The sequence below is a fragment of the Letharia lupina genome, assembly GCF_014066315.1.
Source record: "Letharia lupina isolate WasteWater1 chromosome Unknown contig_1, whole genome shotgun sequence".
Classification (NCBI taxonomy): domain Eukaryota; kingdom Fungi; phylum Ascomycota; class Lecanoromycetes; order Lecanorales; family Parmeliaceae; genus Letharia; species Letharia lupina.
The window spans coordinates 2,539,149-2,611,237 of NW_023502970.1; the positions used below are offsets into that span (position 1 = coordinate 2,539,149).

Here is a 72,089-nt window from a genome sequence, read left to right on the forward strand (position 1 = left end):
TAATACTTACTTATTAATATATAGCTATATAAGTTAACTCTCTAGAAATAAATAAGAAAAATTACTAAATTAAAAGTTTAAGAGAGAAATAAAAAAATTTAAGATATAAATATAATAGAAAAAGTAAATATATTATAAAGATGGCGAAAGAAAGAAAAATAAGACTTTTGAATTCTAATCTAAAGAGAATAGATAAGATTTCTCTTATAAATATATATTATCTATATAGTAATTTATAATTACTCTTTATAGTTTAAGTAAAAGTATATATAAATAAAAAATTAATTAAAGTTCTCTAATATTTAAACTTTTATAACTATCTATCTTTCTTATTAATAAGTTAATTCTATTATTATAAATAGTTCTATTTTATTATTATTATTAATAGTTAAATTATTAAATTAAATAATATTCTTATTTAAAGTATAAATAATTAGTTTATATATATAGTATTTAGTTATTTAATATAGATTAAGATTATTATAAATAATATTTTGTAATTAAATAATAAAGTCGTTTATTAACTAGCTAATAAATTAATCGATAGCTTTTTATTCTTTAAATCTTATTAATATATTATTATTTATATTTAAAAGTCTTTAGATAAATCTTTCTATATAATTAAATGAAGTTAATCTTAATTAATTAAATTAGAGTTTTAAAATCTTATATTTTCTATAAATTTAAAATTTTTATTTTTATTTTAAAGATAATTTTTTTTAAATATAATTTAAGCGATATAATCTAATTTAATAAAAATTAATATAGAAATATATAATTATATTATTAAAATAAGTTTTTTTTTTGAATATTTTAAAATATATAATTAATAATTCTAAATATTAATATTAGAGTAATTTTATATAAAAATCTTATTTTAAAAATAAAAATAGTTATAAAAATAAAAATATTTAGAATTTATTCATAAATCTTATTTATATTATTTATTCTATGATAAACTATATAATTAAAATAAATATCTAATATATTTAATAAAACTTTTAAATATTTATAAATTTTCTTATTTTTAATTTTTTAATTTATTAATTTATTTAATAACTAATTAATTTATTTTTATAATTATATATCTAGATTTTATAATTACATAATTATTATATTAATTTTAATAAAAAAAATCTTATTTTTTTTATAATTCTAATAATTTTATTTATATAAAATTATTTTATTTAATTATAATAATTAATTTATAAATTAATTTTTTTAATTTATAAAATAAAAATATTTTATTATACTTTATTAATAATATTTTTAATTTAAAATATTTTTTTATTAAAATATATGTATTATATAATGAAATAATTCTAATATTAATTCTAATATTAATAAATATTTAATAATATTATTAATAAAAATAATAATTATTAAAGTATTATATTTAATAGCTTTTTATTTATAAATAAATATCTTTATTTTATAAATTTAATTTATATTTAATATTATTAACTTTTAAAATATAATATTAAAAAATAATTTTATTATTATAAATTTAAATTAATTAAAATATAAGATATATATAAATATCGTTATAAATATAATAATTATTATTATTAAAATATAAATTAAATAAAAATAAATATTATTAAAATATTTAATATTTAATATTTTAAAAAATATAATTTAATAATTATATTTTTTAAAAATTATAATAATTTTTTTATTTTAATATTCTATATTAATTTTTATATAAATTAATTTTTTTCTATTAAATTTTAATTTTTTTAATTAATATTAAAAAGTAAATTAATAAAAATATTAAAAATATAATATTATATAAAATTAAGAAATTTATTTAATATTTAAATTATATCTATAATATAATTATTAAGTTTTATAATATAAATTATTAATTAATTAAAATAATTATAAGAGATATATAATTAATAATTAACTTTAGTAATTATTTTATTATATTTTAATTATAAAAAAATTATTATATAATTAATTTAAAATATATAAAAACTTAATAAAATAAAATAATAGAGATTTTTTTTTAAAAAGTAATAAAGAAGATTATTTAATTTATTATTTATATTATATTATTATAATAATAATAAAATATAAAATAAAAATTATAAAAAAAAAAAGCTTTTTATTTTAAATAAAATTTATTTTAATAATAAAAAAAAAATAAAAAAAAATTAATATTATATAAAGTTTAAAAATTAATATTTTAAAAATTAATAAAATTAAAAAACTTTTTTTTTTATATTATAAAGTTAAAAGTCTAAATAAATTAAATTTAAAAATAAGAATTTTAATATTAAATTTAATATATTTTTTATTAAAATATTATATTATAAATATAAATAATTAAAATATTAAAAGAGTTTTTTTAAATATTTAAATTATATTATAAATAATAAAATATATAATTTTAATTTTAATAAGAGAAAAGATAAAATTTATTATTTATTATTATAATATTAAATATATTATTAAATAGATATTAATTTCGCTCTTTATTATTAAGTAATAAATTTATTATATTAAATAAAAAATATAAAATAATTACTCTAATAAATATTAATAATAAAAAATTCTTTTTATTATAATTCTTTATTAAAAAAATATAAATTTCTAAATTTAAATATATATTAATAATAATATATTTTATATATAATAATAATTTATTCTTATATAAGAAATATATTATTATTTTTAATTTTATAAATAATTAAAAAAGAAAATAAAAGTAAATCTTAAAAATATATATTATAAATATATAAGAATATAATCTTATTCTTAAATTTTATAGATTTTATAATATTAATTTAAATATTTATTATCGTAAATAATTTTAAACTTATTATAATTTTTTTATAAATAATAAAATATAAATAGATATTATAATAATAGATATAAAGTAATTTATATTATTAATTAATATAATAATTATATAAAATTTAAAAAAAAAATTAATATATTTTTATATTAGATTTTATTTAAAAGTAATAAAAGTAATTATAATAAAACTATATAATATAATTAGTATATATAAAAGAATAAGATAGAGTTAAGCTTAAAAATCTTAAATTTATATATATAATTAATTATAAATTTAGAATTATTACACTCTTTAATTAGATCGACTTAGTTATTACGAATAAATAAATTAATATTCGTAATTATTAAATATTCGTAACTATTAAAAAAATAGATATACGTTATTAATATATAGAATAACCTTTTTATTTTCTATTAAAATTTTAAGATTTTTTTTTAAATTATAGAACGAAATGTGGGCTTTCAGCTAAAGAAAGAATTAATAAATTAAGTCTTATAATTATTAGAGCGCAAGGAATTCAAATATCGCTTATCAAAGTTCGCTTACTAAAGATCGCTTACCTACTTACTCGATAGCTCTAATTAAAAAAATAACTATAAATTTAATTTATAAACATTTACTCGTTATTTATAAAATAATAAATATCTTATTTATATAATCTTAAATTATAATATATTATTTTATAATAATAAAAGAGTTTAATATAAAGTAGATTCGTTAAATTAAGAGATTAACTATATTTAATTTTATAATTTTAAATATTATAAAAAAAAATTAAATCTATTAATATATTATTTAGAAGATTTAATATTATTAAATTAAATAATAGCGAGATTAAAATAAGCTTTATAATTAAAAATATTAATTTAATTTATAAAAATATAATAGTATTAATAAGTAATTAGATATTATTATTATTATAAATATTTAAACTATTAATTTAAATAAAAGAGTATTTAATAAATAAATATTTTAAATATTATAATATTATCGTAACTTCTAATTTACTAGATTTTAAAAATAAAGAAATTCTATTTAACGCTATAAAAATTAATAATAATATAACTACTTAAATTATAATATAAAAATATTTTTATTATAAAGAAGAAGTAATATTTAAAATACGCTATTAAGTAAAAGAAGCTTTCGAAATAAATAAATAATAAAAATAAACTATTACGTTATAGTCTTATAGTTTATATTTCTAATAATTCTATTATAAAGAAAGAGATTAATTATATAAATTATAATAACTTTAATATTAAATATTTCGCTTATAAATATATTAAGTAAAGTATTAGATTTAGATTTTATTAAATAAATATAATAAGCGATATAATAGAGTATATTTTTATTTATCTCGATTATTAAAAAATATAAATTTATTATTATAAGTTATATAGCGAGCTAATATTAATCTTTTACTAGATAATTAAAATTTATTTTATATTATAATATTAGATTTTATTATAAATTTATTATTTATAAAGAATTTATATATTAATAAAATTTATAAAAAAAAATTAATCTTAACGAGTAAAGATATAGAAATTTAATTTATAATGATTTTTTTAATTAAATCTATCGAGTAAATTTAATAAGCGATCTTTAAGAAGCGATCTTTAGTAAGTGATCTTTGATGAGCGATCTTTGATAAACGATGTTTAATGAGTAATATTTGAGTGCCTTACCTTTTAATAATTATAAGATTAAATTTTAAGATTTTTAAAGTATTTAAAAGCGTAATCTACGTCTTATAATTTAAAAAAAAAATCTTAAAAATTTAATAGAAAATAAAAAAGTTATTTTATATATTAATAACGTATATCTATTTTTTTAATAATTACGAATATTTAATAATTATAGATATTAATTTAATTTTTTATAATAACTTAGTCGATCTAATTAAAGAGCGTAGTAATTTTAAATTTATAATTAACTATATATATAAATTTAAGATTTTTAAATTTAACTCTATTTTATTCTATTATATATACTAATAATTAAGTTAATTAAATATATAATATATATAATTATTATTAAAAATCTAAAGATTAATAAACTTATTAATATCTTATATTAAATATTTATATTATTATATAATAGAACGAGTAAAGATCTATAAATTAAATTTATAATTATTTTTTTAAATTCAGACTATTAAGTAAGTACATAAGCGATCTTTAATAAGCGAACTTTAATAAGCGATATTTGAATTTCTTACGCTTTAATAATTATAAGACTAAATTTTAGAATTCTTAAAAATTCGAAAAGTATAAATAGCGCTTTAAAATTCAAAAATAAAATCTTGATATTTTAATAGAAAATAATAAAGTAATACTATATAATAATAATATATATCTATTTCTTTAATAAGAAAGACGTAAGAGAGCGAGATTTTAATAGTCACGAACGATAATTTATTTATCTACGATAAATTAGTCGATCTAATTAAAAAGTATAGAGAACTTAAATTAATAATTAACTATATATATTAATTTAAGATTTTTAAACTTAGCTCTATCTTATTCTTTTATATATATTAATAAATAATTTAATTTTAAATTAAGACTTTCTATTAATAAATAAGTTTTAAATAATATTATAATAACATCTAGATATAAAGCGTAAATTAAGTATTTTATTTTATTTTAAAAATAATAATTAAAACTAAGAAGTAAAATTAAGTTTTTAAATATTATTTATAATTTTATTATAATTATAAATAAAATAATTAATTTAAAATCTTATTAATAAGAATATTTATATATAATAATAATATATTTAGAAGTATTAGTAGAATTCTATAAGAATTATTAATAGAATATATAGTAAATTTAGAAAATATTTCTAAAAGTAAGATTTTAAAAGAAGAAGTATTACTTATTATAAAGCGAGTGAAATAATTATAAAAAGTAAAATTATATTTAAAATAATTATAAAAATAAGTATTAAAGTTATAAGTAAAGTATTATAATAATAACTATAAAATTATTATATTTAAAAAAAATTATTATAAAGGTTAAATATATATATCTTATAATTTAAGAAGAAACTTAATTATAAATATTTTAAATCTTTTAAAAGATTAAAAAAAATAAGTATATAAATTTATAAACTAGATCTTTCTATTAGAGATAGAAGAGTTTAATTTATATTTTATATATTATTATTAAAGTCGTAATACTTATATAATAATAATTTAAAATTATAAATAATCTTAATTAATAAAGAAGAAAAGTAAAAAGTTAATAAGATACTAGATAAAAGAGTTTATAAAGATAAAATTAAGTATCTTATTAATTAAAAAGACTCTCTGTTTTATAAGACTTTATAAAAATTAATAAAATATCTTAAAGATATTAAAGATATAATTAAGAATTTAAGTAAATAAAGATATTATATAAATTAGTATTTGAGATAAAGTTAAAGATATAATTAGAAGAATAAAGAAGTAAGATAGATCGCGAAAATAGTAATAATAGAGAGTCTAAATAGAATTATAATTAAAAGATTTAATAAAAATAACTAAAAGTCTATAGACTTAGATATATATATATATATTAATATATATAAAAGAATAAGATAGAGCTAAACTAGAAAATCTTAAATTTATATATATAGTTAATTATTAATTTATTAGATCTACGCTCTTTAATTAGATTAACTAAGTCATCGCGGGTAAATAATTTAGCGTTCGCAATCATTAAAAATCTCTTCTTCTACTTTTAATCCTTTAATAACTTTTCTATTTTCTATTAAAATTTTAAGATTTTTTTTTTCAATTATAGCTCGAAACTTACGCTTTTTATATAATCTAACGCGTTAAAGCGTTATATATTATAAAGAAAATAATAGTTATAAAGATTATAATTATTATTAATACTATTTAATATTAATCTATTTATTCTCTTATATTAAAAAGTAATTTTTTATTAATAAAAACTATTAAAAGATAAGAGAGTTTAATAATAATAGTAATAATAATAGTAATAACGAAAGTAATAATAACTATCTAATAGTAAAGAATAATAATATAATAAATAATTACTTATATTAATTATATACTCTAATATATATTAATTAAAATATCTTATATTCTTTTAAGCGCTTAAAACGCTATAAATATTCTTATTAAAGATAATTATAAGAAAAATAATTAGTATATATAAAAGAATAAGATAGAGCTAAGCTATAAAACCTTGAATTTATATATATAGCCAATTATAAATTTATTAGATCTACGCTTTTTAATTAGATATTATAGATAAATAAATTAGTATCCGTAATTATTAAAATCTCTTACTCTACTTTTAATCCTTTAATAACTTTACTATTTTCTATTAAAAATTTAGAAATTTTCTTTCAAGTTATAGCCCGTAGCTTACGCTTTATATTAATAAAAATCTTTTAAAATTTACACTTATAATTTTTTAAAGATATAGAATTTAAGTCGTATATTAAAGATCGCTTATTAAAGATCGCTGAACAAAGATCGCTATCGCTTATTAAAGATCGCTTATTAAATTTACTTAAGAGCCCTAACTAAAAAAGAAATTGTAAATTTAATCTATAAATCTTTACTCGTTATCTAATAATAAAAGAAAAATAAGTTAGCTATATAGAAATAACTTATATAAAAATATTATTTATATTTATATTAGCGCGAGCTATAGATAAAGTAATATAAACTATATAAGAATTATATATAAGCGTATATATATAATATAAGTAAGAAGAGTCTTAATATATATTAATATAATCTCTTAGTTATTAAGTATCTCTTTTATTTATAAAGAATAATAAAAGTAGTAATAAAAGTAGTAATAGAAGAGATAATAACTATAATAATAACTATAACTATATTTATAAATTAAAAATCTTATATTATTAGAAATTAATCTATTAATTTAATAACTCGAAGAATTACGCGGGCGAAGATTATATAAAGAAGATATTATTAATATATTAATATACTCTTTATATTATCTAAAAAGTATTATAAGATATCTTTCGAGATATTTATTATATATAAAATTAATCTAAGCGACTTTAATCTTACTTAATTATTATTTTAATTAATATATATATTATATTATTATAATAATATATAACTCGCTATTATAATATTATAATAGAAAAAAATAAAGATAAAATAATAGATATAAAGAAAGATTTAATATTTATTAATAATTTTATTAATATTTTTATTTTTATTATTATTATTAAAAAGATAAAAAGTTAAAATAAAAATAAGTTTTTATATTTATTAGCGCGAATTTCTATAATTATAATAATAGTATATCGTAATAAGATAATTATAGCTATATTATCGCGATTTAGTATATAAATATATTAATATATTTAAAAAGATCTTAAAGTAAATAATTTAAATATATTATTATTATTATATATATTAATTTAAATTATATTTAAATAAATAATAAATAATATATAAAAAACTAGTAAGTTAATAAATATCTAATTATAAGAATTAATAATAATAAGATTTAAGAATTAAATTTTCTAAGAGAGAAAGTAATTATAAGAATAAAAGTATTTAGAATTTATTAATAAATCTCGTTTATATTACTTATTAAATTATAAACTATATAACTAAAATAAATGTTTAATATATTCAATAGAAGTCTTAAATACTCGCGAGTTTTCTTTCTCTTTTTCTTTCTTTAATTATTAGTTTATTTAATAACTAATCTATCTATTCTCGTAATTACGTATTTAGATCTTATAATTACATAGCTACTACGTAGTTTTATTAAAAGAAATCTTATTATCTTATAATAATCGCGATTAATAACTAAATTAAATTAATTTTTTTTAATATAATATAAGCGAATTAAGTATTAATAATAAGAAAGATCTTAAAGTAAAAATAAGCGATAAGATTATCTTAAAGAAAAATAAAGAAAATATTGAATAAAGTTATAATAATAACTAACTTAAAGTTATACTATACTCTTTATAATATAATAATTTAAAATATAATTTTATTAATATCTTTATAACTATTTAGAAAGAAGAGTTAACTATTAATATAAGAGATCGCGTTTTAAATAATATTACTTATAGTAATCTAATTATTATTAAAACTTATTTCTATTTAGTTTTAAATATTAATTTAATAATTATTTTCTTTATATAAAAATCGATTTTCATTATTAATATAATATTATTTATAATCTTATTAAATCGCTAATAGACTAAAACTTTTAATAAAGTTAATAATTTTTATAAAAAGATTATTATTTTTCTTTAAATTAAATTAAATAAAGATCAAAGTTTTTAATAATAATCTATTTACTATATATAATATTTAATTTAAAGAATATAAATATAATTATTAAATAGTTTAAATATTAAAGAATATATATTAATTAAGAAATATATTTTAAATAGAAAAGAAGAATTAAATTATTTATATATATAAAAAATAAAAATAAAATCTAGTAAAAAGAATATTAATAGTTAAAAAACTAATATAATATTAGAAAAAATTATAATATATTAAAATTTTCGTTAACGCGATAATCTTACTATTTTATAATTAAAAATATTTTTATTTATTAAAGAAAATCTAACGCGAAACATTTTAATATATATGAAAAAGTTATAATAACTCTATAAGACTAAATTTAACAATTATTTTTTTATCTAAAAGTTTAAGTTATATTCTATAATTTAAAAAAATATTTTAAAACTTTAATAGAGAATAGAAAAGTTATTATTTAAGTAAATAACGTATATTTATTTTTTAATAAGAGATTTTAAGAGAGCTAGCGAGCTAACTTAGTCGATTTAATTATAGAGCGTAACGAATTCGAATTTATAATTAATTAATATATATAAAAGAATAAGATAGAATTAAACTATAAAATCTTAAATTTATATATCTAATTAATTATAAATTTAAAGTTACTACGCTCTTTAATTAAATTTATTAAATTATCGTAAGTAAATAAATTAGCGTTCGCAATTATTAATTTCTCTTATTCTACTTTTAATTCTTTTATAACTTTATTATTTACTATTAAAATCTTTGATTTCTTTTTTTAATATATAGCTCGCATTTTATACTTTTTACTAGTAAAAGAATATAAAGTTTAATCTTATAATTTTTTAAAGATATAGAACTTAAATATCGTCTACTAAAAGTTCGCTTATTAAATTTACTCGATAGCCGATAGCCGTAATTAAAAAAATTAATATATATTATTTAATTTTAGAATTATTTTTTTATTTTTAATTAAAATCTTTCGATTTGTTTTAAATTATAGAGCGTAATTTACGTATTGAAATAATTTAAAAATTCTAAAATTTAATCTTATAATTATTTAGCGATAAAGAATTTAAATATCGTCTATTAAAGTTCGCTTATTAAAATTACTCGATAGCTCTAAAAAAATAAAAAATAAATTGAATTTATAGATCTAAACTCGATATATATATAAATTTAAGATTTTTAAATTAGTATTATCTTATTTTTATATATATATTAATTACGCTATATTAATTTAAAAGATAAATAAATAATTATTTATTAGAAGAATTATAATTATATAATTTAAAGTTGAAAGTTCTTTAATAGACTTATATAAACTTTATTTATTATATATCTTAATACTTTTCAATCTCGTTTATCTAAATTAAGTCTCTATTATATACTTTTATATTTATAAAATCGATATATATAAGAGTATAAGTACTTAGAGTCGTATAATAAATCTCACTTATATCGCTTATTAGACTATAAGCTATATAGCTAGAGCGAGTTTTTAATATATTTAATAAAAGTCTTAAATACTCGCAAGTCTTCTTTTTCTTTTTCTTTTTTTAATTATTAATTTATCTAATAATTTATTTATTATTTCTTATAATTATTATTTTTAAATCTTATAATTATTTAATTACTATATAATTTTTTTAAAAAAAGATTTTATTATATTATAACTTTAATAACTTTATATATATAAAGTTATTTAATTAATTATAGTAAGTAACTCGCGAGTTAATTTTATTAATTTACGAAGTAGAAATATTCTATTATAATCTACTAACGACTTTTTTAATTTAATAAACGAATTTTATTGAATTTTATCTATTACGTAATTAAGTAATTATAATATTAATATTAATATTAATAGAAAATTTAATAATATTATCGATAAAAATAGTAATAATCGTTAAAGTATTATATTTAATAATCTTTTATTTATAAGCGAAAACTCTTATTTTATAAACTAATTAAATTTAATAATATTAATTTTTAAAGCTTAATAGTAAAAAGTAATTAATTATTAAAAATTTTAAATTAATTAAAATATAGAATATATAAGAATATCTCTATAAGTATAGCGATAATTATTATCTCGATTTAAGTTATAAGAAGATAAGTATTATTAAAATATTTTAATATATAATATATTAATAACTATAGCTCGATAATTATATTTTTTTAAAGTTATAATAATTTTATCGTCTTAATATATTATCTTAACTTTTATATAAATAAAGAAAAAACTTACTAATTTTTATTCTCTTAATTAATATTAAGAAATAGATTTAAAGAAATATTAGAAATAAAATATTACGCGAAATTTAAGAGTTTATCTAAATAAAATATTAAGAGTAATATTTAAATTAAATTTATAATTTAAGTATTAAATCTTATAATATAAATCGCTAATTAATTAAAGTAATTCTAAGTAATATATAGTTTATAATTAACTTTAATAACTATCTTATTATATTCTAATTATAAGAAAATCGCTATATAATTAATATAAAATATATGAAAATTCTATAAAATAGAGTAATAAAGAAAGTTTCTCTAAAAGTGATAAAGAAGACTATTTAATCTATTATTAGTAGATTAGTATATATAAAAGAATAAGATGAAGTTAAGCTAGAAAAGCTTAAATTTATATATATAGCTAATTATAAATTCGTTAGATCTACGCTTTTTAATTAGATACCGCGAGTAAATAAATTAGCGTTTATAATTATTAAAAATCTATAAAAATCTATATATAGAAGTCTTATTCTTTAAAATAACTAGCTCTCTAAGAATATTATTACTTTATAATTTTATAAATTATAAAGCTTAATTTACGCTTTTTAAAGATATAAAAATTATAAAGTTTAGTCTACTATTAATAGATAAAACTAATATTTAAATATCGTAATTATGTTAAATACGTTTAGAATTAGATAATAATCTTTTTATCTATTTATATAAGTATTATTTCTTTATTATTCTATTAATTCTATTAATTTCACTAATATAAATATATTTATTCTCTCTACTCCTTATTCTTATATTACTAAATTTATAAAATATATATATATCTTTTATTCGCCTCTTATAGCCTCTATTAATACTTTTAGATTACTTTTTAGCGAATTTATTATTATAGATAATCGAGGCTATAAGTAAGTCTAATAGCTATCTATTACTATTTATAAATATATTAAAAAACTTTCGAAAAGAGTTTAAACAAATATATTCTTTATTATATACTTCTTTTAAGTTAGCGATAGTATTTTTTAATTTAGCGATATTATCTTTTAAAACGCGTCTTTCTCTTTTATCTATTCTTTATTACTCTATTTTAAAGTCTTTTAACGTATATTAGATTCTAAATATTATTAAGAAAAAGCTTTTAAATAAGAGAAAGACGCTATTAAAGATTCTCTATTATAAGATTTATTAATAGACTTCTTTAATAATAATTTTAATAGCTTATATTCTTTTAGTCTATCTTTTAACTTTTATTTAGATTTTATTTAATCTTTAATAAAGCTTATTTATTATATTACGCGCTATTTATATATTATAAAATCTATAAAATATAATTTAAATTCTATAAATTAGATTTATAATAGCTATAATATAATATTATAAAAAGATAAGATAGCTAAATAATACTATAATAGTAAAAAGATTAAAGTTAATATATTTAAAATAAATATTAATTAAAAAATAAATAATATAAAATAGAGTTATAAAGATATTAAAATGAGTATAAATAATTTAATTAATCTTAGCGAGTATATTATTAATTAAATTCTTTATTTTTTAATATTAGAGATTTTAAATTTTATTAATAATTATAAAGAATTTCGTCGCTATAGCGTTTAATATAATAATATAATCTCTATAATCTTATAATAGATTATTATTAATTATTTAATCGTCTTATATATATATAAAATTTAAAAAGTAATTATTATTTATATATCTACTCTAGCGTCTTTAGAGAGCGAAAAATCGATTTTTAATTAAATCTATATTATAAATAGTATTTAAGATTAATTTATAATATAATATAACTTTCTTTTAATTATATTTTTTATATTAATTTTACTAGATATAGCTATTATAATTATATTAATTAGACGCTTTATTATAAAATAGCTATAATTCTTAAAAGTATTAATCTTTATATTAATATTCTTAAATCGATATTTAAAAGATTAGAGATTAATTTAAATATATAAAATTATAAGCTACTCTATAAAAATCTATAATATTATAATTTATATATTTATAATTATTTTATTTTAGATAAGATTATTATTATCTAAGAGAATAATATTAATAATCTATTAGATATATTTAAGATTAAAAATATCTTAATAGAGACTTAAAGTAATAAGAGATTTAATATTTTATATTAATATTTAGTTTATATACTTCTATATTATTCTTTTATATTCTTATTCGATAAATAATTATAATATAATAATATATTTTATATAGATAATATATTAAATAAAAGTCTTTTTATTTAATAAAGTAGAAATAATAAAATTATTTTATAAGTTAGAGAAATTATTAATTAAGATAACTTTATATAAATAACGCTTATTTTATATTATAAATCTATATTATTTATTTCTTCTATTCTATTAATTATTAACTTTCTATAAATATATAATATAAAATTATTTTAATAAATTTAAATCGTTTTTTTTATTATAATAGATTATTATAATATTTTATCTACGATATCTATATAGCTATTAAAAGTAATAAACTTTATTAATTAAAGATAAATTAGAAGATTATTTAAATCGATATCTATTAAGTAATTATTAATATTTATATTAATAAAGTTATTATAGATAATTAGATTAATAAATAATATATTATTCTCTCTTTCTTCTATTAAGAAAATCTATAATTTATAAAATAACTCTATTAAAATATTATTACTCTATTTATTAAATTTAATTAATTAAATCTCTTTATAACTTTTATTTATAATTTAAAATAAATTAAGATTATTAAAAATCTTTTATTTAATAAATACGCTATTAATTAACTTAATCTAATTATTAGAATATTTAAATTAAAATTAAAAACTCTTATAAATAATATTCTAAAGAGAAAGATACTAGATATATTTCCATTTTTTTTATCCTCTATTATAATATAATAGTTCTTCCTCTTCTTATTTAATAAGATAATCTTTTAAATAATATATTAATTAGATAATTAATATAGATTATAATTTCTAAGAGTATTTCTAATATAATTTAGTTTATTATATATCGTAATTTCTATTAATTAACTCTATAATACTTTTTTTATTTTTTTTATTTTTATAAAAGCGAAGTATAATTAATTAAAATATCGATTAATTTTAATTCTAATTAACTTTATAGATAATAGATTAAATTCCCGCCTATATCTATATTATAGAATTTTAAAAATAAAATTTATTATATACTTATATTCTTATTATATTATATTCTAAAGATTAATTCTTTAATATTACTAAAATAAATATTACTATTAATATTAAGAGTTTAATTAAAATCTATTTTTTAATCTCTATATAATTATTATTAGATATATACTTTATAAGAATTATAGCTAGTATATTATTAATAAAATAAATACTATTTTATCTTATTAGAATTTAAATAAAAATATATATAATAAATAATTTTCGAAGAACTTTAGCGATTATATTATTTTTAAATTAGATTTTAAATATTTTATATATTATTAATATAGATCTATTAAAATATTAAATAATAATTTTAAATAGAATTACTAGATAATACTTTATAATCTTTATTTATTAATTAAATATAACGCTTATATTAATATAGAGATTTACGCTAATATTAAAATTTATAAATATATTTTTAAATATATTTATAAAAATAGTAATTAGATTAATTTTTAAATAGAGTGTAAGAATAATATAAATTAAGACGATATAGATCTAGATTAGATAAATAAGATTTAAGAGTATTAAAATATATAATAAGTAAGCTCTATAAAAGTCTATTAAAGGATTTTTAGCTTTAAATTATATAATTATAATTCTTCTATTAAACGATTATTTATTTATCTCTTAAATTAATATAATATAATATTTAATAATAATAATAATCTAAATTAAATAATTAATATAATATATAAATATTAAATTAAGCTAATAGCCTTTTTTTAATTAAATTAATAATATTAATAATAAAGATAAATAGAAGATTTCTTTTATATCGATTTATTAAAGTAATATATCTAGAAAAAAAATAAGTAAGATATATTTAAATAAAGTTTATATTAGAGGCGTAAAGATATTATTATAAGAATATATTATATTAATTTAAATATTAAAAAGCTCTTCTATCTATAATATCTTCTTCTAAATATATTAAATTCTATATTCTTTAAAGATTTATATATAATAAATAATTTTTTTTTTTTTATTATAATATCTATATAATAAAAGACTTACTTTATAATAATATCGAATAAAATTAAGTATTAAATAAAGTAGCGATTTAATAAAGAGAATATATTTTATAAAGTTTTTTTATAATAATTCTACTATAATATAAACTCGATAATTCTTTAAATTTATAAAATAATTATAAATTAAGATATATAGATAATTTTTTTTTTATTAAATAGAAATATTTTAAATATAATATAAATAGCTTATTACGCTAATAGCGATATTAAAATATTATAACTTTTTTTAATATAATATTTCTTTTTTTATATATTAAAACTTTTTATATTAAATATATTTTTTTTTAATAATTTCTTTAATAAGTTAAAGTATTTTAAATTATAGAATAAGAAGATTATTACGCTAATAATAATTTTAAAATATCGCGATATTTTTTAATATAATATTCTTTTTTTTAGCTATTAAACCTTTCGCGTTAAATATATTTTTTCTTTTTTTACTTATAAATAATTTAATTCTTCTCTTATACTTTATATATATTTTTTAACTAATATATATTATTCTTTATTTAAATTATTTAATAATTTTATTTATATTCTTTAAATTTAATATTATATTTTTCTTTTATTAGATAATATATAATATAAATAAATTATTAAAAACTTTTATCTTTATTTAATTTAAATTTATTTAAAGAAAAATAATATTAGCTCTATAAAGAATATTAATCTTATTATTAACTTTAATTTATTCGCGATTTAATAAAATTATAAATAATATTATATTAATAATTAAAATTAATTTTTATATAAAGAATATAATTATTAAATTAATATTTAAAAATAAATATAAATAAATTTTAATAATAATTAAATCGCTATAATTAATATTATTTAAAACGCGATTTTTTATTTTAATAATTAACTTTTCTTTTTTAATAATTATAAAAATATTAATAAAATTATACTTTAGAATATTATATTACGAAGAGTATAATATAACTTTAAGATAGTTATTATTATAACTTTATCTAGTATTATCTTTATTCTTCTTTAAAATAGCGTTATTACTTATTCTCGCTTTAAGATCTTCCTTAATATTATTATTTAATTTAATTATAATATATCGATAGAGTTTAATTTAGCTTAATTATTAAAGATAATTAAATTTATTTTCTAGAATAAAATCTTTATATAAAATTATTATAATATTAAAATTATTAATTATATACTCTAAAATATTTAAAAAATTTTACTTCTTTTAATAATATAATTATATACTTTTATAATAACTTCTATTAAATTCTTTTAATTATTAAAAATATTAAATTAGATTATATCGCTTAAGTTATATTAAAAGTATTCTATCTTTAAAATAATATTTAAATTTTTAAATTTATAAAAAATATAAGATTTTAAAATTTTAATCTAATTAATTAAAATTAAATTAATATAAAAAAATTTATTTAAAGATTATTAGATATAAATAATAATATTTTAATAAACTTTAAAAAATAAAAAGTTATTAATTAATCTATTAAGTAATTATTAAATAATTTTATTATTTAGCTAATTAATATTATTTATAATAATCTTAATCTATATTAAATAGCTAATTTCTATATATTTAAAATAATTCTTTATACTCTTAATAAGAATATTATCTAATTTAATAATTAAATTTTTAATAAATTCTTTAAAGCTAAGATTATTTATAATAGTAAAAATTAAATTATTAATAAGAAAGATAATTTTCTTCTATTTATTAAAATAATAAATATCTTTAAATTAATCTCACTTTTACTCTATTATTTAAAATTAAAATAAAATTATATAATAATATTATTAAGAAATTTAAAGTAATATATAAATCTATATAATAAAATATATTTATAAATTAAATATATTAAATTTAAGATATTTAATTATTATATTTTTAAAGATAAATATAATAATATTATATATTATATATTATAGAGTTCTCTAACTTCGTCTAATTAAAATAATTTATATATTTTCTTTTAATATATTTAATTTCTAATTTAACTAGTCTTTAATATAATAATTAATAAATTTTAAAATTAATTATTATAGTAAATTGACTTATATCTATATCTCGAGATCTTTATTTATAATTAATTATATATAATCTTAAATCGAGTTATTAATAAAATTAATCTATTAATTATAACTTTAAATAATCTATTAAGAAAATAATCTACTTAATTAATAAGATATATTAAAAATAAGATTATTAAATAGATACTTTTTTAAATAAGAATATAATTAATTAGCGATTTATAGTAATAGAAGTAAGCTATTTATTATATAAAAAGTAAATAAAGTTTAATTTAACTTAGAGTTAAAGCTTTTATCTTCTTTATTAATTTTATAATAATAAAAGTAGATTAAAAACGTATAATAAGCGATTAAAGTTCGATTTAACTTAGAGCTAAAGCTAAAATTTCATTTAATTTAGAAAAATTCAACTTTATAAATTTAATTTATAAGTCTTTACTTATATAATAGAATAAGATAGAGCTAAGCTATAAAATCTTAAGTTTATATATATAATTAATTATAAATTTAAAGTTACTACGCTCTTTAATTAGATTAATTAAATTAGCCCGCTAGCCCTCTTAAGCTTTCTTATCAAAAACTTATATATAGAAGTTTTATACTCTAAAATAACTAGCTTTCTATAAATACTATTACTTTATAATTTTGTAAAGTAGAAAGCTTAATCTACGCGTTCTAACGATGTAAAAATTTTAAAGTTTAATTTATTATTAATAAATTAAATAGATATTTAAATATAGTAGTTATTATTACGAGCGTATTTTATATTCTTAATATATTACTTAGCTCTCTTATTTATTCGAGCCTAGCGTGTCTTAATAGAGATATTTATCTATTATTTAATATCTTTCTTTTATTTATATAATTCGATATCTTAGTTATCTTATTTAAAATATTTATATTAATATTATATTTATATTAATTCTAATACTATAATTAAGATTAATCTACTTATTTTATTTATATTAATAAACGAATTTAAAGAAACGCGTTAATAGGGGCTTTAATAAGAAATTAAGTTAAGTTATTATATCTTTAAATAAATCTATTAAATAGATAATTCGATTTTAGAGCGAATTAAATTTAATAAATAGTAGTTAAGAGATAAATAAGATATTAAATTATTTGTATAGCTAGCGAATTAAAAGAAATAGCTAATATTATTAAAATATTATTTATAAGCTTTTTCATATATAACTTCTTTATAAGATAAAGAACTCTCTAAGCGAAGTAAGTATACTTAAAAGAGTACTATTTAAAGTATTTATAGTCTTCTTAATATCTTAAATAATTAAGAGATAAATATATTAAACCCTTATAAAGAAATATTCTTTAGACTTTATAGTAATTTTTTTTCTTAATATTAAATAATTTCGAAATATCTTAAAGAGATTTTATTATTTTTTAATCGGTTTAATATCTCTAATATCTACTCTTTCGAAGTATTTAAACTTCTCTTAACTATTCTTTTTTCTTTTTTATAATAAAGTCTAATATTAAAAGAATAGATTAAATTAAGATTTTATTAGAGTAAATTAAATTTCGATAAGTATTAGTTTTATTAGATAATATTCTTAACGAGATAGACTTAATAGATATATTTTAAAATATCGCTAATAGTATATAACTATAATATTAAATTAAAAATTAATCTAACGAATTTATATTTATATTAAATAAGATTTATTAGAAGCGAGACGATTTTTAAAAGATTATTATTTAATATTATATCGTTATAATAGAAAAGAATTAAACTATAAATAATTTATTTTAAATTTATAAATTAATTAAGAAGATAAATTAATTAGCTTAAGACTTTTAGAAGAATATAATTTCTCTATAGTAAAAAGTTAATAATCTTAATCTATAATTAATAAAGAATTTATAATTATCTTTAATCGAGAAAGAATATATATCTAGATATTTAAAAGAGAAATTTATTAAGATTTTAAATTTATCTCTATTTATTAATAGAATTAATCTTATTTAGAATAATTAATTCTTTAAAATAGAATAGAAATTTAAGACTAATAGTAATTATTATCTTATTAAGAATTTTAAGATAATTTATATAATCTTATAACTCGATAATAATATTATATAATATATTATATATAGAAGACTTCGAAATTTTATTAATTTATATTAATTTATTAATAAGATTATAAATAAATTAGTTAATATTTATAAGAATTTAGATTAATATAATAATATATAATATAATATATATACTCTATAATAAGAAATTTAACTTTTTATTAATTTTTATTTAGATTTTATTTAATTAGATATTATTCTTAATATTAATAAAATTATTATAATAGAGTATTATCTTTTAAAGAAATTAAGAAAGAATTTAAGAAATTTATAAGATATTATAAAGAGATTTATTATCTTAAAGATTATAAAGAAATATCTTTAAAAATTAAATAATTTATATCGTATTAGATATAAGAATAAAAAGCTTATAAAGATTATTATTAAGTTAATTATTATATAAATTATAATTAATATATATCTTATATCTATTATTAAGACTATAATCGCTATATTTCTAAATATTAAGATTAATTTAAAATTAAGAGAATCGATATATTATAATTATAATAAGAAAGATTATTATTAAAATAATTATATAATAACTATCTAAATCGAGATTAATAAAAAGATTTTTAAGAAAGTATAACTCTACGTAATAGATATAAATAAAGAATTTAAAATTAATAACGTCGATACTATAGATAGCGATAATTCTTTATTAGATTCGAGAAATAAATAGCCTCTTTTAAAGTTACGATAAGAGATATTTATAAAGTATATCTAATAGATACTCTTAATAATATCTTAGTATATCGTCCTTTTTATATATAAGTTATACTTTCTTTATAAGAGAGAACTTATTTATTTAAGAATTTTCTTATAGATAGTAAATATATTAATACTTATATAGTTATAAACGAGTTCTTAATTCTAGCGATATATAAAGTCTTATATTTAAAATTACTCTTACTATTATAATTTAAATTATTAAGAGATTATAATAATTAAATTATAAAACGATTAATTATATACTACTTACTTTTAATAATAATAATAAAAGACTATTAAGAAGAAATATATTTAATATTAATTATACTATTAAAATATAATATAATAACAAGTAAAGGCCTATGAATTAAATTTATAAAGTTAGATTTTTCTAAGTTAAATCGAATTTTAGCTCTAATCCTAAGTCAAATTAAACTCTAATCGCTTGCTATACGTTTTTAATCTACTTTCATTACTATAAAATTAATTTAATCTTTATAATATATAGATATATATATACGAAGAGAGATACGCTAAGGCCTAATTAGAAAGATATATTAAGTATAGAAAATTAATTTATAATAATTGCCTATAAAAAATAGAGAAAGACTATATTCTTATAATAAGAAGTATTAAAATATTAAAAAGAAATAGAGATAACGTATTAATTAGTAATATAAATTTCATAATATCTTCTATCGTAGTAAAATTTTTCGAATAATAAAATAGCTATAGACATCGAATAATTTTAATTTATTCAAATATATATCGTTCGATGTTTCTTCTATAGAGGTTATAGTGATATATTATATTAATGTAATAAAGATAATAAACTAAATTATAGTAGTATTCTCTATTTACTAAGTAATGATTTAATATAGAATTATAAAGAGTATATAATGTGGGATCTTGGAGAGCTAAGCCGTATTCTTGACGATAATAATCTTATTATTACTTAATTTCTCCGTAGTATTCTCCGTAATATTCTTCACATTTATCTATTATAGTTTCTTCTCTTACTTTTTCTTTTATAGAGTATTAGACTAAATAGTTAGCTAAGTAATTAATTAAGTAAATAATTAATATAATATAAAATTTTAAAAAGCTAAGCTATATTCTTAACGATAATAGACTTATTATCGCTTAATTTCTCTATAGTATTCTTTATATTTATCTATTATAATTTCTTCTCTTATTTTTTTTTTTTTATAAAGTATTAAATTAAGTAATTAGCTAAATAGTTAATTAAGTAAATAACTAATATAACGTAAAATCTTGAAAAATTAAGCCGTGTTCTTAATGATAATAATTTTATTATCGCTTAATTTCTCTGTAGTATTCTCTATAGTATTCTTCGTAATATTCTCCATAATATTCTCTATAGTATTCTCTATATTTATTTATTATAATTCCTTCTCTTACTTCTTAATATAGTAAGAATAATAAACTAAATTATAATAATATTCTTCGCTTACTAAATAATAATTTAATATAAAATTATAAAGAGTATATAACGTAAGATCTTAAAGAGCTAAGTCGTATTCTTAATACTAAAAATCTTATTATCACTTAATTTCTCTATAATATTCTTTATATTTATTTACTATATTAACTTCTCTTATACTAGTTAAATAAATTAATATAAGATTATAAAGAGTAAATCTATTATATTACTACTACTAATAACTATCTCCGTAATATTCTTTATAGTATTCTTTATATTCGTCTATTATAAATTCTTCTCTTATTTAACTAAGTATAAAAGTATTAAAAATAAATATATTTATATTAATAAAATTAATAGAATTAATAAAATAATAAAAGAAGAATAATTATATAAATAGATGAAAGAATTATTATTTAATCCCGAACGCGTCTAATATAATTATTATATTTTTGAATTTTTTTTTTAAAGATATTTAGAATCTAATACGCGTTAAGAGATTTTAAAATAGAGTAATAAAGAATAGATAAAAGAGAAAGACGCATTTTAAGAGATAATATCGCTAGATTAAAAGATATTATCGCTAATTTAGAAGAAGTATATAAAAAAGAATATATCTATTTAAACTCTTTAAGGGTCTTCTAATATATTTATAAATAGTAGTAAATAGCTATTAAACTTACTTATAGCCTCGATTATTAATAATAGTAAATTCGTCGAGAGATAGTTTAAAGGCGTTAATAGAGGCTTTAAAAGGCGGGTAAAAGAAGTATATATATCTAAAATATTAAATAATCTTTAAATAATAGATATCGAAAACGATTATATTTATATTAATAAAATTAATAGAATTAATATAATTAATAAAATAATAAAAGAAGAATAGTTATATAAATAGATAAAAGAATTATTATTTAATCTTAAACGCGTCTAGTATAACTACTATAACTACTATATTTAAATATTTATTTTATTTACTAATAGTAGACTAAACTTTATTATTTTTATAGCCTTAGAAAGCGTATACTAAGCTCTATAACTTACGAAATTATAAAGAAATAGCATTTATAAAGAGCTAGTTATTTTAAAGTATAAAATTTCTATATATAAATTTTTAATAAGAGAGCTTAGAAGGGCTAGCGAGCTAATTTAATTAGTCTAGCTAAAAGATATAATAATCTTAAATTTATAATTAGCTATATATATAAATTTAAGATTTTCTAATCTAGCTCTATCTTATTCTATTATATATACTAATTAAAAAATCTTAAATAAATAAATATAAGATAGTTTTTAATATATTACGAGATAAGATTTTTTTTTTACTTTATTAATATAATTATAATAATAATTAGATATTAATAATAAACGAACTTTTCTTTCTATTAATTTTAAAGCTTTAATTATTTATATTATTTATCTCTTTATCTATTATATTAAAATAATAAAGCTCTCTTTTATTTACTTATAATAGCGAGATTAATTTAAATATCTTTTTATTAAATAAGAATAAGAATAATAAGAAGTTTAAGTTTATTAATATCGCTAAGATTAATATAGCGATTTACTATTAACTAGCTTATAAAAAAGATAATAAACTATTTATATTAATAATAAATAAGATCTATAATAACTCGCTAATATTATATATATTTTCTATTATCTAAATATCTCGTAATCCCTATATATTAATTAATAAATTCTATTTCTATAATTTAGAAAAGAAATATAAAAGATATTATAATTTTAATTACTCTATTTAGATTAATAGTATTAATAAAATTAGTTCTAAGAAGGTAAAATATAAGCTATTTACGAAGTATTACGACTATCTTAATATTTTTAATAAAATTAAAATAAATATATTTTCTCTATATTATTTTTATAATTATAAACTAAAATTTAATAATAGCTTTAATAAAACGAAATTTTCGAAAAGTAAAATCTATCTAATATTAGAATATAAATTAAAATAGATAAAGAAATATCTAGATAAATATCTAAAGAAGGGATTTATAATATTAAACTATATACTATTTATTTTATCTATTCTATTTATAGAAAAGCTAAATAGAGAGTTATATTTTTATATAAACTATTAAAAGCTAAACGCTATTATTAAAAGAAATCAATATCTAATTTTATTAATAGATAAGGTTTTAATAAGAATCTAGAGATATAAATATTTTATTCGATTAGATATTATAATCGCGTTTAATAAACTATATATATACTTTAATAGCGAGGATTTTATTACTTTTATTATCTTTTTTAAAATATATAAATATCGAATTCTCTTCTTTAATCTAATTAACGATCTAGCTATATATTAATAATATATAAATAATATTCTATTTAAGTATCTAAATAACTTCTACTAGATCTATCTTAATAATATATTTATTTATAATAAGATAAAAAAGAAATATATTTAATATATTAGATAAATTCTCTAGAAATTAAGAAATATTAACTTTTAGATAAATATTCTTAAATATAAATTTTATATTTAGAAAATTAAATTTTTAGATTTACTAATATCTATAGATAGATTATAAATAGATTTTATTAAAATTTAGACTATTATCGAGTAAATTATATTTATTAATTTTAAAGAGATATAGATCTTTATCGAATTTTATAATTTTTATTAATAATTTATTAGAGACTTCTCTAAAATAGTTAAACTTATAGTAAAATTTATTATAAAAGAAATTATATTTAATTAATTTCTAGTATATTAAAAAGTCTTTTATTTTCTAAAAGTCGCTATTATTAAAGTTTTAGTTCTATATTATTTCGATAAAATAAAGAATATCGTTTTAAAGATTAACTCTTTTAACTATATTAATAAAGATATTCTTTTCTAATATAATAATAAAAGAGTACTTTACTTAATAGTTTTCTATAGTAAAAATCTTACTTTAATTAAATATAACTATTAAATCTATAATAAGAAGTTATTAATTATTATTTATTATCTTAAATATTAATATCTTAAACTAGAATATATTAATATTTCTATTAAGATCTTTATAAATTATAAGGGCTTAATATACTTTATCGAAGAAAGAGATCTTAATCGTTATTAGACTCGCTATTTAAATATACTATTTAAATTTAATATAAAGATTATTTATTAATTTAAACTTTAGAATATTAAGATAAATATATTTATATAAATAATTAGATATAAATTAATTAATTTTAAAAATAAATAATTACGTTAATAATATTAAATAATCTTTATTTTTAATTAATTAAAGTTAAATAATAAAAGTATTAATATATATATAATTAATAATCTTATTTATTATAAGATAGTAGAGGCTAATAAAAAGAATAACTATTATATAAAAATTTATAACGCTATTATTAAAGATAAAAATAAATTTAAAAGAATTACTTTTAATAAATACTTTATATAAAATAAGATACTTTATTATAAAAATCGTTTATAAATATTTAATAATATATATATTAATATTATATAAGAGATATATAATTAATTATTCTATAATTATTTTAAGATAATATATATTTATAAACTACTTAAAAGAAAGTATTATTAATAAGAAATAAGAGCGATAGTAGCTATCTATATTTAAAATTATTATATTTATTAAAGAGCTAAAGTACTCTATAATTAGAAATATAATTTACTCTAGTCTTTATTAATTTTATAGAAATAATAATAAGATATATTAATTAATTTTATTATAGATTTATTTATATTTAATAACTATAACGCTATTTAAATAGCGATTAATTAGTTTATTAAGAAATATTATTATATAGTCTATTTTAATATTAATAAAGATACTATTATTAAGAAGATAGTTAATTTATTACTTAAAAAAGTATTTTATTTATATAATCTATTAATCTTAATAATATCGAATTAAGACTCTTAATTTATAGCTATTATTTATATAATTTTTTTTTTATAAATAATTAAATATTATAATTAAACTATTAATAATCTTCTATTTTAAAATTAATAAATAGATTAAGCGAGTAAATTAGAATATAGAGTATTATCTTTAAATATATTATAATTATATATAAAATAATTAAATAAAATAATTATTTATTATTAAGTTTATTAATAATAATATTATCTTAGCGATTATTAATATCTTATCTTTTCTTATAAATAAGAGATTTTATTTTTAAATAAGTTTTAATTCGAATATTATTAATTATAAAATTATTTATAAATATCTTAATATTACTTAAATAGAGAATATTATAAATTATATAAAATAGATTTTTAAGTATATTAGAAGTAATATAAATTATATTTAAAAGACTATAATTATATAAGTTAATAAATATTAATAAAAAATTATCTTTTAAATAGATAATAAGATCTTTCTAAGTAATAAGAATATTATTTTTAATCGCTCTTCTTATAAATTAAATTATAAAAAATTTAATCTATTTAAAATTATAGATCTTATAAAAATCTTATATTATCTAAAACTTTTATTAAGTATAAAAATTTATAACGTCTTTTATTTTAATCTATTAAGTCTTATTATAAATAATCTCTTATTAGAATAAATAAATTTATTATCGAAGTATATAACTATTAATAATTAAATCGAATAAATTATTAAAGAAATACTTATATTTAGATTAATTAATAATTATTTTAAATATAAAATTAAATAAAAAGATCTTAATAATAATCTCATCTAATATAATATAAATAGCGATAAATTCGAAAATTGTTAAGATCTAATAAATAACTTTTATAAATAATATTTTAAAGAGTTTTATTTATAAGAGTTAACTTATAAAATATCGAAACTATCTCGAATACCTCATTTTTAATTAAATTAAAATTATCTAATATCTTCGTAATAATCTTATTTTTTTAGAGTCGAGAATCGATTTTTTAGATTTATATCGATTAGAAATTATATTATATAAGATCTTTCGCGTAGAATTCCCTTATTAATAGATATTTAAGTACCTTTTAAAGCTATAATACGTTATTTATAAATCTTATTATCGCTATTAATAGCCTTTATTAATATTAATTATATAATATTTTATAAAGAAACTTATTTAATATTAAATTAGAGTTTTTAATATTTATAACTCGATTCGATTTAAGAGCTCTTAATTAATTATATTATATTATTTTATCGATATTTTATCCGCTTAGATATAAATTCGAAAATTATTATTATTTACCTCTACGCTAATAGATATTATTTTTATTATATTATATTAATTACCTTCTAATTAAACTCTTTATATATATTTATATCTTAATTAGCGATATCGCTATAGCGTAAATATAACGAGCTATTATTATTCTTAATATCTCTTATAAAGAAAGATATAATACTATAAATCTCGAATACAATTATTTCTTTACTACTTTTATAATTTTTTAGATATTAAATATATATATATATCTATTTTTCTATCTTTCTACTTATTAATTATAAGATATAATTTTATAAAGAGAGAAAGTAGTATTATAAGTATATTCTATATTCTTAATATATTATTTAGTTCTCTTATCTATTTAGGCCTAGCGTATCTTAATAGAGATATTCATTTACTACTTAATATCTTTCTTTTATCTATATAATTCGATATCTTAGTTATCTTATTTAAAATATCTATATTAATATTATATCTATATCGATTCTAATAATTATATTAAACGCGTTTAAGAATAAATAATAATTCTTTCATCTATTTATATAACTATTATTCTTTTATTACTCTACGAGTAAAGGCCTATAAATTAAATTTATCATTTTTTTTTAATTATAACTATCGAGTAAATAGATAAGAAATCTTTAATAAGAGAACTTTAGTAAGCGATATTTGAAATTCTTACGCTTTAATAATTATAAGACTAAATCTAAGAATTCTTTTTTTCTCGAAAAGCCTATATTTTATTCTATAATTTAAAAAAAAATTAAAATTTTAATAGAAAATAAAAAAGTTATTCTAAAATTGAATAATAATATCTATTTTCTATTTAGAGCTATTCGACTATCGAGCGAACTTTAATAAGCGAACTTTAATAAGCGATATTTGAATTTCTTGCGCTTTAATAATTATAAGACTTAATTTAAAAATTCTTCTTTTATCTAAAAACCCATATTTTATTCTATAATTTAAAGAAAAAATCTTAGAGTTTTAATAGAAAATAAAAAAATTATTCTAAAATTAAATAATATATATCTATTCTTTTATTAAAGCTATTTAACTATCTTTTAATAATTATAAACGCTAATTTATTTATTCGCGATAACTTAGTCGATCTAGTTAAAAAGCGTAGAGAACTCGAATTTATAATTAGCTATATATATAAATTTAAGATTTTTAAACTTAGCTCTATCTTATTCTATTATATATATTAATTAATTTTATTAATTTTATTAATTTTATTAATTTTATTAATCTTATTAATTTTATTAATATAAATATAATCGTTCTTAATACCTCTCGCGAAAATGTTATTAAATACTTTAGATTTATATATTTCTTTTACTCGTCTTTTAGAGTCTCTACTAATACTCTTAGACTATCTCTCGACGAATTTATTACTATTAATAATCGAGGCCGTAAGCGAGCTTAATAGCTACTTACTACTACTTATAAACGCATTAGAAAGTTCTCAAAAAGAGTCTAAACGAATTTATAGCCATTATTCTTCTCTATATACTACTCGACTAGCCGCTTAATTAATACTATCTATCTTATTAGCTTAGTAATTTATTTAATTAGATTATTAATTAATTACTTACTTATTTACTTAATTAGCTACTTAACTAACTACTTAGTCTAATACTTTATAAGATAAAAAATAAGAGAAAAAACTATAATAAATAAATATAAAGAATATTATAAAGAATATTACGGAGAATATTACGAAGAAACTAAGTAATAATAAAATTATTATTATTAAAAATATAACTTAGCTCTTCGAGATTCTATATTATATACTCTCTATAATTTTATATTAGATAATTACTTAATAAGCGAAGAATACTATTATAATTTTATCTATTATCTCTATTATATTAATATAATATATTATTATAATAACGTTATAAAAAGAATCTACTATAATAATTATAGTTAATTAAATCTTTATAGAAGAAATATTAAATAATATATATTTAAACGAATTAAAATCGTTCGATATCTATAGCTATTTTATTATTCGAAATTTTTTATTACGATAAAAGATATTATAGAATTAATATTACTAATTAATATCTTATCTTTATTTTTTTTAATATTTTAATACTTCTTATTATAAGAATATAGTCTTTCTCTATTTTTTATAAGTAATTATTATAAATTAATTTTTTATATTTAATATATCTTTCTAATTAAGCCTTAGCGCGTCTCTCTCTATATATATATATTTATAAATTATATAAATTAATAAAATAACTTTATATTATATTAATATTATATAATATTAAGAACTATTACTTAATAATAATTCTAATTAAAAAAAATAGATTATGAATTTAATTTATAAATCTAAACTTATATTATTATAATAATATTAGAGTATAAAGTAAGAATTACGAAAAATAAAAGAGCTTTTAACTTTAAATAAGACTCGCTTTAGCGATAAGATAAGTAATTTAAAGAGTAATAGTTAATAGTATACGAAGTTTAAGAGCTTAGTAATAGAGATAATAGAAGCGATAGCGACGAAAGTAGAGATAATAACGCTACGGATAGAGCGATTAGTAGCTACTTATATTAGCTATATACTCTAAAATATATTAATTAAAATATCTTATATTCTTTTAAACGCGTAAGACGTCGCGAATATTATTATTAAAGATAGTTATAATAAGAATAATTACTTAATAGCGAGAAGAGAGTAAATCGATTATATAAAGATAATCTTTATATAAGTATTATTTTTATTTATATTAACGTAAACTAATAAACGAAATAATAATAACGACGAGTTAAAAGATAAATATCTTTTATATAAATTATTATATATTAGATAAGACTAATTACGATATATAAATAAATAGCGATATAAAGAAAGATATCTTAATATTAATATAGAAGAATTTAAGTAAGAACTTATAATATTTAAATATAAATAAGAACGAAGTAAAGAAAATAGATGTAAAAATAACGATTTTAGCTAGACTACTTTATAAAGTTTTATTATAAATATCGAATAGTATCTTTATCGAGTAAAATAGAGAGATTTCTAGAATTTTAATTTTATAAGAATATATACGAGTTGAAAAAGATAATAGATTTTTATATTAAGAGTTAAAGTCTAATTATAATACTCGAAATAATAATATATACTAGAACGCGGGCTTTTTAATAGTGAATAGCTTATCGAATATCAGTTTTTAACTATATTTAATTCTTAAAGAGACTCTCTAAAATCTTTTAAACTCTTTAAGAGCTTTTTAAAAGCTCTTTAAGAGTTTACTTTAATAGTCGAAGAGACTATTAAAGTAAGCTTAAAATTAAATTATCTTAGTAATATTTAATTAACTTTTAACTTACTTTAATAGTCTTTTTAATATAAATTCTCGAAGAGCTCTTAAAAAACTTAAAAGGATTTAAGAGATTTTAAGTAATTTAATTCTAAGAATTAAGAGAGAGATATTATATTTTATTTAATATACTTAAAGAAAAACTCTCTAATACCTCTCTAATTCTTTAAGAGCTCTTCGAGAGTTTCTATTAAAGAGACTCTTCTCGTAAGCTCGATAATTTAAATAAAAATCTTAATTCTTAGTATATCTTTATGAATACTTTATTAAATCTTATCTACGCTATACTATTTAAAAGCGTATAATTAACTCTATAACTCTACGTATTTAGTTTATTATTATATTTTTAATAAAAGAAAAGAAATTAAAAAAGATAAATTAAGAATTTTAAAGTTTTTTTCTAACTTTCTCTTTTAAACGTACTCGTATATATTCGCTTTTAGATTAAAAATAAAGAAATAAAGTATATTTTAAATTAAGAATAATAGAATTCGATAATCTAATTGATTACTAGTCTCTTAGCGTAGAAGTTATTCAAAATTTTAACTCTTAAGTATTAAGAAAGTAAGCTTTTTAATTATTTCTTCGCGAGATTCTATAATACTCGTTTCTTAATTAATTAAATTATTATAAAGATTATAAGTATTTTAAATAATATCCTTTCGAATAATAGAACGTTCGCCGATAGTTTATTATTTATTATAGATTTTTTTTGCGAGAAACGAAGCGAAGAAGGATTTCTTATACTCGATATAGAGAACTCGTTTTTTAATAAATTAAACTATCGTTAATAATATAAGTTATCTAATATAGATTCTTTTTAATAGTATATATAGAAGGTTTTATATTATAGAAATATCTAGTATTTTCTTTATTAGACTCGATTACTTACTTTTAATAGAAAGTAAAAAACTCGTTAATTTTCTTCGTCGAAGAGATATATAAAGAAGTCTTATTGTAATATTAGAACTAGTATAGATATAATATTAGTATAGACGAGGTAGATAGAATAATAAGGCTATCGAACTATGTATGTAGGAAGGAGGCATGATATAGTAGGAGATGCCTCCGCCAAGGCACTAGGCCATAGGGCTGAGTGGTGTGTCAAGGGTACGCTCGTAATATTTAGAAGCACCACATTTATGTAGCACACCTTCTCATCAAACTATCATATCATCCGATGCTCTGTGCGTATAATACCGCGTCTTGTCTGGTCTGCTTTGCATCTCCGATGGAAATGACCTCGCGAGAGAAGTCTTTACATGATTCAGCGAAAGCGTCTTGCTGGCATGCAAGGTTTTGATGGAGTCTCCACAGAGCGCATATCAAGGGATACTTCTTTGAGCCTGGCAATGTCTCAACCCAATAGAGTCTATTTGCCCACTAACCACCTCCGCTCTCGTGCTTGGCGACCTCACTCTCCAACTCGTTCAACTCCCTCTTGCGCTTAGGACCGACACCCCAGTCGAGAATATTATGTATGTGACTCCGAAAGTCCGTCAGATCTTTATCTCTAGTCATCAGATAACAGCCGACCACATTCATATGGTAGATCACGATCCCTTTGGTGGGGACTTCGCACCAATGGACGTGGATCTTGGCCACATGTGTGGACCAGCTGATGGTGAAGGCGTATGAGCTCGTGTCCGCACCAAGATCTTCTTGGCTAATCTCGTTCGGCTGCGGCCCAAGCGCGCTAGTATTGATTGTAGTATGAGCAGCGGTAACGGCATCATCGATCGCAGTAGCGTCGGTAGCAACAGCTTTAGTAGCCGCAGCACGGTCCTTGGGCATGGCAGGCTCGAGCTGGCCTTTGGCTTTTCTATTCAGAGCCCGTCTGGCCGCAACCATTGTAGCTCCAGACCGCTGGGACTGGTTCTCCGCGGCTTCAATGCTATGCTGACAGCCCTTGAAATCCGCCGAACAAAATGCGTGTCTTAGCCCCGGCGCGATACCGATGAGAGCTTCCGTGTTGGCGCTCAGCAGCGGTTTTCTCAGATCTGGGAATTGCGGATATTTGAGACCATAGACATAATCAGGCTTCGCGGTGGTAAGACCTTGCTGAGTAGCGTCTGCGGGGTTGAGAAGAGGGAGTATATTTTTGACAAAGAGTTGGTCTTCTAGATGGTCTAGACCGTCCGACTCGAAGGTTTTGACTTGGAATTTAAGCTCGTCCTCGATTGTGCGCTTGGCTGTCTTAACACTCCTCGCCGGTTTCACTATTAGTGGGACAAGATTACCAAAGAGCGTCTTCTCATTCTTGGTGGTATTGGCCGCCCTGTAATCCTTAAACGTTTTGATCGACTCGTCGCGCATTATCGAGTCTCTGGATCCAGACACCATATTCTCTATGCTGGCTGCGAAGTCTGGGTATTTTTGGAACGCCGCTTCATTCTCGAAGTACATGCCTTGCCCTGCTGCATTCGTGCGTATAGTGGCTTCGTTGACTGTTTGTTTGGCATCGGAGGAAGAGGATGTAGAGGTGGGAGGACGAGAGCGAAGGTTGTAGGAAGACTTCGTTGTGTTTGTTTGCGGGGTGACTGGCTAGAGATAAGGGTTTTTCAGCATTGAAATAGAATAAATCAAGGATTGTGATACCTCACTCACCTGAGTGTGCTGGGCATCTCGCGTCTGCGGCGATGAAGGCGTATTCATTGTGCTGGGTGAGCGTTCAGCAAGAGCTATATGGCTGGAAGGACCAGGACGACGTAAGTGTTGTCTTGAAGAGTCGTAGTAGTCGTCGATTCTCTTGCGTTTATGAGTGATTTTGGTTGGGGTGGCTTGGGTTTCAGAGTCTGACGAAGCATCAAGTGAAGTTGCCACCCCAGATGCCCAGCTACAAATGTCGACTTCTTCCAAAGTAGTCATAGATACCAGTTGAATAGAGAATGAAGACAGGTGCGGATAAGCGGGAATGTGAAGAGAAGGCGTGGGAAGAAATTGTTGTTCACCTACATAATATTCGACCCGCGGAATAGGGCTGAGCTTCACGGCGGCTCTGCGGACGTGATGCCAACGTTGTGGAGGCAGGCAAGGGCTTATGCTTATCTAAGCAACTTTAACTAGATATAATCGTATCTACCTCTATTTACGCTATACTCGTTACGTTATTTTAAATTCGATATTTTCGACGTAATATTAAGATATAAGAATTTATATAGTAAAATAAAATAATAATAATAATCTTTTATTATTATTAGAACTTTTATATTAAAAAATATAAATTATTATTATTTAAATCTTCTCGATTTATTATATTTAAAAAAATGTAATAGTAATAGTAAATTTAATATAAAAGATATAATTATAAAAGATATTATAATTTATTATAAAATATCTTAAATTTATTTTAAAAAAATATAATTAATTAATATCTATATATAATTAATATATATAAAAGAATAAGATAGAGTTAAGTTTAAAAATCTTAAATTTATATATATAGCTAATTATAGATTTAGAGTTATTACGTCTTTTAATTAAATCGACTAAGTTATCGTAGATAAATAAATTAATATTTATAACTATTAAAATCGCTTACTTTACTTTTAATTCTTTAATAACTTTATAATTTTCTATTAAAATTTTAAGATTATTTTTTTAACTATAGAATAAAATATAGGCTTTTAGATAAAAGAAGAATTCTTAAATTTAGTCTTATAGTTATTAAAGCGTAAGAAATTCAAATATTACTTATTAAAGTTCGCTTATTAAGATCGCTTATCTATTTACTCGAGAGTTTTAATTAAAAAAAAATTCTAAATTTAATTTATAGACCTTTACTAGTATTATATATATAAGTTTTATTAAATTTATTTTATAGTAAATAATAATAATATTTAATTCTTTAATAAAGAGATTTAGTAATTTTATTATACTATATATAAATTCTATTTTAATATATATTAAGAAGTAAAGATCTATAAATTAAATTTATAATTTTTTTTTTTTTAATTAGAGCTATCGAGTAAATTTAATAAGCGGTCTTTAATAAGCGATCTTTAATAAGCGATATTTGAATTTCATATCTTTAAATATCTATAAGATTAAATTTAATAATTCTTTTTTATCTAAAAGCTCATATTATCTTCTATAATTTAAAAATAAAAATTTTGAAATTTTAATAGAAAATAAAAAGGTTATTCTAAAATTAAATAATATGTATCTATTTTTTAATTAGAGCTGTTAAGCGAACTTTGATAAGCGAAGTTTAATAAGCGATATTTGAATTTCTTACGCTTTAAAAATTATAAGACTAAATTTAAAAATTTTTTTTTATCTAAAAGCCTCTATTTCGTTCTATAATTTTAATAGAAATATTTTAAAATTTTAATAGAAAATAAAAAGGTTATTCTATATATTAATAATATACATCTATTTTTTTAATAAGAGAGTATAAGAAGGCGTGAAAGAGCGAGATTTTAAGAATTGCGAACGCTAATTTATTTACTCGCAATAACTTAGCTAATCTAATTAAAAAGCGTAGAGAATCTTTTAATTCATAATTAGCTATATATATAAATTTAAGATTTTCAAGCTTAGCTCTATCTTATTCTATTATATATACTAATATTTTATTTTATTTTAATTCTATTATATATTTATTATAATTTAAGAGTTTTAATAATATTTAATTTAACTCTTTTAATAATATTAAATAATACTTATATAAGTAAAGATTTATAGATTAAATTTATAAAGTTAAATCTTTCTAAATTAAATAAAGTTAAATTTTTTTAAATTAAATAAAACTTTAATTTTAGCTCTAAGTTAAATTAAACTTTAATCGCTTACTATACGTTTTTAATTTACTTTTATTATTATAAAATTAATAAAAAAAATAAAAACTCTAATTCTAAATTAAATTAAATTCTACTTACTTTTTATATAATATTTAATCTATTTAATTTACTTCTATTACTATAGATTATTAATTAATTATATTCTTATTTAAGAAAGAAGTATTTACTTAATAATCTTATTTTTAATATATTTCATTAATCGAGTAAATTATCTTCTTAGTAGATTATTTAAAATTATAATTAATAAATTAATTTTATTAATAACTCGACTTAAAACTATATATAGTTAATTATAAATAAAAATCTTAAAATATAGATATAAATTAATATATTATAATAATTAGCCTTAGATCTTATTAATTATTATATTAAAGATTAATTAAATTAAGAATTAAATATATTAAAAGAGAGTATATAAATTATTTAAATTAGACGAAGTTAGAGAAATATATAATATATAATATTATTTATTATTATATTTATTCTTAAAATATAATAATCGAATATTTTAAATCTAATATATTTAATTTATAAATATATTTTATTATCTAAATCTATATACTACTTTATATTTCTTAATAATATTATTATATAATTCTATTTTAACTCTAAATAGTAATATAAAAGTAAGATTAATTTAAAGATATTTATTATTTTAGTAGATAGAAGAAAGCTATCTTTTTTATTAATAACTTAATCTCTATTATTATATAGAGATCTATACTACTAATCGAAAAGATATAATATATTTTATAGAATATTTCATATTAAGTAATATTATATCGTACTCGAATATAATATAAATAGAATCGAATATTATTTTATTTTTCTAATATGAATTCGAAATCTTAGCGAAATATATTACGATATAATATATCTATAATATTATATTATAAAATAATATATATATAGAATATTTCGTTAAGATTTCTATATTTAGAAGTATAAGTAGCTATTCTAGTTATTATTCTAGTTAATTATAGCTAATATTACTATAACTAGTATTATTATAACTACTACTACTATAACTATTATTATTATAATTATTACTATTATAGCTATTATATAATAATAAACTATTTAAATAATAAATAATAATAGTTATAATAGTAATAGCTATTAAAATATTAGATATATAATATATAGAATAAACGAATTAATTCTTTAAAATCTCTTCGAGACTAGATTCTAAATATAGTATAAAATTAGATAGCTAAAGAATACGATAACTAAGATACGCGGAGATTATATTTCGATAGTAGTTATAGTAGTAATAGTTATAATAGTAAGTAATAGTTATAGTAGTAATAGCTATAATAGTAATAGTTATAATAATAATAGATATAATAATATTAGCTATAATAGTATTAGCTATAATAGTATTAGTTATAATAGTATTAGTTATAATAATATTAGCTATAGTAGTATTAGTTATAATAATAATAGTTATAATAGTAATAGTTATAATAGTATATCGAATAGAGTAGATACGATTAGTCGTTAATTAGAATAATAATTAGAATAGCTACTTTATACTTCTAAATATAGAAATCTTAACGAGATATCTTATATATATATTATTTCATGATATAATATTATAGATATACTATATCGTAGTATATTCTACTAAGATTTCATATTATATTAGATATGAAATTATATAAATATTAATATTTTATATTATATTAGAGTATAATATAATAGATTAATATCTTATATTATATTATATCTTTTTAACTAGTAGTCTATATTAAAAGTTCTATATATACGCTAAAACTCTTGATATTCTTAGTATTCTTCGATAATTTAATAAATTTCTTAAATAGCTTTATTTTTCTTAATAATTCTTTATATAACTACGTATATACTTATTAACTTACTTATTTAAATTATATAGCCGTATATTCCCTTTAAAACGATCTTTCCTATACTCGTTATCGTCTTTTAAATAAATAACTTTAATAATATATCTAGATATATATTCTATTTATTTCTAAATCCTCTCTTATAAAAGCTTATATTTTTAATAATAAGTTTATCGCTTTTTAGCCTCTTTTCGAGTTATTAATAGATTATTTCGAGTAATATATCGCTTTATTTAAGATTATTATAACTTAATATAATTTAAATTTAACGAGTTTTTATATTATAGTAATCTAAGTATATTTATAAATATAAAGATTAATTTCTAAAACTTTAAGATATAGATTAAAGTCTTATCTTTCATAACTGTTATATTAAGTTTATTTTCTTTATATTTCTAAATAAATTTTAGAAGTAATAAAAGAAGAATTTATAACTAATTAGCGAAAGTAGTTAAAGAATTTAGAGAAATATATTTAAATAAACTTTCTTCTAATAGCGATATTAGTTAATTCTCTCTTTCTTTTCTATAATAATAACTTTTCTAATTTTTATTATAAACCTCTATTAAGACTTTACGTTAGAAAGATTATATAAGCCTATATATCTTATATCGATTTAGAATTCTTATTATAATTTAATTTTAGACTCTAAGATTTTATTAATAGTAGCTAGTTTCTAAATATATTTCTTTTTTTAGTTATTATTTCAACCTTTTAAATATAATATAAATTCTTTTTATCGTATAAGAAATACTTTTAAAATATAAACTTTATAATATTTATAAAATAATATCGAATAGCGAATTTAATATAGATCTTAGCGGGCTAACGCTATTATTATATTTATTCTTATTGAGAGTTTAATCGATCTAGATTATATTCTTTTAATTCTTTATAATCTAGTCTTTATATTATAAAGCGAATTAATAATAAACTTTTATTTAGATTATTAAAAGAGACGATTTTTTAATAATTTTAATTAATCGAAAATTATTATATTTAAGTATTTATAAAACTATTATTAAGAAGATTTTTTATTTAATAGTTAGTATAAAAGAGGTTTTTTTATAGCTATAACGATTCTTTTATATAGTAATTAAAATAATACTTTTAAGCTTAAGTATAATAATAGAAGACTATTTAGATTTAGAGATATTAGATATATACGTTAATAATAGCTTTTTAAATATAATAGGGTTATATTCTCTATTATAAGCTTATTATTTTAGACGAGTAATAATTTAATAAGAGACTTCTATAATAATCATAACGATCTTTATTATAATATTATATTTAATTAAAGTAAGTATCTAAAGTCTAATTTCGTCGTTATAATTAATACTTTAAATATTAAATATATTAGAATTAGAGAGTAATAAGAAGATATCTACTTATTATATTAAATATATATTAAATATATATTAAAATTCTTTATATTCTTTCTCTATTTCTCTATTTCTCTATTAGTATAAGTATATATAGTATTAATATCGCTACTATCGCTATAATATATATAGTAATATTATAATTATATACTCGATATATATATAGTAATATTACTATTATATTATATATATATATATTATATAGTAAGTATTAATATCGCTACTATATAAAGTATTAATATTTAAGATATTAAGAATATTTACTAAGAATGCTAAGAGTTTTAGCGTATATATAAGACTTTCGATATAGATCTCTATATATACTTTTAATTTAAAAAACTTATTAAATATTTAATTATTAAATTAAACGATATTCTTATTAAGAGTATAAAGAATTATTTTAGATATATAGAAATTAGCTATTTAATACGAATAAGATTATTATAAATAATATTAATTAGCTAAATAATAAAGTTATCTAATAATTAATTAAAAAATTAATTAATCCCTTCTTAGTCTTCGAAGTTTATTAAAATATTATTATCTATATCTAATAGTTTTTAAATAAATTTCTTTATATTAATTTAGTCTTAATTAATTAGATTAAGATTTTAAAATCTTATACTTTTTATTAATTTAAGAATTTAAATATACTTTTAAAGATAAGATATTTTTAATATAATTTAATTTAATACTCTTAATAATTAAAAAAAATTAATAAAAGTTATTATAAAAGTATATAATTATACTATTAAAAGAAGTTAGATTTTTTTAAATATTTTAAAATATATAATTAACGATCTTAATATTATAGCGATTTTATATAAAGATCTTATTCTAGAAAATAAGCTTAATTATTTTTAATAATTAAGCTAAATTAGACTTTATCGATATATTATAATTAAATTAAATAATAATATTAAGAGAGATCTTAAAGCGAGAATAAATAATAATATTATTTTAAAAAAGAATAAAAGTAATATTAGATAAAGCTATAGTAATAGCTATTTTAGAGTTATTTTATATTCTTTATAATATAATATTCTAAAGTATAATCTTATTAATATCTTTATAGCTATTAAAAAAGAAGAGTTAATTATTAAAATAAGAGATTATATTTTAAATAGCGTTAGCTATAATAATTTAATTATTATTAAAACTAATTTATATTTAATTTTAAATATTAATTTAATAGCTATATATATTATATAGAAGTCGATTTTAATTATTAATATAAGATTATTAATATATATAAAAGAATAAGATAGAACTAAGCTTAAAAATTTAAATTTATATATATAGCTAATTATTAATTTAGAGTTACTACGCTCTTTAATTAGACTAGCTAAGTTATCGCGGCTAAATAAATTAGCGTTCGTAACTATCAAAATCTCGCTCTCCCGCGTCTCTCTTATTAAATTATAGATATATATTATTTATAATAGTAATAACTTTTTTATTTTCTATTCAAATTTTGAATTTTGAATTTTTATTTTGAAACGCTATTTACGCTTTCCGAATTTTTAAGAATTTTCAAAATTTGTCTTATAATTATTAAAGCGTAAGAAATTCAAATATCGCTTATTAAAGTTCGCTCACCTATTTACTCGATAGCCCTAATTAAAAAAATGATTATGAATTTAATTTATAGGCCTTTACTCGTTTATAATCTAATTAGATTATAAGTAGATTAAAATTAATAATAAGATTAATATTCTTCTTAAAATTAATATTATTTTTCTTTAAATAAATTTAAATTAAATAAAAATAGAAGTCTTCGATAATAATTTATTTATATTATATATTATCTAATAGAAAAAAAATATAATATTAAATCTAAAGAATATAAATAAAATTATAAGATAATTTAAATAAAGAATAATAAGTATTAGTTAGAAAATATACGTAAAGTATAAAAAAAGAAAAAATATATCTAGCGCGAAAAGTTTTAGTAATTAAAAAAAGAATATTATATTAAAAAATATCGCGATATTTTAAAATTATTATTAGCGCGATAATCTTTTTATTCTATAATTTAAAATACTTTAATTTATTAAAGAAATTATTAAGAAAAAATATATTTAATATAAAAAGTTTTAATATATAAAAAAAGAAATACTATATTAAAAAAAGTTATAATATTCTAATACTATTATTAATGCGATAAGCTATTTATATTATACTTAAAATATTTTTATTTAATAAAGAAGAAATTATCTATATATCTTAATTTATAATTATTTTATAAATCTAGAGAATTATCGAGTTTATATTATAGTAGAATTATTATAAAGAGACTTTATAAGTAATATTCTTTCTTTTAAATCGCTACTTTATTTAATACTTAATTTTATTCAATATTATTATAAAATAAGCCTTTTACTATATAGATACTATAAAAAAACGAATATTATTATTTATTATATATAAATTTTTAAAGAATATAGAATTTATTATAATTAAGAGAAAATATTATAAATAGAAAAGCTTTCTAACGTTTAAATTAATATAATATATTTTTTTAATAATATCTCTATACCTCTAATATAAACTTTATTTAAATATATCTTACTTATTCTTTTTTTAGATATATTATATCGATAAATAAATATAAAAGAGATCTTTTATTTATTTTCGCTATTAATACTCTTAATTTAATTAAAAGAAAGCTAATAGCTTAATCTAACGTTTATATTTTATATTAACTATATAAAATAAATTATTATTATTATTAAAGATTACGTAATATTAATTTAAAAAATAAATAATTATTTATTTAATAGAAGAATTATAATTATATAATTTAAAGCTAAAAATTCTTTAATAGACTTTTATAGAGCTTATTTATTATATATCTTAATACTCTTAAATCTTATTTATCTAATTTAATTCTATATCGTTCTAATTTATATTATTTTTATACTCTATATAAAAATTAATCTAATTATTATCTTTATGAATATATTTAAGAAAATATTTATAGACTTTAATATTAGCGTAAATCGTTATATTTATATATATATTATACTTAATTAATAAATAAAAACTATAAAATATTATCTAATAATTCTATTTAAATTTATTATTTAATATTTTAATAAATTTATATCGATAATATATAGAATATTTAAAGTCTAATTTAAAGACGATATAATCGCTAAAGTTCTTTAAAAATCGCTTACTATATATATTCTTATCTAAATTCTAATAAGATAAAATAATATTTATTTTATTAGTAATATATTAATTATAATTTCTATAAAGTATATATCTAGTAATAATTATATAGAGATTAAAAAATAGACTTTAATTAAAAATCTTAATATTAATAGCGATATCTATTTTAATAATATTAAAAAATTAATCTTTAGAATATAAAATAATAAGAATATAGATATATAGTAGATCTTATTTTTAAAATTTAATAATATAGATATAGATTAAAACTTAATCTATTATTTATAAAGTTAGTTAGAATTAAAGCTAATTAATATTTTAATTAACTATACTTCGCTCTTATAGAGATAAAAAAAATTAGATAATATATAGAGCTAATTAATAGAAATTACGATATATAAAAAACTAAATTATATTAAAAGCACTCTTAGAGATTATTATTTATACTAATTATCTAACTAATATATCGTTTAAAGAATTACTCTATTAGATAAAAAAAGAAAGAGTTATTATATTATAATAGAGAATAAAAAAAAAAAAAAAATATATAATATCTTTTCTTTTAGAATATTATTTATAAGGATCTTTAGCTTTAATTTAAATATTCTAATAATTAAATTAAATCGATTAATAGCGTATTCGTTAAATAAAAGATTTTTAATAATCTCGATTTATTTTAAATTATAAATAAAAGTTATAAAAAGATTTAGTCGATTTAATTTAATAGATAGAATAATAATATTTTAATAGAGTTATTTTAATAAACTATAGATCTTCTTAATAGAAGAAAGAAAGAATAATATATTATTTATTAATCTAATTATCTATAATAATTTTATTAATATAAATATCGATAATTACTTAATAGATATTACTTTAAATAATTTTCTAATTTATTTTTAATTAATAGAGTTTATTACTTTTAATAGCTATATAGATATTATAGATAAAATATTATAATAATTTATTATAGTAAAGAAAGCGATTAAATTTATTAGAATAACTTTATATTATATATTTATAGAAAGTTAATAATTTATAGAATAAAAAAAATAGATAAAATAGATCTATAATATAAGATAAGCGTTATTTATTTAAAAGTATCTTATTTAATAATTTCTTTGATTTATAAAATAATTTTGTTATTTTCATTTTATTAAGTAAGAAAATCTTTATTTAATATAATATCTAGATTAAATATATTATTATATTATAATTATTTATTAATTTATTAAAGAAAAAGATAAGAGAATAGTATAGAAATATATAGATTAAATATTAATATAGAATATTAAATCTCTTACTACTTCGAGTCTTTATTAATATATTCTTAATTTTAGATATATCTAATAGATTATTAATATTACACTTCTAAATAATAACGATTTTATCTAAAATAGAATAATTATAATTATATAAATTATAGTATTATAGATTCTTATAAAATAGCTTATAATCTTATATATTCGAATTAAACTTTAATTTTTTAGATATTAATTTAAGAGCGTTAATATAAAGATAAATATTTTAAAGATTTATAGCTATTCTATAATAAAGCGTCTAATTAATATAATTATAGTAATTATATTTAATAAAGTTAATATAAAAAATACGATTAAGAGAAAGTTATATCGTATTATAAATTAATTTTAGATATTATTTATAATATAGATTTAGTTAGAAATTAATTTTTTACTTTTTAAAGATATTATAATAAATATATAAATAGTAATTATTTTCTAGATTTTATATATATATATAAGATAATTAAATAATTAATAATAATCTATTATAAGATTATAGAGATTATATTATTATACTAAACGCTATAGCGATAAAATTCTTTATAATTATTAATAAGATTCGAGGTTTCTAGCGTTAAAGAGTAAAGAATTTAATTAATAATATACTCGCTAAGATTAATCGAATTATTTATATTCATTTTAATATCTTTATAATCTTATTTTATATTATTTATCTTATTTATTTTAGATATATTAACTTTAGTCTTTTCGCTATTATAATATTACTTAATTATCTTATCTTTCTATAATATTATATTATAATAATTATAAATCTAATTTATAAGACTTAAATTATATTATATAGATTTTATAATATATAAATAACGCGTAATATAGCTAATAAGCTTTATTAAAGATTAAATAAAATTTAAATAAAAATTAAAAAATAGATTAAAAGAATATAGACTATTAAAAAAGTTATTATTAAAGAAATCTATTAATAAATCTTATAATAGAGAATTCTTTATATTATCTTTCTCTTATTTAAAAGCTTTTTTTTAATAATATTTAGAATTTAATACGCGTTAAGAGGCTTTAAAATAAAGTAATAAAAAATAAATTAGAGAGAAAAACGCGTTTTAGAAGATAGTATCGCTAGATTAAAAGATATTATCATTAATTTAAAAGAAGTATATAAGAGAGAATATATTCGTTTAAGCTCTTTTTAAGAGTTTTTTAACGCGTTTATAAGTAGTAATAAATAGCTATTAAACTCGCTTACGGTCTTAATTATTAGTAATAACGAATTTATTAAGAGATAATCTAAGAGTATTAATAAAGAGTTTAAAAGATAAGTAAAAGAAATATATATCTTAGATACTTAGTAGTACTTAGATAAGAAATATCGATGATAAATTTATTTATAATTAATAGATTAATAGAATTATAGAAGAAATATAATTATGTAAATAGATAAAAGAATTATTAATCGATCTCGAATGCGTTTAATATAACTATAATATTTAAATATTAATTTAATCTATTAATAGTAAATTAAACTTTATTATTTTTTTAGCGTTAGAAAGCGTATATTAAGCTTTATAATAAATGAAATTAGAAAGAAATAGTATCTATAGAAAGCTAATTATTTTAGAGTATAAAATCTTTATATATAAATTTTTAATAAGAGAGCTTAAAAGGGCTAGCGGGCTAATTTAGTTAGTCTAATTAAAAAACGTAAAAATCTTAAATTTATAATTAACTATATATATAAATTTAAGATTTTTAAGCTTAGTATAAGACTTCGTTATTATTATATTAAAATAAAATATTATTATTAACGTAATTAGAGAAGTCTATTTTAATTATAATATTCTTTAATTTATTAAAATAATATAGAATCGAAGCTCTTATAATAATTATCTTTAATAAATAAAATATTTTTTAATTAATATATATAAAAGAATAAGATAGAATTAAATTAGAAAATCTTGAATTTATATATATAGCTAAAAGAAATTCGAGGTTATTACGTCTTTTAATTAGATCGACTAAGTTATTATAAATAAATAAATTAGCGTTCGCAATTATCAAAATCTCTCTCTCTCGCGTCTCTCTTATTAAAAATAGGCGTATATTATTAACATATAGAATAAGTTTTTTATTTTTTATCAAGATTTTAAGATTTTTTTTTAAATTTTAAAGCGTAGTTTTTGCTTTCCGAGTTTTTAAGAATTTTGAAATTAAGTTCTATAATTATTAAAGCGTAAGAAATTTCAATATCGTTTATTAAAGTTCGCTCGACAGTCGAATAACTCTAATTAGATATTTATTATTTAAGTTTAAAATAGCTTTTTTATTTTCTATTAAAACTTTAAGATTTTTTTTAAATTATAGAATAAAATATAAGCTTTTAAAAAAAAAAATTACTAAATTTAGTCCTATAATTATTAAAGTGCAAGGAATTTAGAAATCGCTTATTAAAGTTCGCTTATTAAAGATTACTTATCTACTTACTCGATAGCTCTAATTAAAAAAATAATTATAAATTTAATTTATAGGCCTTTACTCGTAAGTTAATAATTAGTTAAATAATTCTTTCTTAGCTATAAGTTCTACTATTAATTTTATAGATTTCGAAAGATTTCTTATTAGTATATATAATAGAATAAGATAGAGTTAAGTTTAAAAATCTTAGATTTATATATATAGTTAATTCTAAATATAGAGTTACTACGCTCTTTAACTAAATCGACTAAATTATTATAAATAAATAAATTAATATCTATAATTATTAATTACTAAAAAAATAGATATATATTATTTATAAATAGAATAACTTTTTTATTTTCTATTAAATCTTTAAGATTTTTTTTTTAAATTATAAGATATAGATTACGCTTCTTAATACTTCAAAATTCCTAAAATTTAATCTTATATTTATTAAAAAGTAAGACACTTAAATATCACTTATCAAAGATCGCTTATCAAAGATCGCTTCTTAAAGATCGCTTCTTAAATATCGCTTATTAAAGATCGCTTATTAAAGATCGCTTCTTAAAGATTACTTATCAAATTTACTCGATAGATCTAATTAAAAAAATAATTATAAATTTAATTTATATGCCTTTACTCGTAAATTAATAATAGAAGTTATAAAAGTTAATAAAAATTTATATCTTCTTTAAATTAATAGAGATAAATTAGTATATATAATAGAATAAAGTAAAGCTAAGCTTAAAAATCTTAAATTTATATATATAGTTAATTATAAATTCGAGTTCGCTACGCTTTTTAATTAGATCGACTAAATTATTGCGAGTAAATAAATTAGCGTTTGTAATTATTAAAATCTCTCTCTTTCGTAAATAGATATACGTTATTAACACATAGAATAACTTTTTTATTTTCTATTAAATTTTAAAGATTTTTTTTTAAATTATAGAATAAAATATATGCTTTTAAAAAAAAAAATTCTAAATTTAGTCTTATAATTATTAAAGCGCAAGGAATTCAAATATCGCTCACTAAAGTTCGCTTACTAAAGATCGCTTATCAAATTTACTCGACAGCCCTAATTAAAAAAAAAAAATTATGAATTTAATTTATAGGCCTTTACTCGTTATCTAATAATAGCTTAAATTTAAATAAATTTTATTCGAAGATTATTAATCGAAATAAGAAGACTTAAAAACTTCGTCTTCTAAATATAAAATTTGTATTTAAGAATATCTATCTATAATTCGATCTCTTATAGCTTCTAAAGAATCTTTTAAATATATATAATATATTTTTTTCTCGATTAATTATAAATAAGAATATTATTAAAATAAACTTAATAGAAGTTATTTAGATATTTAAATAGAGTATTATTTATATACTATTAATAGATAATTAAATTATTAATAAAATTAATAGAAAGTATTCGATATTTATATATATCGAAAAAGATAACGAATATAATTATTACGAGCGTATTATATATCTTTCTTAATATATTACTAATTCTATAGTCTATTAGAGTCTAGCGTATCTTAGTAGAGATATCTACTACTATCTAATATCTTCTATCTATATAGTTATTCGATATCTAGTTATCTTATTTAATATATCTATATTAATATTATATCTATATCGATTCTAATAATAATAAAATTCTTATTATCGAAGTATATATATAATTTATTAAATACGATTATAATATCTAATCGAGTAAGATATTTATAGTTCTAAATTCTCGCGAGAATTTCATCTATTAATAGAATTAGATATTAATTTATCTTAATAATAATATTAAGCTTTAGATAATTTATATAAGACTTTTATTTAATTTTTTAATAAATAGAATAAAGAAGATAAACGAAGTAGAATTAGATATTATAAAGTTTTTTTTTAAATACTTATCTAAATATTTCTTTATCTATTTTAATTTATACTCTAATATAAAATGAATTTAACTCTTTAATAATTTAACGATATTAATTTTAATAAATTTTAGTTAATAATTATAAAAGCGATATAGTAATAATTTATTTATCTTTATTCTATCGAAAATATTTAAATAGTTATAGTACTCGATAAAGAGATTTTTATAATATCTTTAAGACTAATAATTTTAATAGTATTAATTTAAATAGATAATTCGATCTATAGTATCTCTATTATTTCTTTTATAAGTTATAAAAATATAGCTTATTAATTAATATATAAGAATTACGTAATTTCTTTTAAGAAGATAATTTCTTTAATAATAATATCACGGTACGCTAAGATCTTCTCTAAAGCTATTATTTAATTAGATCTAGCGTAGCTTAATACCGCACATATCTACCCTATAGGCACATAGAATAATAAATATCTTTTACACTACACATGAATTTATAATCTAGTTATCTATTTTCTTAATAATTAATAGTAACATCTAATCTAGATTCTCTTAAGTCGTCTATATCGTTACTTAACTCGTAATTACGATATATCGATACTTAGCCTTCGCGCTCCGCTACGTAGCTAGATTTAGTCTATATAAATTAGTTAATTAAATTAATTCTTTTAATAGGCTATTTAATATTACATTATATCTTCTAATAGTTAAATTATTCTCGATCTCTTATAAGCTACGATTAATAATATAATAACTGCATTTGATAGTATAATGCGTTAAGAAATATAGAGATTTAAGCAGAGATTAAAGAGAATCGAACAGTTTTTAAATCTCGTACTATATTAAAATTCTACTTTATCTTTTAATTCTACTACGCCTCTTAATTTCACTCTTTTTAGCATTAAAATATTACTATAGAATCTCTCTTATATTAACGAGTCGTTCTACTATATAAATCTAGGATACTTATAAGCGAAGAAGATAAGATACTTCGATCTATAATAGGCAAATGTAGAGAAAACTATAAAGAAATTTACGGAGAACACTACGGAGAAATTAAGCGATAATAAGGCCACCATCATCAAGAATACGGCTCAGCTCTCTAAGATCCCACATCATATACTCTTTACGATCCCACATCAGATCGCCACTCAGCAAGCGGAGAACAACACTACAATTTAATCTACTATCTCTACATATCTAGGCAATATCACGATAGTATAGCACATCACTATTATAAGCAAACAAGAGAAGGATCTACTGCGACGATCACAGCCAAATTACTATAATCAATTGAACCTCTGCAAGCAAAGGCCACGCATATCTCGCTGACGTCACACCGAATAGCTATGCGGTCTATGAGGGAGATAAGGAGGCGAATCAGGAGCATCATGGCTAATAGAAACGGTGCATTCTGATTGGTCAATGGCATAGGCCACGAGAACGTGTCTTTTTTTCATTCTTTGTGGGCATGTTGTCACGGTACGCCAAGGCCTCCTCCAGAGCCACCACCCAATTAGGCCTAGCGTGGCTTGACACCGCACATATCTGCCCTACAGGCACATAGAATAATAAACATCTTTTACACCATACTATGAATTCATAACCTAGTTATTTATTTCCTTAATAAATAAGTATAAATAGTCGATTTCTCTTATTACGCGCTAATTAATAATATAATATAATTTTAATTTTAATTATCTAATAAATTATAGATCTATATCTTATTTTTCTTTTACGTCTTTAGAATTAAATATAAATCTCTTTTTATTAATTAATTTACTAGAGACGTTTAAGTTAATAGTAAAATTTAAGTTATCGTTATATATAAGTTAAATAAAAGAATTTTTCTTTAAGATAACTTATAAGATAAAAAAATTCGATTTCGAATTTAATAAGATAGCGAGATTCTTCGCTATTAAGATTTTATTATTATTATAATTATAGCGATCTAATATAAAAAAAATCTTATATTTATTTATTTATAATTTTTTTAAACTTATATAATATATAAGAAAAGTAATAAATATAAAATACGTTCTCTTTTAATAGCTATTTATTATTATTATTAAAAGTAAATAATAGATAATAAACTTCTTCATAATTCGACTATTATAATTTTTTTAAGATTTAAATTTCGATAGTAAAATTAATTTTAATTGTAATTCTTCTTAAATCTTATAAATTAGAAATTTATTAATAACTATTTATATTTTAATATATTTACTATCGATAATAGCGTTTTAAAGTAAATATTTTTATACTTATAATAATAGTATAAATTATAAGTAAAGGCCTATGAATTAAATTTATAAAGTTAGATTTTTCTAAGTTAAATCGAATTTTAGCTCTAGTTCTAAGTTAAATCGAACTCTAATCGCTTACTATACGTTTTTAATCTATATATAAATATATATATATAAAGAGAGGCGCGCTAAGGCCTAATTAGAAAGGTATATTAAGTATAAAGAATTAATTTATAATAATTATCTATAAAAAATAGAGAAAGACTACGTTTTTATAATAAGAAGTATTGAAATATCGAAAAGAAATAAAGATAATATATTAATTAGTAATATAAATTTCATAATATCTTCTATTATAGTAAAATCTTTCGAATAATAAAATAGCTATAAATATCGAATGGTTTCAATTCGTCTAAATATATATTATTCGATATTTCTTCTATAGAGATTTAATTAACTATAATAGTAGATTCTTCTCTTATAATATTATTATAGTAATATACTATATTAATATAATAGAAATAATAGATTAAGTAATAGTAGTATTCTTCGCTTATTAAATAATAATTTAATATAAAATCGTAGAGAGTATATAACGTAGAATCTTAAAGAGCTAAGTCGTATTCTTAATAATAATAGCTTTATTACCGCTTAATTTCTCCGTAATATTCTTCGTATTTATCTATTATAGTTTTTTCTCTTACTTCTTAATATAGTAAGAATAATAGATTAAATTATAGTAATATTCTTCGCTTATTAAATAATAATTTAATATAGAATTATAAAGAGTATATAACGTGAGATCTTAAAGAGCTAAGTCGTATTCTTAATATTAAAAGTCTTATTACCGCTTAATTTCTTCGTAGTATTCTTCGTATTCGTCTACTATATTAACTTCTCTTATATTAACTAAGTAAATTAATATAAGATTATAAAGAGTAGATTTATTATATTATTACTGCTAATAACTATCTCCGTAATATTCTTTATAATATTCTCTATATTCGTCTATTATAAATCCTTCTCTTATTTAACTAAGTACGAGGATATCGAGAGTAAATATATTTATATTAATAGAATTAGTAGAATTAATAGAATAATAAGAGAAGAATAATTATATAAATAGATGAAAGGATTATTAATTAATTTCGAACGCGTTTAATATAACTACGATATTTAAATATTAATTTAATTCACTAATAGTAGACTAAATTTTATTATTTTTATAGCGTTAGAAAGCGCACACTAAGCTCTATAATTTATGAAATTATAAAGAAATAGCATTTATAGAAAGCTGGTTATTTTGGAGTATAAAACTTCTATATATAAATTTTTAATAAGGAAGCTCGAAAGGACTAGCGGGCTAACTTAGTTAGTCTAGTTAAAAGACGTAATAATCTCGAATTTATAATTAACTATATATATAAATTCAAGGTTTTCTAATTTAGCTCTATCTTATTCTATTATATATATTAATACTCTAAAAGAACGACGTATTAAAAATTATTAAGAGTATTTAATAGATATATATTATAAATATCTCTTATTATAACTCTAATAGAGATTATTCGTTTTTTAAATTTTTAGAGACTTTATAAGCGTCGATTAATAGATAATTTTATATTTATCGTCGATAGTAAGTTTATAAATTTTTAGATTTTATATAATCTTCTTATTAGTATTAGTTTTTTCTATATTAAATAATTTTATTTTAAATAATATACTTTTCTATAAGTAAAATATATAAAATTCTTTAAATTAATATTAATTTTTATCTTCGATATATTCTAAAAAAGTATTTAAGATATAAATATTCGATATAATAATAAAAGATATAAGATCTTCGATTTTTACGATAATTATCTTTCTTATTCGAGTTATAATAACTTTAAAAGTTATTTTATTAAGAGCTAAAATCTAAAGTCGTTTATAATCTACGCGCTATAAGTTATCGTTATCTATAAGATATTTCTTAATATCTTTTAAAGATATAGTCTTTTAATTAAATTTTTTATAAAGATATTATAAAGTCGAGTATATATTTATAGCTTAATATCTAAATTATTTTTTATTTGAGTTTTATTATACTTAAGTATAAAATCGAGTTTAACGAGTTCTATATAGTATCTATTAAAGAATTAAATTATCTATTAAAGAAAATTAAAATTTTATATTATTAATATATATAAAAGAATAAGATAGAGGTACACTAGAAAATCTTAAATTTATATATATAGTTAATTATAAATTTATTAGATCTACGCTTTTTAATTAGATATCGCGAGTAAATAAATTAAAAAAAATTAATATTCGTAATTATTAAAAAACTAGATATACGTTATTAATATATAGAATATTTTTTTTATTTTCTATTAACTTTTTAAGATTTTTTTTTAAAATTATAGATTAAAGTATAAGCTTTCTAATTAAAAAATAATTTTTAAGTTTAATCTTATAATTATTAAAGCGTAAGGGATTTAAATATCGCTTATCAAAGTTCGCTAACTAAAGATCGCTTACCTATTTACTCGATAGCCCTAGTTAAAAAAATAATTATAAATTTAATTTATAGACCTTTACTCGTCTTCTTATAATGATTTATTTCTTTATAAATCTTAATAAATTAATTTATAACCTCGCTAACTAATATATAAATATTTATATTACTTCTATATCTTCTATTTAGAATATAAAAACTTATTTCTCTATCTATTTATAAAAGAAGATAAACAATTCGAAAAATTTCGATAAAATAATAATTTTTATTACTCGATAAATTTTCCTTTATTTTAATATACTAATTCTCTTATCTAAGAATACTTTATTTAAGCGAGATAAAAATATTTAAAAATACGATATTTAGATTATCTATAATTTTTATAATAATCTAAATAATTTATAAATTAAGAAAGAAAATCCTTATAAAATATAATATTATTTTTCGAATTTATAGTAAAGTCTTATAAAAGATATTATAAGAAGTTTTTTTCTTTCTATTCTTTACTTAATATCTATAGTATTAAAGACTCGAGAGAAATAACGTAACTCTCTTCTTCTTATTTTAGACTTATTATAAATTTCGAATATATAATTATATAAGATAATTCGAGTTAATAATCTCTTTACTTAGATATTTAATTAATAATAGTCTTTACTATAAATAATATATATCTTTTTTTAAATAAGAGAGCTTAAAAGGACTAGCGAGCTAACTTAGACGATTTAATTAACGAGAGTAAGAACTTTAAATACATAATTAGCTATATATATAAATTTAAAAGTTTATAGCTTAGCTCTATCTTATTCTTTTATATATACTAAATAAGTTAATCTATAATTTAATAATTAATAAATTTTAAGATTAGATATTATAATAGATTAATCTATATTTATATCTATATTTATTTATTTATAATTAATTATATATAGCTTGAAATTAAATTATTAATAAGATTAATCTATTAATTAAAGTTTAAATAATTTAATAAGAAGATAATATATTTAAATAAAATATATTAAAAATAAGATTATTAAATAAATAATTCTTTTTTATATAAAGATATTAAATTAATAATTTATATTATAGTTACGCTATATAACGAAGCGAAGTAAAGCGAGATTTTATATATCTAATATTACTTTTCTTCGAGATAAGATTTTAACGTAGAAAAGTCGAGTTAAATTAGATTTTTTTAGTTAAGTATTAAGAATATATAATTATTCTTACTAAGCGTTTAATTAAATTAAGTTAAAACTATTCTTTTTATAATAGATTTATAATATTTATTTATCGTATTTATAATATTTTTTCAAATATAATTATATATATCTTATTATCTTTTTAAGTATTTATATTTTTTATTCTAATTTAAACTATAATATTTTATATTATATTTTATTATATTCTATTTTAAATATATAATATTAAAAGTTAAAGAAAAAGTTTAAAGATATTTAAAGTATATTAAGATAAAAGAATATATATCTTAAATTAGAGTGGAATTAAGATTTTAAAAAAATTCGAAATCTTAATTTAAGATTCTACTTCGATCTTAACTTTTTTAAAAAAAAATTAAAATTTTTTATTTTATTATATAGCTTAAATATAGTAATATAAGTAAAGTAATTATTATATATTAATTTAAAGTTAAAATTTATATTTTTTTATTAATTTTATAAAAATAGAAGTAAAGTAAAATTATATAAAAAAGAATTAAAGTTTAAGTTAATATAGAGCTAGAGCTAGAATTTAATTTAAATTAAGAAAATAGAAATTTATAAATTTAATATATAGATTTTTACTTATAATTATTAATTTAATATTATAAAAGAAAAAGATAAATATAGAAAATAATATTTTATAATAATATTTATTTAAAAATTTTTAGTCTTACTTTAATTATATTTAAGAGTTATATTTAATTTAATTAATACTTACTAGCTTTCGCGAGTATTAATTTAATTAAAAAATTTATATTTAAAAATTTATATTTTAATACTTATAATTTATCTATATATACTATATCTTAATTTAATTATTATTTATATTATTCTTTTAAATTTTGATTTTAATACTTTAGATTATTATTTAAGATAAGTTTAAATCTATAAATTAAATTTATAGAAAGTAATAGATTAGTTTTTAATAAGTAATATTTAAATTTCTTATCTTTAAATAATTATAAACTTAAATTTTATAATAATTATATTCTAAAAGTTAGTAAATTATACTTTATAATATAAAATTAAAATTAAAAGTTTTTAACTAATATATATAGTAGAATAAGATAGAGCTAAGTTAGAAAATCTTAAATTTATATATATAGCTAATTATAAATTTAAGATTACTAGACTCTTTAATTAAATCGACTAAGTTTTTATAAGTAAATAAATATTAAAGTATTTAAATACGTAAATTAGACTATAATTAAATTAAAATTTAAAAAAAAAAAAAAAAAAATAGTAAAGTTATTAAAAGATTAAAAGTAGAAAGAGAAATTTTAATAATTACGAATATTAATTTATTTACTCGCGATATTTAATTAAAAGATATAGATTTATAAAATATATAATTAGCTATATATATATATATATATAAGTAAAGATCTATAAATTAAATTCATAGAGTTAAATTTTTCTAAATTAAATAAAGTTAGATTTTTCTAAGTTAAATAAAATTTTAGTCTTAGCTCTAAGTTAAATCGAACTCTAATCGCTTACTATACGTTTTTAATCTACTTTTATTATTATAAAATTAATAAAGAAGATAAAAGCTCTAATTCTAAGTTAAATTAAACTTTACTTACTTTCTATATAATAAATAATTTATTTCTATTATTATAAATCGCTAATTAATTATATTCTTATTTAAAAAAAAAGTATTTACTTAATAATCTTATTTTTAATATATCTTATTAGTTAAGTAAATTATCTTTTTAATAAATCGTTTAAAACTATAATTAATAAACTAATCTTATTAATAATTTAATTTAAAGTTATATATAATTAATTATAAATAAAAATCTCGAAATATAAATATAGACTAATTTATTATAATAATTAATTTTAGAATTTATTAATTATTATATTAAAGGCTAATTAAATTAAAAATTAAATATATTAAAAAAGAGTATATAGATTATTTAAATTAGACGAAATTAGAGAAATATATAATATATAATATTATTTATTATTATATTTATTTTTAAAAATATAATAATTAAGTATCTTAGCTTTAATATATTTTATTATATAAATTTATATATTACTTTAAATTTCTTAATAATATTATTATATAATTTTATTTTAATTTTAAATAATAAAATAAAAGTAAGATTAATTTAAAAATATTTATTATTTTAGTAGATAGAAGAAAGCTATCTTTCTTATTAATAACTTAATCTCTATTATTATAAATAATCTTAATTTTAAAAAATTTATTAAAAACTTAATTATTAAATTAAATAATATTCTTATTAAGAGTATAAAGAATTATTTTAGATATATAGAAATTAGCTATTTAATATAGATTAAGATTATTATAAATAATATTAATTAGCTAAATAATAAAGTTATCTAATAATTACTTAATAAATTAATTAATAACTCTTTATTCTTTAAATCTTATTAAGTTATTTTTATTTATATCTAATAATTTTTAAGCGAATATCTCTATATTATTTTAATCTTAATTAATTAGATTTAAATTCTAAAATCTTATATTTTCTATTAATTTAAAAATTTAAATATAATTTTAAAGATAAAATATTTTTAATATAATCTAAGCGATATAATCTAATTTAATACTCTTAATAATTAAAAAAATCTAATAAAAATTATTATAGAAATATATAATTATATTATTAAAAGAAGTAAAATTCTTTTAAATATCTTAAAATATATAATTAATAATCTCGATATTATAGTAATTTTATATAAAGATTTTATTTTAAAAAATAAACTTAATTATCTTTAATAATTAAGTTAAATTAGACTTTATTAATATATTATAATTAAACTAAATAATAATATTAAGAAAGATCTTAAAGTAAAAATAAGTAATAACGCTATTTTAAAAAAGAATAAAAAGAATATTAAATAAAGTTATAATAATAACTATTTTAAAATTATATTATATTCTTTATAATATAATATTTTAAAATATAATTTTATTAATATCTTTATAGCTATTTAGAAAGAAGAGTTATCTATTAAAATAAAAGATTATATTTTAAATAGCGTTAATTATAATAATTTAATCGTTATTAAAACTTATTTATATTTACTTCTAGATATTAATCTAATAACTATATTCTTTATATAGAAATTAATTTTAATTATTAATATAATATTATTTATAATCTTATTAGATTATTAATAGACTAAAACTAATAATAAGATTAATATTCTTTATAGAAATAATATTATTTTATCTTAAACGAATTTAAATTAAATAAAAATAGAAATCTTTAGCGATAATTTATTTATATTATATATTATTTAATAGAGAAAGAGTATAATACTAAGTTTAAAAAATATAAATAAAATTATTAAATAATTTAAATAAAGAATAATAAATATTAATTAAGAAATATATATAAAATATAAAAGAAGAATTAAATTATTTATAGATAAAAAAAGAAAAAATATATCTAGCGCGAAAAGTTTTAGTAATTAAAAAAAGAATATTATATTAAAAAATATCGCGATATTTTAAAATTATTATTAACGCGATAATCTTCTTATTTTATAGCTACTAGTCGAAAAGATATAATATATTTTATAGAATATTTTATATTAAGTAATATTATATCGTATTCGAATATAATATAAATAGAGTCGAATATTATTTCATTTTTCTAATATGGATTCGAGATCTTAATGAGATATATTATGATATAATATATCTATAATATTATATTATAATAAGATATATATATAAGATATTTTAATTAAGATTTCTATATTTAGAAGTATAAGTAGCTATTCTAGTTATTATTCTAGTTAATTATAATTATTACTATTATAACTATCTATTATAACTATCTCTATTATAACTATTACTATTATAACTATTACTATTATAGCTATTATTATTATAGCTATTACTATTATAGCTATTACTATTATAGCTATTATTATTATAACTACTATTAAAATATAACTCTTATATATTTTAACTATTATATTTTTTTAATTATCTAATTTTATATTATATTTAAAATCTAGTCTCGAAGAGATTTTAAAGAATTAATTCGTTTATTTTATATATTATATATCTAATATTTTAATAGCTATTACTATTATAACTATTACTATTTATTATTTAAATAGTTTATTATTATATAATAGTTATAATAGTAATAGTTATAATAATAATAGTTATAATAATAATAGTTATAATAGTAATAGTTATAGTAGTAATAGTTATAATAATAATAGTTATAATAGTAATAGTAGTTATAATAGTAATAATAGTTATAGTAATAATAGCGATTATAGTAATAGTAGCGATTATAATAATAATAGTTATAATATTAATAGCTATAATAGTAATAGTTATAGTAGTAATAATTATAATAATAATAGCTATAGTAGATAGCTATATTAGAAATAGCTATAATAGAGATAGCTATAATAGTAATAGCTATAATAGTCGTAATTATAATAGTAATAGCTATAATAGTAATAGCTATTATATCGAATTTATCGAGTCGTTAATTAGAATAATAACGAGAATATAGAAATCTTAGTTAAAATATTTTATATATATATTATATTATAATATAATATTATAGATATATTATATCGTAAAATATTTCGCTAAGATCTTATATTATATTAGATATAAGATTATATAAATATTAATATTTTATATTATATTAGAGTATAATATAATAGATTAATATCTTATATTATACTATATCTTTTCGACTAATATTTATAGCTTAAAATATTTTAATTTATTAAAAAAATTATTAAAGAAAAATATATCTAGCGCGAAAAGTTTTAATATAGAAAAAAAGAAATATTATATTAAAAAAAGTTATAATATTTTAATACTATCGTTAATACGATAAGCTATTTATATTATATTTAAAATATTTCTATTTAATAAAAAAGAAATTATCTATATATTTTAATTTATAATTATTTTATAAATCTAGAGAATTATCGAGTTTATATTATAATAGAATTATTATAAAGAGATTTTATAAATAATATTCTCTTTATTAAATTACTATTTTATTTAATACTTAATTTTATTTAATATTATTATAAAATAAATCTCTTATTATATAGATATTATAATAAAAAGAAAAAATATTATTATTTACTATATATAAGTCTTTAAAGAATATAGAATTTAATATATTTAGAAGAAGATATCGTAGATAAAAAAGCTTCTTAATATTTAAATTAATATAATATATTCTTATAATAATATCTCTATATCTTTAATATAAACTCTATTTAAATATATTTTATTTATTCTTTTTTTAGATATATTACTTCGATAGATTAATATAAAAGAAATCTTTTATTTATTTTTATTATTAACGTTGTTAATTTAGCTAAAAGAAAACTATTAGCTTAATCTAATATTTATATACTATATTAATTATCTAATTTAAATTATTATTATTATTAAATATTATATTATATTAATTTAAGAGATAAATAAATAATTATTTAATAAAAGAATTATAATTATATAATTTAAAGCTAAAAATTCTCTAATAAACTTTTATAGAGCTTATCTATTATATATCTTAATATTTTTAAATCTTATTTATCTAATTTAAATCTATATTATTCTAATTTATATTATCTTTATACTCTATTTAAAAATTAACTTAATTACTACTCTTATAAATATATTTAAAAATATATTTATAAATTTTTATATTAATATAAATCTTTATATTAATATAAGCGTTATATTTAGCTAATAAATAAGAATTATAAAATATTATCTAATAATTCTATTTAGATTTATTATCTAATATCTTAATAAATCTATATTAATAATATATAAAATATTTAAAATCTAAATTTAGTAGATAAAATAATAATATTCTAATAGAGTTATTTTATAAATTATAAATCTTTTAAATAAAAGAAAGAAAGAATAATATATTATTTATTAGTCTAATTACTTATAATAACTCTATTAATATAAATATTAATAACTATTTAATAGATATTAATTTAAATAATTTTCTAATTTATCTTTAATTAATAAAGTTTATTACTTTTAATAATTATATAGATATTATAAATAAAATATTATAATAATCTATTATAATAAAGAAGATAATTAAATTTATTAAAATAATTCTATATTATATATTTATAAAAAGTTAGTAATTAATAGAATAAAAGAAATAAATAATATAGATCTATAATATAAAATAAATATTACTTATATAGAGTTATCTTAATTAATAATTCCTCTAACTCGTAAAATAACTTTATTATTTCTACTTTATTAAATAAGAAAACTCTTATCTAATATATTATCTATATAAAATATATTATTATATTATAATTATTTATTAAATAAAAAAATAAGAGAATAATATAGAAGTATATAGATTAAATATTAATATAAAATACTAAATCTCTTATTACTTCGAGTCTTTATTAATATATTTCTAATTTTAAATATATCTAATAAATTATTAATATTATCTTTCTAAGTAATAATAAATTTATTTAAAATAGAATAATTATAGATATATAAATTATAATATTATAGATTTTTATAAAATAGCTTATAATCTCTTATATTTAAATTAATCTTTAATCTTTTAAATATTAATTTAAGAGTATTAATTACTATAGAGATTAATACTTTTAAAAATTATAGCTATTTTATAATAAAGTATCTAATTAATATAATTATAATAGCTATATCTAGTAAAGTTAATATAAAAAACGTAATCGAGAGAAAGTTATATTATATTATAAATTAATCTTAAATATTATCTATAATATAGATTTAATTAAAAATCGATTTTTCGCTCTTTAAAGGCGTTAGAGTAAATATATAAATAATAATTATTTTCTAAATTTTATATATATAAAGAGCGATTAAATAATTAATAATAATTTATTATAAGATTATAAAGATTATATTATTATATTAAACGCTATAGCGATAAAATTCTTTATAATTATTAATAAAATTTAAAATCTCTAATAGAAAAAAATAGAGAATTTAATTAATAATATACTCGCTAGAGTTAATTAAATTATTTATACTTATTTTAATACTCTTATAACTTTATTTTATATTATCTATCTCTTAATTAATATCTATTTTAAATATATTAATTTTAATATTTTTATTATTATAATATTATTTAACTATTTTATCTTTTTATAATATTATATTATAGCTATCGTAAATCTAATCTATAGAATTTAAATTATATTATATAAATTTTATAATATATAAATAATACGCGATATAATTAGCGAGTTTTATTAAAAATTAAATAAAATCTAAATAAGAATTAAAAAATAGATTAGAAGAATATAAATTATTAAAAAAATTAATATTAAAAAAATCTATTAATAAAAATTATAATAAAAGATTTTTAATAGCGTTTTTCTTTTATTTAAAAGCTTCTTTTTAATAATATTTAGAATCTAATATATATTAAAAAATTTTAAAATAAAAAAATAAATAATAAATAGAAGAGAAAGATATATTTTAAAAAATAATATTATTAAATTAAAAGATATTACTATTAATTTAAAAGAAGTATATAAAAAAAAAAAAATTATTTAAATTCTTTTAAAAAATATTTTAATATATTTATAAATAGTAGTAAATAGTTATTAAATTTATTTACGATTTTAATTATTAATAATAATAAATTCGTTAAAAAGTAATTTAAAAGTATTAATAGAAATTTTAAAAGATAAAAAAAAGAAAAGTATATATCTTAAATATTTAGTAATTTTTAAATAAGAGATATTAAGAATAAATATATTTATATTAATAAAATTAATAGAATTAATAAAGAGATAGAAGAATAATAATTATATAAATAAATAAAAGAATTATTTAATTTTAAACGCGTTTTATATAATTATATTTAAATATTACTTCGCTTTATAAATAATAAATTAAATTTTATAATTTTTAATATATTAGAAAGCGTAAAGTAAGCTTTATAAATTAAGAGATTATAAAATAATTATATATATTATAAATTAAATATTTTAAAATATAAAATTTTTATATATAAATTTTTAATAAAAAAATATAAGAGAATTATTAAGTTAATTTAGTTAATCTAATTAAAAAATATAATAAATTTAAATTAATAATTAATTATATATATAAATTTAAGATTTTATAATTTAGCTTTATCTTATTCTTTTATATATATTAATATAAAATTTTATAACTTAATTTTATTTTATTTTTTTATATATATTAATAAAAATTAAATAAATAAATAAAAATAAATAATTATATATATAAATATAAAGATTTTAATATAAAAAGATTTAATAAAGAAAAAGAAGAGTAATAATTAAATATATTTTTTATTTTTTAAAAAAGAGAAGATCTTTTAATAATATAATTTAATTAATTTAAATACTCTTAATCTAAATTAAATTATATATATTAAATTAATTTAAAATTTTAAAATTTTTTAAATATTTTATTTATAATTTATTAAATAATTAATAATAATAAAATCTATAAATTCTATAAAGAGCTTTTCTTTTAAAAATATTAAAAAAAAAAAAAAAAATTTTATACTTTTAATATAATAATATTATTAATTAATAAAAATTTAGATAATTAATTTTTAAATATAAAAAAATTAAAATTTTAAGATACTTTTTAAAAATTTTAAATAAAATTAATTTATTTAAAAATATAATTTTAAAATTTTTTTAAATTCTCTATTTAATAATAAAATAGATATTATTTATTATTTAAAATAGAAATAAATCTATATATCTTATTATAACTTCTTCTATAAATCTTCTTTTAAATTATTTTATAAATTATTTTATAAATTATTTTATAAATTATTTTATAAATCTTTTTAAAGTTTTAAAAAAAAAATATATATATAAATTTTATTATATAAATTAATTTTTAAATAGATAAATTAAATAACTAAGAAAAGATTTTATTTATTTATAATTTTATTATAATAAAAAATATATAATTTTTATTTCTTTTTTTTATTAATAACTTTATTAAAAATTTTAAAAAGTTTTAAAATAATAATTTAAAAGAAATATTTTAAATTTAAATTTATTAAATATTAATAAATTTTTAAAATATATAAAAATAACTTAGATTATCGAAAGAAAAATTATTAAATTAATTAAATTATATTATTATCTTAATTCTTTTACTTTTAAATAATTTATTATTATAATATTTTATTTTTATAAAAAAATATATAAATATAAATATATATTTAAATAAAGTTTAATAAAATAGTAAATTATAAAAATATAAATTTTATAAATTAATATATATAAAAGAATAAGATAGAGCTAATTTAAAGAATCTTAAATTTATATATATAATTAATTATAAATTTAAAATTATTATACTTATTAATTAAATCGATTAAATTAATATATTAATTCTTTTAAATTCTCTAATTAAAAAAATAGATATATATTATTTATAAATAAAATAACTTTTTTATCTTCTATTAAATTTTAATATTTTTATTTTAAATTATAGAATAAAGAATAGATTTTTAAATAAAAAAGAATCTTTAAATTTAAATTTATAATTATTAAATTATAAAGAATTTAAAAATCGCGTATTAAAGTTTAATCGATAGTCGAATAGTTTTATTTAAGATCTCTAGTAGAAAAAAATAGAGGATTTAATTAATAATATACTCGCTAGAGTTAATTAAATTATTTATACTTATTTTAATACTTTTATAACTTTATTCTATATTATTTATTTTTTAATTAATATCTATTTTAAATATATTAATTTTAATCTTTCTATTATTATAATATTATTTAACTATTTTATTTTTTTATAATATTATATTATAATTATTATAAATTTAATTTATAGAATTTAAATTATATTATATAAATTTTATAATATATAAATAATATATAATATAGCTAACGAGCTTTATTAAAAATTAAATAAAATTTAAATAAAAATTAAAAAAATATAAACTATTAAAAGAGTTATTATTAAAAAAATCTATTAATAAATTTTATAATAAAAGATTTTTAATAATATCTTTCTTTTATTTAAAAGCTTTTTTTTTTATAATATTTAAAATTTAATATATATTAAAAAATTTTAAAATAAAAAAATAAAGAATAAATAGAGAAGAAAAATATATTTTAAAAAATAATATTATTAGATTAAAAGATATTATTACTAACTTAAAAGAAGTATATAAAAAAAAAAAAAATTATTTAAACTCTTTTAAAGAATCTTTTAATATATTTATAAATAGTAATAAATAGTTATTAAATTCGCTTATAATCTTAATTATTAATAATAATAAATTCGCTAAAAAGCAATTTAAAAGTATTAATAAAAATTTTAAAAGATAAAAAAAAAAGATATATATATTTTAGATATTTAGTAATTTTTAGATAAGAGATATTAAAAATAAATATATTTATATTAATAAAATTAATAGAATTAATAAAAAGATAGAAGAATAATAATTATATAAATAAATAAAAGAATTATTTAATTTTAAATATATTTTATATAACTATATTTAAATACTACTTCGCTTTATAAATAGTAAATTAAATTTTATAATTTTTAATATATTAGAAAGTATAAAGCGAGCTTTATAAATTAAGAAATTATAAAATAATTATATATATTATAAATTAAATACTTTAAAATATAAAACTTCTATATATAAATTTTTAATAAAAAAATATAAAAGAGTTATTAAATTAATTTAATTAATTTAATTAAAAAATATAATAAATCTAAATTAATAATTAATTATATATATAAATTTAAGATTTTATAATTTAATTTTATTTTATTCTTTTATATATATTAATATAAAATTCTATAACTTAATTTTATTTTATTCTTTTATATATATTAATAAAAATTAAATAAATAAATAAAAATAAATAATTATATATATAAATATAAAAATTTTAATATAAAAAAATTTAATAAAGAAAAAGAAGAATAATAATTAAATATATTTTTTATTTTTTAAAAAAAAAGAAGATTTTTTAATAATACGATTTAATTAATTTAAATACTTTTAATCTAAATTAAATTATATATATTAAATTAATTTAAGATTTTATAATTTTTTAAATTTTTTATTTATAATCTATTAGATAATTAATAATAATAAAATCTATAAATTTTATAAAGAGCTTTTTTTTTAAAAATATTAAAAAAAAATATATATTTTATATTTTTAATATAATAATATTATTAATTAATAAAGATTTAAATAATTAATTTTTAAATATAAGAAAATTAAAATTTTAAGATATTTTTTAAAAACTTTAAATAAAATTAATTTATTTAAAAATATAATTTTAAAATTTTTTTAAATTCTTTATTTAATAATAAAATAGATATTATCTATTATTTAAAATAGAAGTAAATCTATATATTTTATTATAACTTCTTCTATAAATCTTCTTTTAAATTATTTTATAAATTATTTTATAAATTATTTTATAAATTTTTCTATAAATCTTTTTAAAGTTTTAAAAAAAAGTATATATATAAATCTCGCTATATAAATTAATTTTTAAATAAATAAATTAAATAATTAAGAAAAGATTTTATTTATTTATAATTTTATTATAGCGAAAAGCTTATAATTTTTATTTCTTTTCTTTATTAATAATTTTATTAAAAATTTTAAAAAATTCTAAAATAATAATTTAAAAGAAATATTTTAAACTTATATTTACTAAATATTAATAAGTCTTTTAAGTTTATAAAGATAGCTTAAATTATCGAAAGAAAAATTATTAAATTAATTAAATTATATTATTATCTTAATTTTATTACTTTTAAATAATTTATTATTATAATATTTTATTCTTATAAAAAAATATATAAATATAAATTTATATTTAAATAAAGTTTAATAAAATTGTAAATTATAAAAATATAAGTTTTATAAATTAATATATATAAAAGAATAAAATAGAGCTAATTTAAAGAATCTTAAATTTATATATAAAATTAATTATAAATTTAAAATTATTACGCTTATTAATTAAATCGATTAAATTAATATATTAATTCTCTTAAATTCTCTTATTAAAAAAATAAATATATATTATTTATAAATAAAATAATTTTTTTATCTTCTATTAAATTTTAATATTTTTATTTTAAATTATAGAATAAAGAATAGACTTTTAAATAAAAAAGAATCTTTAAATTTAAACTTATAATTATTAAATCGTAAAGAATTTAAAAATCGCGTATTAAAGTTTAATTAATAGTCGAATAGTTTTAATTAGATATATATTATTTAATTTTATAATAACTTTTTTATTTTCTATTATATTTTTAAAATTTCTTTTTATATTATAGAACAAACTATAGACTTTTAAAAAAAAAAAAAATTCTTAAATTTAATTCTATAATTACTAAAATATAAAGAATTTAAATATTACTTATTAAAGTTCGTTCGATAGTCGAATAGTCTTAATTAGATATATATTATTTAACTTTAATATAACTTTTTTATTTTCAATTAAACTTTTAAGATTTTTATTACGTTTTTATAACTTAGCGTAGCTTAGTCTAGCGTAATTTAGCGTATAACTACTTTCTTTATTTCTTTATAGCTTTCTAGTTTATTAATTAATTAGAATTATTTAAAGAAATATCTTTCTTCTTCGTAAAACTTCTTTCTCGAAATATATATATACTTCTTATATTTATAATCTTAATAATTAATAATAATATCTACTTTTTTATATTTATCTATTATTCTTATTATTTCGTATTAGAGACTATTTTTATATTAAGAAATTTTCTTTTATTAGAATAATACTTTCTATATTAGAAAACATTCTTTTCTTTAAATTAAAAAATCTACTTTCTTAGAGAAAATCTATTTCTTCGTTATAGAAAAGTTATTATTATATATCTATAATAATTTATTATTTATTTACTTCTTACTTAAAAGAATTTTTTTTTTTATAAAATTTATTTCATCAAAATTATTTATCTCTCTTTCTTTATAAAAGTATATAAGAACTTTAAATCTAGAGCTTTTATATTCTAGAATCTTTTTTAAGTTTTATATAAAGTATTAGATTTCTAATATTAATTTACTTTTAGAATTAATTTAAATTTATTACTTTTTTAAAGAAAGAATCTTTTTTTAAAAGAAAGAATCGCTATAAAAGCTACTTAATTCCCTCTATCTTTTTAAATAACTTTCCTTCTCTTAAAAAAAACTTATCTCTTATTTTTAATATTTTTCTTTCTTCTTAATAAAGCTTTCTTTTTATTTTCTTTTTATATCTTTTATAATAAAATATAACTATTTATAATTAACGAAGTTAGAAAATCTATTTTATTAGAATTAATAATTTTACTTATCTTTAAATTTTAAGCTTTCTTAATAAAATTTATTATTGAATTATTAAATTAATTATATAGACTTATAATTCATCTATCGATATTCTATGTAATTAAGATCTATATATTTAATAAAATTAATCTTAAAATATTAACTTAATTTCTTTTTCGAAGACTACTTAATCAAAAAAATCTCTTATTTACTCTCTTTTTTAGAATTATAATTTTAGATTTATAAGTACTCTAGTAAAAGTAGTTATTATCTTTATATAAAAAATTTATTATTATATAAATAGTAATTATTTTCTTATCTAATAAGCTAGAATAACTTATCTTAAATTTAAGAATATCTTTATTTTTAAGAATTTAAGCCTCGATTTAAGAGATTATATAGATATCTTTCTAGAGTTATTATCTTCTTCTTTTTTTAAAATAATCTAATCTTCTTATTTTAATAATAGAATTTCTTTTTTTAAACTTAATAAAGATAAAGAAAAAAGATTTATTAGTTTTTTCTTATTATTATTTATAATATTTACGCGAAAAACTTAATCTCTTTATTAATCTTAATTTTTATTTTTATTTTTATTACTTTTAAATTCTATATTAAAAGTAAACTTAGCTTTAAGAAAATTAAGTATATTAAATTTCTAGAATTTCTATATAGTTATAAACTTAATAAATAGAATTCTCTTTTTATTAAGTTAAGCTATATTTAATAAGATATTAAAAAATAATAATAAAAAATTTTAAAACTTTATAAGTGTAAGATTTTTTAATAATAAATTTAATAGATCGATTTTTAATTAGTTAGAAGCTTTTAATTTAGAAAATATTACTTTAAGATTTAATTCTAGCGAAAATTAATTTTTATAAAATTAAGAGAGCTCTTAATAAATATCTTCTTTATTTATAAAAGTAAATTTATTAATATAATAAATTATATTATAAGCTATATAAGTAATTATAAGAAATTTATAATCTATATTTAATATTATAGATTTAATATATATATAGAATTTTCTAGAATCTTCTAAATAAGTTATTTTAAGAGAATCTAATAGTAATTTTTATATTTTTAATTTAAATTTTTTTTATTTAGATCTTAAAAAATTATATATTATTAGTAATATTATTTTTAATAATAATAAAACTATATATTAAGAAATATATTCTTTTTATTAATTTATAAAAGACTACGTCGTAATTAAAGAAGAGAATATTATATATATAAATCTCTCGATTTATTTTTAAAAAGCTATCTTATTTTAATAATTAAATACTTTATTTTAAGATAAGAAAAATATAATAATATAACTCTAAATAGAATTAAGAAAAATACTTATCTAATTATAAGATTATTTTAAAATATTTATATTCTTAGCTCTAGATTAATTTATAAGATAAATTTATACTCTTAATAATATTAATAATAGATATAATCTTATAAACTATATATAGAATATCTCTAAATATATTATATAAATAGAAATTTTTAAAAAATACGTTTAAGCTATTTAGATATAAAATTATTTAAAAATCGAGTTATAAATTATTATATCTTTTTTAACTTTTTAGATTATATTTTATAAATTTATAAAGAAGCTTAATAATAGAAAGAAGTTATAATATTATTTTAATTAATAAAAGAAATTATAATATAAAAATATATAAAAGAAAGTTTAAGATTAAGATTAAGAGAGAGATTAAAATTAAGATTATAAATAATAATCTAATAAAGATAAATCTTTATTTAAAGAATAATAAGATAAATTTTAAAAAACTTAGAAGTAATTATTTCTTTCTTCTTATTAGTATATATAATAGAATAAGATAGAGCTAAGCTTGAAAATCTTAAATTTATATATATAGTTAATTATTAATTTAGAGTTACTACGCTCTTTAATTAGATCGACTAAGTCACCGCGGGTAAATAAATTAGCGTCCGCAACTATTAAAAAAATAGGTATATGTTATTCATAATCGAAATAACCTTTTTATTTTCTATTGAAATTTTGAGATTTTTTTTTAATTATAAAGCGTTATTTACGCTTTCCAAATTTTTAAGAATTTTGAAATTTGGTCTTATAATTATTAAAGCGCAAGGAATTCAAATATCGCTCACCAAAGATCGCTCACCAAAAACCGCTCACCAAATTTACTCGACAGCCCTGATTAAAAAAAACGGTTATGAATTTAATTCATAGGCCTTTACTCGTTCTTTTATAATAAATTTATAAATATATAATACTTATTTTTATTAGTTAAAATTATTATATCTAAATTATAAATATTAATAATAATTGAATTTCTCTATATATCTCTCTTATATTTTTTAAGCTTATATATTTTATTAATAGAATTAAGATAATTAAGTATTTTTTTATATATAGTTATCTAAATAATAATTTCTATAAACTTTACTCTTAATTTAAATTTAGATTTAAATTTTAATTATAACTTTAAAAAATTAAGCTTTAAAAAACGCTTTATTAACTTTTAAGTAGCTATTTATAATTATAATTAAAAACGCCTAGCTAAATTAATTATAGTATTCGAATTAAACGAATTACTAGAATTATAATAAATATTTATTCTATTCAACTAGATAATATAGCGATAATTAAGAATATAATAATTAAGAATTTATAAAAATATCTATATCTTAATTTTTATAAAAGATATACTTTTATAATCTTAAAAATAAGAGCTTTATTTTTAAAAACTATTATAAAGACTATAATTTTATATATTTATAGAATTTTTTAATATATTATATAAGTAATAATAATTATTTTTATAATATATATAAGAATAAGACTTTAGAAGATAAGAAATTTAATTATAAAAATAAGAAAGTCGACGTTAGATTTATCTCGATTATTTATTATATTACTATAAGTAAAATAAAAGATTCGCTAATTTACTAAAAATAAAAAAATAAAAATTGTCTAATAATTAATTATATACTTATTTTAAGAAGAAATCTTATTATTAAATAATCTTTTTAAAGAATACTAGAAAGATTTCTAGAGAGAAGAATTCTATATTCGACTTACTACTAGAGAAGTTAATATAAATCTTTAAAAAAATACTATTAGAAAAGATGTTTATTTTTAAGAAACTCGAGTTAATCGAGTTCGTAATACCCGCGAATTTAAATAATAAAATAATTTTTCGATTATAATATTATCTTATTAGACTATTTAATCTTTCTTTAAAAGCTTTATTAAAATTAAAATATTTAAATATTAAATATTTAATAAATATAAAAGATCGAGTTTTTTTAAAGAGATTAATACTCTCTTTTTTTATTAAAAAGTATATAGCTTTAATTATCTTATATAAAATTAATTTAAATTAATATTTTACTTATAAATAAATCACTTTTTTTTTTATAAAAGATAAAATTTTAAAAGAAAAGTCTATTATAATTAAATTTATCTAAAATATATATATTATAAATAATTTTAAAATAAATCTTCTAATAGAAATAAATATACTCGATTTAAAAGAAGTAGTAATCGATCTTTTATAGAAGAAAGTAATTCTTATTAAATATAAGAATATCGTTATATTAATATAACTATTATTAGAGATAATATAAGAATTTAATAAATTATAAGATTAAAACGATATTAAGTTATTTCTTTAAAATTTATTAGATTTATTACTATATCTTTATAAGATAAAAACTTACTTTCTAATTAAGACTTTCTTTTTAAATTAGAAATAAATAAAATTTATATATATCTTATAGATATAAATTTTAACTTTATTTCTATTCGAAATAATAATATTACTTTACTTATAATATCTCGCTATTATAAAATTAACTTTATAATTAAATATAAAATTAAAAAAGATTATTTAATTTAAATAGAGAATTACTTTTTAATAGCTAAGATATTTAAAAATAAGAGATCTATATTTAAGAAATTTATTAATTTTATTATATTAAAATTAGCTATCGAGAAAATAACTATAAATCTTACTTTAAAAATATAACTATCTAATAAAATTACTATTTATAAAAAATAGAAATATATTAATATAATATAAAGTATTTTAGAAGAAAATCTTTATATTTAAAAAGACTTTAATAATATTATTAATCTTTCTAAAACGAAGTAATTATAAATATTAATTATTACGAATTAATAATCTTTTATAACGAAGTTAGAAAATAAAATTTATTTCTTAATTTCGAAAGATTATAAGCTTATTAATAAAAAGTTTAATAAGATATATATATAAGATAAGATAAGCTAGTCTAAGAAACTAATTTCTTTTACTTTTTTTATTTTTATAATTTATAAAATAATCTATATTAAATTTAAGAAAATATTTAAATAAAAGAAAAGAGTTATTATTAATATTAGAGATTTTAATAAAATCACGATTTTTAATAATTATTCTCTTTCTCTATAGAATAATATTATTATAAAAATTTAAGAATATACTTTTATTAGTATAGTTAATTATAATAAATAATTTTATCTTTTCTTAATAAAAAAAGATTATTAATAACGATTTATTATAATATCTTATTAAGAATTAGAGTACTTTAATATAATAATTACTAGCCGAAAAGATATAATATATTCTATGAAATATTTCATATTAAGTGATATTATATCGTACTCGAATATAATATAAGTAGAGTCGAATATTATTTCATTTTTCTGATATGGATTCGAAATCTTAATAAGATATATTACGGTATAATATATCTATGGTATTATATTATAAAATAGTATATATATGAGATATTTCGTTAAGATTTCTATATTTAGAGATATAAAGTAGCTATTCTAATTCTTATTCTAATTAATAACTAATTATATCTACTCTTATTCGATATATTACTATAACTATTACTATTATAATTATTATTATTATAACTATTACTATTATAATTACTACTATTATAACTAGTACTATTATAGCTAGTACTATTATATCTATTATTACTATAATTAATATTATTATAGCTAATAGATACTATTATAACTAATACTATTATAATTAATATTATTATATTTATTACTATTATAACTATTATTATTATAGCTATTACTACTATAACTATTATTACTATAACTACTATTAAAATATAGCCCTCGCGTATCTTAGCTATCGTATTTTTTAGCTATCTAATTTTATACTATATTTAGAATCTAGTCTCGAAGAGATTTTAGAGAATTAATTCGTTCGTTCTATATATTATATATCTAATATTTTAATAGCTATTACTATTATAGCTATTACTATTATAGCTATTACTATTTATTATTTAAATAATTTATTATTATATAATAGCTATAATAGTAGTAGTTATAATAGTAATAATTATAATAGTAATAGTTATAATAGTAATAGTTATAATAGTACTAGCTATAATAATATTAGCTATAGTAGTATTAGCTATAGTTAATTAGAATAATAACTAGAATAACTATTTATACTTCTAAATATAGAAATCTTAATAGAATATCTTATATA

At 15.3% G+C, this 72,089-nt stretch overlaps 1 protein-coding gene across 1 annotated transcript; it reads right to left on the reverse strand.

Annotated features, from left to right (window-relative positions):
- Window positions 1-31,784: 31,784 nt before the first annotated feature.
- HO133_000027 (uncharacterized protein) lies at window positions 31,785-33,269 on the reverse strand (the record flags this gene model as incomplete). The annotated part of the gene is made up of 2 exons (XM_037290967.1): window positions 31,785-32,945; window positions 33,009-33,269. 2 exons carry the CDS (start codon window positions 33,267-33,269, stop codon window positions 31,785-31,787), a joined length of 1,422 nt encoding a protein of 473 aa, XP_037157841.1.
- Window positions 33,270-72,089: the final 38,820 nt, after the last annotated feature.